The sequence below is a fragment of the Aythya fuligula genome, chromosome 14, assembly GCF_009819795.1.
Source record: "Aythya fuligula isolate bAytFul2 chromosome 14, bAytFul2.pri, whole genome shotgun sequence".
NCBI lineage: Eukaryota > Metazoa > Chordata > Aves > Anseriformes > Anatidae > Aythya > Aythya fuligula.
In genome coordinates, this window is record NC_045572.1 from 18122933 (window position 1) to 18193148 (window position 70216).

The 70216-nt window shown below is 47.9% G+C and overlaps 2 protein-coding genes across 2 annotated transcripts; both read left to right on the top strand.

Moving 5' to 3' along the window:
* Positions 1-547: 547 nt before the first annotated feature.
* On the top strand, positions 548-20356 carry LOC116494775 (solute carrier family 22 member 4-like). The gene is made up of 10 exons (XM_032196843.1): positions 548-955; positions 6020-6123; positions 7407-7561; positions 9431-9602; positions 10963-11089; positions 12573-12673; positions 13637-13851; positions 14577-14759; positions 16215-16350; positions 17621-20356. The coding sequence occupies exons 1-10, from the start codon at positions 563-565 to the stop codon at positions 17694-17696; spliced, it is 1662 nt and encodes a 553-aa protein (XP_032052734.1). The 5' UTR covers positions 548-562; the 3' UTR covers positions 17697-20356.
* Positions 20357-21465: 1109 nt separating this feature from the next.
* LOC116494730 (solute carrier family 22 member 5-like) lies at positions 21466-49393 on the top strand. The gene is made up of 10 exons (XM_032196783.1): positions 21466-21858; positions 30359-30462; positions 31656-31810; positions 33018-33189; positions 34165-34291; positions 38860-38960; positions 39961-40175; positions 41374-41556; positions 42311-42446; positions 45133-49393. The coding sequence occupies exons 1-10, from the start codon at positions 21466-21468 to the stop codon at positions 45212-45214; spliced, it is 1668 nt and encodes a 555-aa protein (XP_032052674.1). The 3' UTR covers positions 45215-49393.
* The last annotated feature ends 20823 nt before the right edge of the window (positions 49394-70216 follow it).

Genomic DNA, 70216 nt, shown 5'->3' on the forward strand with positions numbered 1-70216 from the left:
AGCCATGGCCGGGGCTGGCAGCGCTGCTCAGATTTCCGAAATGGCTTCGCCAGCTATCCATGTATCTCCCTCCGGGCAAGCTAAGAGTCATGCATAAGGCAGGAGAGGATAACAGATTGGAAACTGGGGCACACAGAGCCTCTCTCCGGGGCCCGCGCTGCTCCGGGACCCTTCGGAGCAGCCGCTGCTGACCTCGTCTGACATTGTGCCGAAGAGGATGACAAACGTTGCGTGCTCCTCATCCCCCTCCGGCCTCCTTCTGCCGGGAGGGAGCTGCCGTGGGGCCGGCCTCGCTCCGGGATGGGCGGAAAGCACCGCGGGAGGCAGGGACCGGGAGAGCCCCGGCTGCGGGGCGGGCGCTCGGGGCAAGGCGCGGGGTGCGCCCCCCGGGGATGCTCCGCGGGGAGCCCGGGCACCGGCAGCGCCCTCCCGGGGCCGGGACAGCGGGTGTCCACCGGGATGCACCGCCTCTTCGGGGGCCGGGCCGTGCCGTGCCGAGCCGTGCCGGGGCGGAGCCGCGTCCCGGGGGCGCGCAGAGCCGCGGAGAGCCGCGGGGAGAAGCATGCGGGACTACGAGGAGGTGTCCGCCTTCCTGGGCGAATGGGGCCGCTTCCAGCGCCTCGTTTTCTTCCTGCTCAGCGCCAGCATCGTCCCCAACGGCTTCAATGGGATGTCGGCCGTCTTCCTAGCCGGCACCCCCGCGCACCGCTGCGCCGTGCCCCGCGGCGCCAACCTGAGCGGCGAGTGGCTGAACGCCAGCATCCCGCTGGAGCTGCGCGACGGCCGGGAGGAGCCGAGCCGCTGCCGCCGCTACCGCCTGGCCGCGCTCGCCAACTTCTCGGCGCTGGGGCTGCGGCCCGGCTCCGACGTGGAGCTGGGAGAGCTGGAGCAGGAGCCGTGCCTGGACGGCTGGGAGTACAGCCGGGACGTCTACCGCTCCACCATCGTCACCGAGGTGCGCCGCCGGGGGACCCCGGCGGAGGCGGGTGGTGGCATCACCAAAGGGCAGGGGGTCGAGGGAGAGGGTGCGGGAGGAACGGAGATGCTGCCGGGCTCGGGGGGACGGTGGACGAACCGTGCAGCCCGTCCGGGTTATCGCTGCGGAGCGTCCAGTGGAGACTCCAGCCTGGTTTGTTTGCAGAGGGCTTCCCCGTGGCGGGGAGGTGAGGGCTGGAAATAGACGGGTGGCAGCTGGCTGCGGCCCACTGACCCTCCTTGCAGCCTCACTGGGTCGCTGGTTCCCAGCCCTGCTGTGGATGGGGCCATGGACACCACTGGGCACCCCCATCAGGGCTGCTTGGGGTCTGCTGCTGGCTCCTGTGTGAGTCTGGCCCCGAGGCTGTGCCCAAGCTGCCAGTTTTAAGCCCCTACAACATCCACACAAGGCGTCGAGGGAGCATCAGCAGTGACGGTCATGGAAGCACTTGTTTGGGGTTTGAGTGCACCAGCGGGGCCGGGCTGTCTGCACGTCTGGTGGCGAGCTGTGATAAAGGAGGAAAGCACCATCCCCTAAAGCTGCGGAGCTGCTCTCGCTCTTCGACGTTATGTGACAGGGTTAAAGGGATAACGGGCTCAACCCACGCCTGCGGCACTGGGGTTTGGCAGCCGGCAGGCCCCGTGGGCCGGGCAGCGTGCCCCAGGGCAGGCAGCGTCACCCGGGGTCGCTCCAAGTGGCCTGGGAGGGGACAGGAGATCCCACGCAGCTCGAGGTCACTGCAGCCATGAGAGGGCTCTCAGGGAAACCTTGGGCTTGTGTTGGGGTTCTGCACAGCTTTGGGGAGCCGAGTGCTGCCCCGGTTGGGCTCAGTGGTGGAAGGATTAACCCCGCTGGTGCGCCCGATGGATCACGCTTGGGGTGCGCAGCGTGGGCAGGGAGCGGGTGCCTGCCCCTCGTCTGCAGCCACGGTGACTCAGCAGGGACATCGCCACCAGGAACCATCCTGCTGGCCGGGCACGGCCGTGGGGCTGTGCCAGGGGGCGTGGGGGCATGGGCAAGGGTGGGCAGACGGGGGTTCAGCTGCACTGAGGCATGCGGGAGAGGAAGATGAGCAGGGAGAGGCTCGGGGAGGGGACACCCCTCGCGTGCCCGTGGACACGTGTAGCCCATGTGTGCATCTCCCCTGCCAGCAGCTGTGCTCAGTCCCCATCCCTCGGGAAGCTCCCCCGGTCCTGGCTGTGGGCGAACTGTGGCCACGTCCCAGCTGCAGGACACGTGCTGCGGGCAGGCACGTGCAGCAGAAAGGCAGTTGGGGGCAGTGACCCCCAGCCAGCCCGTGCTGGCAGTGGGGTTTGCCACGGGACCTGGAGCGCACCCGAGGGGAAATAACACACCCAGATGGTGGAAACCAAGCGTCAGGTTCCCAGCTGTAGGCCAGATGGAAAAGGATACTTGTTTTGTTTAAAATGGCACGAACGTTGGGGAAAGATGCTGAATTCCGTTTTAAAACCAGGAAAGCGGGCAGTGATGAAACCATGAGAAGAAGCAGTTGGGTTGAACTTGTGATGATAATTTTTGTGCCCAACGTTTTTCTCGGTATTAATGAAGACGAGCCTGGACATGCCATCAGGAAAGCTCGATGGAAAAAACCATCTTCAGCTGAGGAGCAAAACCTGGTGGTTACGGGACTGGGCACTGGAGGTTGCATCTGAGTCATTCAGCTGCATCAAATCCTGTTACTGCTGCTTGAAAGGAGCAGGCTGGGAGATGCCAGCCCAGCCCTGGTGTTATCTGGGGATGTGCTGAATTCCCTGGAAAGGAGGGTCCCAAGCTCAGTCATATGGTAGGTCTAAAAGTGGAGATGATGTCAGCAAAGTGCATGTGTCCAAAACGCAGGGGAAAAAGGGACATAACGAGGTCAGGGAGCTGAAGGTGTCGGTCAGGTTGTTCCACATAAAAATGATGATTTTTTGTCTGACCAGGTGGCCGGTGTGGCTGCTGCACCAGGTCAGCACTGCTGGCACTTTCAGGGAGGCTCTGACCCAGAGCGGGGCTGCTCCTCTCTGGCCATTCCCTGGTTTCCACCATCTGTGCTTTGAAACTAATTTAAGTGTTAACATATGTATTTCTGCTATGCTGTGGGTTTTTGGCTGGAACTTAACCTAATTCTGCTCTAATTCCAGGGAGCGGTGCTCAGATCTGGCTGTCACTAGAGGCTCAGGCACAAGCAGCGGTTTTGCTCTCTGGAGCAGGGCGCTTACACGCACTTAACGCCCCGGTGCTGGGCTGTCAGCTCCCTGAGAGGTGCTCTGGGCTGTCCTGCAGCACCACAGTGCTGCGCAGTGCATGTCCCTGCTGCAGGAGCCCCACGAGTGCCCACGGCAGTGCTGCAGGCTGCTCCCTGCTCGCCTGTGCAATTCCCAGGGGAGGCAGGGGGCTGGGGCTCAGCAGGGGTGAGCAGCCTCCCCGTACAAAGCTGGCTAGGAGCTGCTGTGATGTGAAGGCATCTGAAGGATTTGTCTCTCCCCCTGAGGCTTTTTCCCAGCAGCTGAGCAGACCGACCAACCGGTCAGGTCACAAAACTCATCGACCTGCAGCATCCCTGCTGGCCACGCCGGCAGGGTTCACCCTTCTGGAAGCCAGGAGCTTGGGAACAGGGGTCTCGGGGATGTGATGGCCAAAAAGGGATCCAGCAGCATTCTCGAGCAGCTCTAATTCCTGGTGGTAAAAGGAACTTGCACAGACGCTTACACGTACTTTGTTCTGCAGCGTGCGTAGGCAGAGATATTAAAGAATTACTTATTTGCTGGTTAATGAATAATTCCTCCAGCAGGGAGTTTGGGCGCCGTGGCTACAGGTAGCTCAGCCTCTGTGTGCTGGGCACGGGCTGGGGTGGGCACTGTCCCTCTGGAGGAGCTGAAATAAGTTAAATGGCACTTTTTTTTCCCCAGGAAGCCAGTGCTGCTTGCAGGGACTGGGGTGGTGATGGGGCTGCAGAGGCATGAGCCGCAGGGGTGGGATGGGTCGTGTGTGAAGGAGGACGAGGTGAACTTCACCTATTTTCGTATAAGGGGCACTTTTTTGCTCAGCAGCTTCAGCTGTTCCTGGGTTCAGATGGATTTCATTGTGTTTGTGTGTTTTCTGGTCAGGTACAGCGAGTTCCTACAGACAGAAAGCCCACCCCACCAGCCGGCTGCTGCACACCCCTACCACATCCTGCAAATTTTAAGGGCTCCTCCTGGTATCTTTAATTTTTTTCTCTCTGTGTGCCATGGGACAAGGTAGGCAGCTGGGAAGCGCAGGAAGCAATGCAGTTCCATGGGCAAATTATGAGTTAGCTGGTTTTAGGCTGTAGCCAAAGTGCTTTTTAGAAGGCTTTTTGGAAATGCCAACCCCGCACCTGGCAGAGCAGAAGCAGGCACGGGTTGCTGCCCTGAGCAGGGCGTGCAGCGGTGCCGTAATTAAACAGCAGCAAATGTTAATCATGGAGGCTTTGCTTCCAGCCTGTGGGGCTGAGTGCGTGTCAGGAAGCCTCCTCGTTTCCCAGAGCAGCTCGTTGGTGTCCAAGCAGAGCCTGCGGACAGCATGGGTCGGAGTTGGGGACCACCGGGGACAATGGCCCGACCTCCCCTGCTGGTTGGAGTGAGCAGAAATCGGATTTTAATACCCTGAGTGATGTTTTGTACGGGCTGCGACCTGTCTGCCACCTCGTTATTCACCAGCTTCTCCGAGGCTGGGTGTACAAAGCGCTACAAGTCCGGACATGGCAATTTGGGAACCTGCCGCCCTGTTCCCTTTCCTCAGTTTTTCTAGGAACATCCAGGGCTTGATTTGCACCTCTGCCTTTATTTATTTATTATTTTTTTTAATCTCCATTTCTTCTGACAAGTGAAACAGATCCTGTGTATGTTTTCCAAGTCCAGCATCCCTGGAAGCATCCAAGCCCCGCTGGCCCACGCCCTCCCTCCTATCTTATCAAATACAATTAAGATAAACAGAGATAACCACCCGGGCCTGGCCCACACCTACCCACCTATTCCTCCCAGCAGGGACGAGATGGTTTCCATTTGAAATAAATCAGATTTAAGCAACTGAGGTGCATTTCAGCCCCATGCCACAGGACTCCTGCATTGCAGATGATGCGCTGGGTGTTTTCAGAAGTAGGAACAGGCTGTGGTTTGAAATGCCAACCCGCTGGTTGTTTTGTTTCACTTTGGCAGGACAGGGAGTGCCATCAGACAGCGCTGGGATCTCTCTCCAAATCCCAACTCGCTCCTTTTGGCCGGGTGCCTCTGTGCTGGGGGCAGCCTCAGCCCCCTGCTGCTGCTCAGCCCCTGCACCCCGCAGGCAGAGGCTGCGTCCCGGTAAAGGCGATGTCCCCGCTTCCTGATAGCAAGGCTAATTATTAAAATAATGCTGTACTTTGAGCTGAGCCTGATTAGCCTACCTTCATGGTACAATTATCTAAGCTGCGACCGACCTGTTTGAAGCGTGTCCAGCAGCACCCCGGCGGGTGTGCCCTGACCGGGGGATCGCTCCCCGGGACGTGAGCAAGCCCTGGCAGATGCGTGCTCAGTTCTCCCTCGGGTGCACCGAGGCTCCTTGTGCTGATTTCATTTTTTTTTAAGCCTTACGTGGGGTGACGGGAGGCGCCGGGTGGAAGTTTCCACGCTGGCTCCTGTCCCAGGCCTCCGGTCCCAGCCACGAGGACGAGCGGCGAGCACGGAGCCGCCCATGAGGATGCCAGGGGGAGGAGGGATTTAAAAGAGTAAATCTTTGTGGGATGGAGAAAAGAGAATATGGTTTCACTCTGAACACTCTTGCGTACGTTCTGTCAAACCCATAAACCAGAGAAATGCAGCAGTTTGTGCAGCAGGGAGGCCAGGCAAGCTGTCCCCAGGAGCACCCCAGCTTGGGGTGCAGGATGGGTGCGCATCAGCTGCAGGGACCTCACGGCCCCAGCCACTGGAAGGGATGGGGAGAGGACGGGGGGAATTTGGCCACAATATGGGGAAATCGGCACCCTCCCGGGCAGTGCCCCGCTATTCAGGGCAGATCTGATCGTGGCCCCTTCTCTTGCAGTGGAACCTGGTGTGTGAGGACGACTGGAAAGTGCCGCTGACGACGTCCCTGTTCTTCGTGGGTGTCCTCATCGGCTCCTTCATCTCGGGGCAGCTCTCGGACAGGTAACACCACCGCTGCCAGCTTCGCTGAGGAGCAGAGCAGGGCAAAACCCTGGGAACAGGCTTTTTCTTTAAAAATCCCAACCTTCACCCTCAACAGACGTGGAACTGCTGCCATTTGTACGTGTCAGGAAGCCAACGGCTGGTCTCTGCACCGAGTGCATGTGGCAGCCTTGCAGTTTGATGAGCTGGTCCCAAGCTCGTTCCTTTGTCCACCCCTTCTGGTAGCTATAAATATCTCGTTTACTGTCACACATTAACTGGGAGTCTGTTGTTGGAGCTGTAAGGCAAAAGTTGTCCTTTGAGTGGGAGCTCCAACGTGTCTTGTTGGATGAGATGGTTCGCTGGAAACGAAATGTGCCCACGAGGAAAATAAAAGGATAACCTGTAAATGAATAGCAACGATGCGATGCCATCTAACCACGTAGATGTAAAATGCCAAGAAAAATACAGCAGGCGTTTGACAATTATCTCAGCAGCAATCAAGTTTTGGCCTTACAGGTGTCCAGTGCCAAACGCCCATTCCTCCTGCGTGTCCCCATCCCTGCTGCAGCCCCATGGCCATCCCTGCCCGGTGCTGCTGCGGTTGGGGAGGAACATCTCAGCAGGGGAGGGTCAAAACTCAACGTGAGACTTAATCCCAAAGCCATGAGTATTAAATTCCATGTGATCCAAATTTAATCTCCTGCCCCTGGTGCAAAAGTCGGGCCGCGTTACTGTTTGAGAGGAGACGAGATTATCACTAAATCCCTCTGGTGCCCCTTGGGAACATCTGATAAAACGTGCGCACCCGAGCAGCTGGCGAGCCAGCGGGCCCTTCTAGCGTTAGCTGCTTGTGGAGCTTTTTGGAAAGGTTTTGTCAATAAGCGGGTGTGTTCTGAGCCCAAGTGGGGTGAAACCAGCTGATAGAGCTCGATAACACGTCCAAACTGCAGTGGTGTTACGCCGTACAGATGCCAGCAGCCTAAGTGCCATCATTTCCTAGCTTTGGTCTGCACGGCTTGTGATCTCAGAGCTTTTCTCACCTATATACTGTCATCTGGGCTCCTGAGTTCCTGTCTAGTGACAGCCTGAACTTTCTGCTCTTAATTTCCTTTATTAATTTATTTCCTGGGTCTTGGGAATTCTATTTTTCGGTTCTTGTAGAAATAATGCATAAAAGGCATAAAAATTTAACTGATCTTCAGCTAAGCTGTGTCACCTGCAGCTGGATATTTATGCTCTCTTTTGCGTAGCCCTGCTCCACGAATGAGTTCAGTAATCATCTCCTTTGTCCTTGGCACCAGGTTTGGCAGGAAGAGCATCCTCTTCTCCACCATGGCCGTGCAGACAGGCTTCAGCTTCCTGCAGATCTTCTCCACCAGCTGGGAGATGTTCACGGTGCTCTTCCTCATAGTGGGGATGGGGCAGATCTCCAACTACGTGGTGGCCTTCATACTGGGTATGGATAAGCCTTTATTAGATTAAATGCTTGCTTAATGTACTGTTGTTTTTTTCCTCTGAACATGCAGCAGTTAATTAGAGACAGCTCTAAATCCTCACTGGTAAAATTCCTAATTTAGGCCAGCATGTGTTTTTTTTTTCTCTTGGATACTTTAAGGAATCTCTTCAAATAGTTAGAGCTTGTGCTTTTTGCAGGTTTAGAGAAAAACAGGAATGCAGGAAACATCAACACAAACCTTAAGTTCTGTGCGTTTTGGAGGAAAGGTTCGAGGCAGGCTGAGGGCTGTTATCAGCGGGAGCAGGGCTGAGCCAGAAGCGACTTTTGGGTTCCTCCCTGGCCACCCCCACTTTGCAGAGGGCTCTGGGCAGCCAGCCCTCGGGGCAAAGCAGTTTCCATGCACAGCGTGAGGAGTTAGCTCTCTAATTGCAGTTAGTCATCAGCTGTCTTCAGTGCAGAGAGAGGCATGCCCCTGCTGCTCCTCCAGCCTAGCCAGCAGCTCCCAAAAATCAGCACATGGCAAGGGTGCTGGGTGGGGGAATGCACCCACAGGAGGAAGAGAGGCTCCTGTAGGAATCCCATCCAGCGGGTGGGCTCCTGCTCTGGGGTTGCTCCCTTTCCCTGTGCCCTGGAGGCACTGCCTGGTGCTGTCTGGTGTTGGTGGACGCTGTGTCTCCAGCTCGGGGGGAGCAGTGGCACCAGCACGTGTAAATCCCCGCTGTGCTGCAGCCCTGGCACTCCCCAGCACCAGCTGGGTTTGGGGTTTTTGTTTGTGCCAGTGACTGGTTTCCCACGGGTTTCTCCTTTCGGTTCCCATCCCAGCTCTCAATATCCGAATGCTGGAAGCCCGCTGTCAGCCTGTGTCACCTCCCCATGCACAGCTCAGTGCCTGCTACAGATTCCACATACAAACCAGCTTTTTCTGCCAGTTTTTCCTCAGTTGTAGTTGTTTTTATTCTGTGTTCAAGTCCTGAGACTGTAAAACAACAGAGAGATTTGTGAAGGCGTGCTGCTGTCAGCCCAGGGTTGCTATTGCCAAGAGAATAAGGGAAGAGGAGAGACAGAAGAGAAATAGAGATGAAAGATATTATCTCATACTGGCTCATAATGCCACAAATCCTGCATCTTAACACACTGCTCAACAGGTATAAAACAATGATGCAAGGCTCAGACGTCTCCCCAGATGCCCCTAAGCAAGAGCCATCTGCGGAGGAAGACAGCACAGTTTATTTTTTAACACACCCTTCCTGACCCTAAGAGTCCTTGTTTTCATCTTGTCGTGATTTTTTTCAGTTACCCCAAGCTTCTGAAATGGAAACTTGTAGCTATTAAATAGCTTTTTGGTTTGGTTGGTTAGTTTTTAAGTCTCTGGTATTTTTTTTCCAATCGCTCTCAATATTAAGGGTTTTAACCTTTAATTAAGGGGTTTTAAATCCCAAACTAGAGAAAGGGGGCAAAGCCTATTTCTCCTCCAAGCACGTCGGGAAGGCTCCTGGCAGTCTGCCGGCTGCTGGCCCAGGCCTGCCCTCACCTGTGTCGGGCAGCACATTAATCACAGCAAGCAGAAGCTGCTCCATCCCCTGGGAGCCCCCGACAATCCCTGGCATTTTTAGTTACTGGGCAGGTCTGAACGCTGAAAATCGGGAGGAACTCCCCCCATGCTAATAGCTCTGTCATGACCATCACCTTTTGGACCATTACTCCTTGGCAGTGTCAATTAAAGTGTTATATAAGATAAATTTTATCTCTTTATATTTAAATCCTTTTCTAACGTTGTTTAGCTTTATTTTATAAATGCAGTAAAGTATTTAGTCGTGACTGCGAAGAAAGAGTTAAAAATGCTAATCCAACCTCCCTTGTTTTAAACAGGCACAGAAATTCTTGGCAAATCAGTTCGTATTATATTCTCTACGTTAGGAGTTTGCATATTTTTTGCAATTGGCTACATGTTGCTGCCACTGTTTGCTTACTTCATCAGAGACTGGCGGATGCTGCTGCTGGCGCTCACCGTCCCGGGGCTGTTCTGCGTCCCGCTCTGGTGGTGAGTGCAACGCGCCCGACGCTCTCCCCTTGTGCCCAGTTCTCTCCAGGGCCCAGTGTTTTATTTTGCTTTGTGTTTTGTTTTTGTTTTGCCTGTGTTCAGCCCAGCTATCTGCCCGCTGATCTTTCCTGATGCTCACCATGTGCCTGGGGGCACTTTTGCCACCAGCTCTCCGGAGCAGTTGGGGAACTTCGTTTGGCCCCTAACTCTGGACACTGTTAACCACCTCCTAGCTGTGGTAGTCCTGGATGATTCAGTCTGACCTTTCTTCCCTGCTTTTTTCTTTAAGCCATGTTTAATGAGGATTCAGCTGCTGATGGGTACTAAAATCTGAGTGGAAGGCTGGCAGGAGACTGCACTAAATGTCATCAGGCAGAGGTGTGCGCTCCCAGGCTTTGCTTTGGCTGCCAAAGCAAGTGTGTCTGCAGCCCTGCTGGCACTGAAAGCCAAGAAGAGAGCTCACACTGAAACCCAGCAGTGGTGGGGACCTTGTGAGGTCCCTCATAAACGCTCAGCTCCTTTGAGCCATCCCATGCTCTTGTCTCGGTGGCTGAGCCCATGTTTTCTCTGCTCTCCCTGCTGCTCTCCCTGCTGCCACCTCAGCTGTAGGTGCGCCCTCACTTGCCCATGGGTGCTCTGCCCCGGGAGGCTGAAAAAACAGATAAGGAAAAGTTAATGCTGTTCTCAGCCTGACAGGCACCCTGAAATTATTGCTGGCTAAAGGGAGCGAGGAAGCATTTGTTAAGGTCACAGGATTTAGTTAAGGAAAGGTGAGATTTTCTGTCCCGTGGTCAGTGTTAATTCACTCAACGCATGTTTGGAAGTGATTAGAAAATGCCATCAGCTCTGCATGGGGACAGTGCCTCTGTCCTGTGCCTAGGAGAGCCTGCATTAGAGTTGTGGTAAAATCGTGAGGTTTGTATATAGATTCCTGTGACACAGAGCCTTTAAATATATCTGTGCATTTAAAGCATTTCCACGCTGTATGCAGTTTCCTAAGAATAATTTTGCTTAACAATGGTTAAGCTACCCCCGTATTTTCTGTCTGTCCAGTAACATCAGTCTTTTCACTTATTCTTTAAAAAATAATAATAAAAAAAAAAAAGCAGGCCCCCTAGGAGAAGGGCCCAAGCATCTCCTTCAGCAGGAGGATAAGCGCATCCCATGTGCTTGAGCTCTCCCCCTGGTCCCAGTGGGACACGTTCAGGAATTACATTGCCTGCATGCTTCTGCGCTGACCGTGTTCAACTGCAAGTAATTTGTGAGATGAGAGCGCAGTTCAAAAAAACTGTACATGTGGCTTTAATAATGCTTTACTTTTGTGAAAACGTTGAGTCATTTGTTCTGAAACTTATTGCAGGATCATTCCTGAATCCCCTCGGTGGCTGATCTCCCAGGGAAGATATAAAGAGGCAGAAGCTATTATCCGCAAGGCTGCAAAAATAAATGGCATTCCAGCCCCGGCTGTGATTTTCGACACCGCGGAGGTATGTTTCACGTGCCCTGTCACTTTACCTCGTCAGCAGCTTTCCCCTTTGGCCAGTTGACTTGTTGTGAAATGCCAGGGCAGGAATGGCTTCCAGCAGCAGCTCATAGGGGCTGGCGCTGGCTGTTGGCGTGAGGTAAGTGTTGGGTTAGCAAAGTCGAGATGAGAAGCCAGAGGGCTTACTTATTTGTTTGCTTTTTACAGTAAAGCTCTGTTCCGCAGCAGTGGTTGGTTGTGGTTTTCAGAGCAAGGGTGACCCAGCTTGCTTCACCCTTCGGGCACGGAGGAGACCCGAGGAGGACGCGTTCAGCCCCGTCCCAGCACGGTGTCAGCGGTTTGCACTTTAACAGGGGCTCTTCACGGGGGCTGCACGGGGGCACCAAGTCCAGGTCCACGTGTGCCGGGGCCCCACGGTGACCCACAGGATGCTCCAGTCACACAGAGCACCGAATGCCTCAAGTGCCCTTGAAACATGACTGGAGAGAAGGCCTCGGATCAGCTAAAATTATTCTGCAGGCAGATTTTTTTCTTGCATTTCATACTTATTGGTTAAGAGGAGGAAGCCTAGCACCGAGCAGGCTCACAGCTGCGGCAGCACAGCTGGGTTTCGTGCTCACCTCCCCCCCAGCAGCTCGTCCTCCCCCAGAGCTCCTGCTGAAGAGGCACGGGCACGGCTCCTGCACAGAGAAATCCGCAACGCCGTGGGTCTGTGTGTCAGATCCGACCTTCCTGCATCTTATCAGCACCTGCGTTTTCTGTCTGCTGATACAGAAGAGAGCAAAGCACCGCACACCCCTTTGGGGTATCTGCAGGAGAGAAATGCTGCACCCTTGCTGGCAGCATCGGTTCATCGAGCGTCCTGCTCAAATTTTGGCTGGGCTGAAGATCTCTGCTCCAAGCATCTGCTGTGCTGTAAATTCTCGCACACGTTCCAGCTATGGGAACTCTGGAAGCACTTTCCTTCACAGCCAGAGCTCAGTTGTCCTTCATTTTGGATCTGACTCTTTCAGGCCCCAGGGGGTGGGTCTGCTGTCGATCACTCACGTGTTTTTGAGACCAGGCAGCAAAAGTGGGCGATAACTTGCATTTATCTCACACCATTTGCGAAAGTTGAACGGAAGAGATCTGAGTGCAGCGCACAGAAAAATGCCTCCAGTCATGAGGCTGCTCCTGGAAGGACTGTGCCAGATCCTTAAGGAAGTGTTCGTGCATCTCTCTTGTCAGTAATGCTCCTTGTTCAGTAGTCAGCACGGTGCACAGGTCCCGGTGCTCCCGTTTAACAAAACCTGGAAGGTGCCGCGGAGTACAGCTGGGTGCAGAGACGAGTGCTACCTGAGGACTGCACCCCGCTGCAGAGCTTGGGCTGCCTGGTGGGGCCCTGGGATAGCCGTAACCTCGTAACTGCCCCGACGTGTGGGTGTGCAAAGGTTGTTGTGCTCTGAGGTGTGGGAATTTTTTTGGTTTTGTCTTCCTTTTTCCTTCAGATGCAGGATTCGAAGCCTCAGCAGCAGCAGAAGGCTATCCTTCTGGACCTATTTCGAACCCGAAACATTGCAACTATTACTATTATGTCATTACTTTTGTGGTAAGGAAATGTGTATTCCTAAAGTACCCAGGCAATAGAACGATTTCTGATTTGAGGGCACATGCCACAGGTTTAGATGAGTTTCAGCCTCGGAGCCTACCCACACGTGGTCCTTGGCTGGTTCGTGCCCCTCAGCGGCCCTCGCACCCACACTGCATTAATACATACAGGTGTGGGGATGGTAGCCTCAATTCAGATGGGAAATAATTAAGAAAATATATGTAGCAACTTGTGATTTTTTTTTGCTTTTGTTTTAAGAAGCTCCTGTCTCCATAATCTCTCTTTGAAGAGAAATGTCTCAAAGCAGAGGCAGAACCAGAGCCAGACCCATGGCCAGCATTTTCGTTGTGTTTCTGTGCAGTGCCTCTCTCATTGGGATCCTGGTCCCTGCCTGGGCAACCACAAGGAATGACGACCAAATAGTGCCATGTAGCCAAACTGCGGCCCTTTTCTGTACATATTTCCCCCAGCAGAAAGGAACTGGCTAGCACGCCTGGCGTGCCCTAGCAAGGCACTCTTGAGATTTGAATCCTGGAGGTCCAGCTCTGTTGAGAAGAGTCCAGTGAGACGTAACCAAAGTGCCGAGGGTGGGAGAGCCTGTCCCTGGAGTTTGCTGCGAGTAGGAACGTAGCTGGCGTGGGAAGCTTCCCAGACTTGTTTCGAGGTGCCATTAATGAGCCCGTTGCAGTGAAAAGCCTTTGTGACTGACTTCCACAAAGCCTAGTGCTTGGTTCAGGATATGGAGGAAGGAGAGAAATCAGAGGGCTCCGCACGCTGCTGTGGATATGAGCACTGCAAGGGATGGCAGAATTAGAAAGTTGGGGTTGCCACTGAGGTTTTTAAGCCACGATGTCCATGGCAATGTTTTGCAACATCCCAGTTTTGTAACAACCTCTGAGGCAGCACCGGAGGTGTTCAGAGAATGGTGTTTCTGGAATAATTTGTTCTTCTTGCTTTTCTCAGGTTTTTCACGTCAGTTGGTTACTTTGGCCTCTCCCTTAACACTCCAAACCTGCATGGCAATGTCTACATCAACTGCTTCCTCCTGGCGGTTGTTGAAGTCCCATCCTACGTGATCGCCTGGCTTCTCCTCCGCTACCTGCCTCGGCGCTACTCAATAGCTGGCACCTTGTTTTTAGGGGGTGGCGTCGTCCTCTTCATCCAGCTTGTTCCTACAGGTACGAGATCTGATACAACACGTAATTAAATGCAACGTTATGGTATTTTATGCTGCTGTCTAATGGGTCTGTGGAATTACTGAAAGCTGCGATCAAATCTGGAATCTGAGGTCAAATTTATGCTGATCACTCATGGCTGTGATTTTTCTTTTCTTTTATATATATATATATATATATATATATGCATATGCTGAGTCACACATGGCTCTTGCTTATTGTGTCAGATTACTGAGCTTTTTATAGTCCAGGGGAACCAGCTTGTAAAGTGAGAGCCAGAAGTGCACCGTGATTTATCTGGTTATGTGTAAAGGCCAAAAACACCCTGCAAGCCTCCCAGAACTCACTGTGTGCAAATCTGCATAGAATTTTGGAAAACCAGGGTGGATTTAAGATTGTGCTTTGCTACTGTGTAATCCAGAATTTTGTTCCATTTCAAGAACATCCTTTTACTGAGTGAAATATAAAATCTGAAAAGTAAAAAACCTGCTTGTGCCTTCTACAGCGTGCTCAGCAGGAAGACCACAGCCAAGCGATCTGGGGATGGGGCTAATGTGCTGTGGAAATAAAAACAAACAAAAGAAAAACAACACAACTTCTAGATGAAGGAAACAAAAAAAAAAAAGAAAAAAAAAAAAACAGAGATGGGGCTCTGAAAAGTTAAAGAAATACAAGTAATAAGCAAAGAGTCTTGTTTATTTATCTTGGTTTAATGTTTTCTCCTCCAGATTACAGTGCCCTGTCTGTTGGCCTGGTGATGCTTGGAAAATTTGGCATCACCTCTGCGTTTTCAATGCTTTACGTCTACAATGTGGAGCTCTACCCAACGCTGGTCAGAAACATGGCAGTCGGAGCTACATCCACGGCTTCCAGGCTGGGCAGCATCATTGCTCCTTACTTCGTTTACCTGGGTGAGACATCGTGCATTTCTTGCCTTGAGCTACCCAACTGCCCAGAAAAGTTATTATCTGAGCTTCTGAGGCGCAGGTTCAGCTGTTAGCCCCTTCATTTGTTGTCTTTTAAGTCCCTTCTCTCCCTTTGGGTTTCACGTTGTACACTATAGAAGTGAAGCAGAGCCCTTTGGGTTTCACAAAAGAAAAAGACATTGTTCGTGTCTTGTAAGCGGGTCTGTAAGCAGAAGTATTAATTACCTCTAGGCTTTTTTTTGGTTTTGGGCACTCATTACCATCTGAGTGCTGCACAAATATGGAATGACTGTGATGTTCCTTAGGGTCTTCAGTCTCTGTTGCAGCATAGGTAGCAGGAATGGGTAGATGTAGACCGGATGAAGTTTTTACTGTTTTTGTTTTCTCTTCAGTTTCCATAGGCTCAGTCTTTAAAAAATCTTGTTCCAGTTATCAGAACAGTTTCTGATTGCTTTCAGAATAAACTTGTGAGCTGCTGATGTCTGCTATGGCTAACTTAGGACTTGCAGTTCATCCAGTTTATGACCACAGAAGGAGATCAAATCACAAACTCTGGCTGTATATGTGAAATACCCAGGGGTCTTCATTTTACTCTTAATTTATTCCACACATTCTAAAGCATGCTGCTGTATCCCAAGTGAAAAATAGAGCTGTCAGGTTCAGTTTGGTACTTTCTCCACCTTAAGTACTTTAATTCCTAGCTAATCCCTTCACTGAAAGACCTTTTAATTTCTGTGCTATTGTGATCTGAAAGTCTCACATCCTGCCTGAGCACGTGTGCACTGGCTGCAGGCTGCTGGTAGGGGCCGCTGCTTTCTCATCCAAAACCAGAAACTGAACAGACCAAGGCCAGAGCCTCTTGTGTCACTGCAGGCTGATTCCTTCTCCACTTCCAGAAAGGAGGGTACTTAACAATCACATACACACACACACATTTAATGGTCCATTAGTCTGAAATTGGCCTGTCCAGCTGCCATTAGTCAGTTCCCACCCTTTGCAGGGCACCAGCGGGATGCTCAGTCCTGGACAGCTGAGTGCTCAGTTGCTTATGAGCACTTTCGTCTCTCACATTGAATTATTTCACTGAGGACTTGGTTCCAGATGGCAACCCAGTACTGAAGACTTGCTTCTTTCAGCAGTGATCCCAGCAGAGCTGCTACCTTGCAAAGATGTTGGCTATCCCAACTGAAAATGTGCAAAAAGCTATCGGCTGCTACAGAAACGTGGGTGTAGCATGGGACGGTGATAGGTGGTGATCACGACTGAGCATACATTATAGTTTTAAATCAAAAAGTCTCCATCTTTTCTGGCAGATACTGCATGTAACCCAGTTTGGATTGACCTTTGACGTTTTATAAATATTTCAGCTAATTTTTCCAAATTAATTCTGCATTGCAGTGATGTCTGGAATATAAACTAATGTTACCTGTGCTCTGCCAGGTGCCTACGACAGAGTCCTACCGTATATCCTCATGGGAAGCCTGACTGTGCTGATAGGGATCCTTACCCTGTTCCTCCCAGAGAGCTACGGAAATTCTCTGCCTGAGAGCTTTGAGCAAATGCTGAAGGTGAAATGGTAAGTCGGCTTTCATTTATCCCATACTTCACAGGAATTGAGGGTTTCTTTGTACATAGTCCCTTTTCACAATCAGCAAACATTTCATCAGCTCCATTGCAAAAACATCAAAACATTCAAAGCGCCCTTTAGATTTGTTGTTAATTTTACGGACTTTGACATTGTACAGTTCCCCCAGAGTCTCTGAACCTGAGGGCTGACGTGCTTGTTTTGCACAAACACATGCAAACCAAGGCTGACCTTCACGTTGCTTTGGGGCTGCTGCTTCATGCCTCCCAATGCTTTCCATCCTTTTATATCAAGCGTTTTTTGTTGAATTTTTTTTTTCCCTTTCAGGAGTAAGTTACTTAGCAACACGGATATAAGTCTCTCTCCTTAACTCTGCATTTAAATTAGCCATTTAGTAGGACAATTTACAAAACACTTTTCTCTTTCAGTATAAATTTGTTAGGTGCTACTCTAAATTAAGCACAGGCTTTTGATATTCTAGCCTCTTTTCCTTGCGAGGTTAGAGACACACCAGGACAGCTCTTTCTCCTGGTTGTTTGTTTGGCTGGTTTAGCTGTAAACAACAACAGTTCTTCTGCCCCACCAGATTCTATTTAGGGCACTCTGAGCAAATATGCCCCCTGAAATCTGTGTCACACATTATAGTGCAAGTGCAGTGGAGACAGTGTTTGCTAGCTGCTGTTGTGGGCAGGAAAACTCATGTAGAGGGAAACTGAATTAGCTGAAATGCAAATGCATAAATACTGTCCGCCTTAGTGAGAGTGTGTATTGTGAATGGAATTTGCCCGTAACCAAAAAAAAAATAAAAATAATCTTGAATTGCCTGTATCTAATCTGGGGTCAGTAATGGAGCTGTCATTATGCTTTCAGAATAAGAAGAATTCTCAGGCCAGGTTCCTTGATAAGGGCACGCTGCTATTTATGACAATTAGGGACTTCTCAAATATCTGACCCATAGCTTTTTAGCTCTGCAGTTGATGAATTGTAGCTGGAAGTCCTGGAGACCAACCACATTCCCTTTGGAGACTGCCTGTATAAACAGAAGGAAGTAACTGAATTACAGTCACTGAATTAAATTCAAGTTCTAAATGTTGTCTGCTGCATTGCTTCTTCCATGCAGAAGGGCATACTTCAGAGAGGAAACATTGTTTTTTTCCAGCGTTTATATCAATACCATAACCTGGTTATTTTAGCAGTGCTGATTAGGAGGGGTAAGTGTCTAAAATATTCTCTAGCTTCTCAGTCTCGCACTTGCTTTCAGTTTCAGAAATGGGCAACAAACCACTGGAGCTAGGAATTCCAAGAAGAGTCCTAAAATTTTGGTAACACCAATGTGAAGATGGATGCCTGCTCTCATCGGGGCTGAAAGAACAAGATGCATTTCCTGCTAGAGGAAAACAAAACCCGCCAGTCAGTGCTGCCACACCATAGTTATTATCCCCTGTGCTGCTGTAGCCAAATACCCAGTTTACTGAACAGATGCTGTCTGCTCCATAGGACTCTTAGTCTGTGATTGTGTCCTGATTCCCGGAGTGTGCCAGCAGGTCCAGTCCCTGCTGAAAAACAGAGGTCTGCGTGTACTACGCGTGACTCGAGCAGCAGGAATACAGCTATGACTACTCGGTCATGTACTCAATGAAAGCTGCTAAAAGGAAAAAAGAAGGTAGCAAATGTAATGCTGGTGGTTTCTCTTGCTGTGTGCACTGACTGGATGAAGGGGAGCTGGGTGTCTGTCACCGAACATCTCAGCACACGTATCTAAAGGAAAGACCCCAGCCTCATTTGAAACCTGTAACCAAAGCCTGATAGTCTCGGTGGAATCCAAGTTTAGCTGTAGCAAAGCACATGTAGACATCACTGAAATAACATTTTTGTTTAAAAAACATAATATAAATAACATTAGTGTTTAAAAAACAGTAACATTTTTTAAACGAGACAGAGTAGCTTTTGATGTGTGTTTCCCACTTTTGATCCACTTATCCCTGTAAGAGTTGATGTTTTTTTTTGTAAAGCCTAAGCCTGCTGAAATCACTGGGCTTCATGAATGTTCTGTGTAAGGACCCCAGCTTGCTGACCTACTTCTGATGGGCCGTGCCCACTTTCAAATGAAACACAGACTACAGCAAGTAAATGATCCTATTCAAATATGCTCTGCAGTGTTAGCTTTGGGGGTTTTCATGGTATATTGACACAAGCAGCTTTTTGAATCTTTTTGTGTTTTTCTTCAAAGCTTTTAATTTCTCCTTTGAATACACACTACATTGTGCTTTACCTTCAGAGAAAGCTCATCTCAGTTTTTAAAGCCTCTGCAAAAACCTTTGTACCATTTTCAAATTTAAAGGGGATTGATGCTTACAAAAATCTGATGTTCTGCACAGGAGTTGTTTACCTGCAGCTAGCAAGAACTCAGAAGAGCTGATTTGGGACCATAGATATATTTTTTTCAAAACAAAGAATGCCAACAAAGCCAGTATTTTATTTTTCAAATCCTACACGTTATATATGCATTTTTTTAAAGTACAGCAAAGCTAGGTGAGATGAAAAGTCACATGTAGTAGAGCTCAGATTTGTGTTACTACTGTTTTATGAACACTACATAGTTTGCAAAAAGTCTTTTTTATTGGTTGTGCATGGACGTGTTGGCCACATAAAGTCTGTCAGCCTAGCCAGACTACCTAGGACAGGTAGGCTGATTTTTATCATTTATAAATAACTACCAGCCATGATTCACATTCTGTAAGGGCCAAGAAAAGCAGCATCTCATCTCTTAATGTGAGAATTCATGGCAATTTGTCTTGTGCTGGCATTTGGCACAGAAGTGAGGACCTCCCTGTAAGTTCGAGCACATATATAAAGCTTTGTAACATTTAAATGCAAGGAACTTGTGCAATCATTTCAAGCTGCTCTTTGGGATGTGGAAATTCTACTGCCTTTAATATTAATGTTCTGAAGTCATGTTTTTGCCACAAATGTAATGTGGCATAAGGCTAATGACCCCAGATGTTCTCATCCCTTCTCAAACTGGAATTTCTCTAATAACAACAGTATTTAATCTTGTCTTATTACAAAGTTGATCTCTAGAATAGCTGTTTAGACATAAATAGATTTCTGAACAAAACCTTTATATCAGCTTTGAGGACTTAGTTAAATATAGGTGGCTGTGTTTTTATGAAGATTTTTATATTAAGTTCATACTTATTTTATGTGATTGTAGGCCTAGGTATTTCTAAAGGTAAATATTTTTATATTCTTAAACTTTGTAGTATCTTAAAACCTAATTTTAATTTTTTAAATAAGAAAAAGGATTGTGATTTTTTGAAATACCTTGTTTAAATCAGTTTTATTTTTCCTGTTTATACCATTCATCCAAAGCTAGTGTCACAGTTTAGTATTGGCAGATTTAAAAAAAAAAAAATCCTATGTGAGTGGAATGTACCTCTGACAAGAATGTGATGTTGTTATAAGGACTTAATGTGTCAGAGCACAGTCAAAACGAGAAAAGGAGATTGCTTCAGCTGACGTAGTTGCTGAATTTTTAATTGTACAGCTGAAGAAAACAGCATTGGTTTAGTAGCTGTTGGCAGGAAATAAATGTGTTGCTGGTGAGCAATTTAAGACTTTCACTGCAATCTTCAGCGAGTTTTCTGTGTCAGACACTCAGTGGGGCTCATGATGAGACCTGCATGCTCACGTGCAGTTGGCAGATGTATGTACAGCTCTGACTCGGAGATGGGAGGGAAGCACGACTGGATCTCTCCCACTGATTGCACTGTGCCTAAGCTCTCTCCTCTGTCACATTTACCTGTTTCTGTCTGTGTAACCTCTTATCTTCAGTAAGATCTGACGTGGGCTTATTGGATCTGTTAAAGCATGTGTACAAATGTAGTAGTTGTTGCTTGGTAACTGCTGTCTTTATTGTAATAAAAATGTGCACTGGCATTGTGTAACCTACTTTCTCTGTGGTTTGTCATGGAAGAATAAAGTCTTCTAAATGTAACACTTGCCGAGCTGTTTAAAGAAGTAATTTATAATGTATTTAGCATGGATAAGGTATGAAAACAAAGCCCATAAATAAGCTCTTCCCCAGAAGATGACTGTTAGTACAGTTTCTCTGGCTTTGAGATGGCTCAATCCTGGCTTCCTACAAAAAGCCATGAAAGCAGAATGCTTTCAGGCTGTGTTGACAGGACCCAAAGCTAGGCCTTAGTGAGGAAACTTTAGCGGTTCTGTTTGGTACATGCCACCAAGATGGGCCTGGGCCAGGCTTCTCATGGAGACCTATAAAAGCAGCTCCCTGCGAGGAACCTAACCTCCATCATGCCAACATTTCGGCTCGCCCCAAACAAGCAGGCCCAGCTGCCAGGTACAGACCAGAGGTCAAGCACAGTGCAAGAAGGTGGCCTCTGTGCAAGGAGCTCGGAAGCATTACAAACTGACCGCAGCCCCCATTCCCCTGGGCTGCTCAAGGGGAAGAGGTAGCAGGTGGACAGGGGGAAGGTGCTTTTAGTTTGCTTTTAGTTCTCACTGCTCTGTTAGCAATAGGCAATAAATGACGCTACTCTCCCTGCGCTGTGTCTGTTTTACCCATAACAGTAACCGGTTGAGCAACCCCGACCCTTGAGCCCTTTCCCGTTGTGCTTTTTGTCCTCATTTCCCTTTGAAGAAGGCTCATGAGGGAGCCATGCGGTGGTGTTGGCTGCCTATTAGTGTGAAACAACCACAGGAGTGCAGATTTTACATTGAGTAGACACTCGTGCATTACATGTGTGCTTTATTATACATTTTTAGACACGCGTGGCTCGGAACGGGCGGCCCCACGCCTCAGGGTCAGCCGGGCCCGCGTCCTTCCCCCTCAGCGGCCGAGCCCCCGCCGCGCCTCCAGCCGGCCGCGGCCTCCGCCGGGCCGCACCGGACTGGGCCGGGCCTCGGCGGCCGCGGCGCCCGGCCCCACCTGCGGGCCCTCCGCCTGCAAACCCCACCTCCGGCCGCTCCCCCGGCGGCTGAGGCCCGGCCCCATGGCTCGGAGCTCGGCGTGCCGGGCCCGGCCGCTTCCTGGCCGCGGGTAGCAGGCGGCGGCGGCGGCGGCCGCAGCAGCACGGCGGCGCCATGCGGGACTACGAGGAGGTGTCCGCCTTCTTGGGCGAGTGGGGCCGCTTCCAGCGCCTCGTTTTCTTCCTGCTCAGCGCCAGCATCGTCCCCAACGGCTTCAACGGGCTCTCCATCGTCTTCCTAGCCGGCACCCCCGCGCACCGCTGCGCCGTGCCCCGCGGCGCCAACCTGAGCGGCGAGTGGCTGAACGCCAGCATCCCGCTGGAGCTGCGCGGCGGCCGGGAGGAGCCGAGCCGCTGCCGCCGCTACCGCCTGGCCGCGCTCGCCAACTTCTCGGCGCTGGGGCTGCGGCCCGGCTCCGACGTGGAGCTGGGAGAGCTGGAGCAGGAGCCGTGCCTGGACGGCTGGGAGTACAGCCGGGACGTCTACCGCTCCACCATCGTCACCGAGGTGAGGGGCGACTGAACTGGTCTGTGCTGGCAGTTTCCAGTTGCCTGAGTAGCCTCCAGGTGCTGTGTGTTAACCGGGGTGGTGTGTGTGTGCATCGGCTGCTTGGTTATTTCCGTCTGATAGCAGCTTATGTACCGTAGGGAGGACAGGTCAACCCAGCACCATGGGCTTGGTAGCTCAAGGATGTCCCTGAACTCGTCACATCCACCTCTTTTTTTGTCTTAAAAAAAAATAAGTCGATACAAGTCATCCTGAGTTGTACAGGGCACAGCAGCGGGATGCAGCAAGGCGCTGTTTTGATGCTGTGTCCAACAGGAGCTGAACTTTGCCATGTGCCAGCTCTGCACCTGCTGGGAACGGGCCAAATCCTGGCCACCCCAATGTGTCCCACAGGGCACTGAGCTACGTGAGGCTGTGCTGGTTGTCCTTGGGTCAGAGGAAAGCTCTGCAGACAGACCCGCGGGCACTGGTGGCTTAGGATGCAAGGAAATACTTAAATTACAAAATGTAGAGAGTTTATTTATTTATTTATTTATTTATTTATTCAGAAGGGTTGTAAACCCTTTGTACAGTCCAATTTCCTCCTTGTAGCTGGGAACAAGTTTTACAGAACTAGCTATTTTCTGCTCAGAGGCCTGTATTCCTTGCTTTGCAAGGATGGTGGTGATGGATGTTCGAGTGCTTAATGACCACCAGCTGATCTGAGCACAGAAGCCTTCCTCAGGAGAAGCTGGGTGAGGAAGGGAGCACAGAGAAGCGAGGACAGGGCAAAACCTGAATTGTTGAAAACTTCCCTTGAGCATGCACATCCTCGGGGCTTGGGTTGCGTTTGACAGCTGGCACAAGGCATTGCCTCACCTGTTACAGAAGAATTGCTTTCTTCATGAAGAGAAAAACTGCTCTGAATTTCTAGATCGTGGTCGTTAGTGAAATGTATGGTTGTGAAAAGCTGAGGCAGTCTTAAGACAGCATAAGGCAGTTTGCATTTTCTAGACTTAGGCAATTCACAGGCGAACATAGTGGTTTTGTCCCGAGTGCCCTAATAGCAAGGTTGGCCTGGCTGAGGCATATTTTGTCAGCGCTTTGTGTCTCTGCAGCTTCTTCACTGAGCTTTGACTGGCTGCGAGTTACAACATCCGAACTCAGAGTATCCTCCAGCAGCTTCATGATCTGTAGGGAACAGAGAAGCTGCTAACATTTCGGTGAGGCTCTGCAGCAGCTCCCACCCGGTGGCTGTAAGGTTTGGCAGATGTGCTGCGTCTGGGGGAGGTGATGCATCGTGCACCGAGGCAGTATTTTTTCCCTTTAATATTAATGTTTCTGAGCCAGTTTTGCAACAGCCATGGCCTTTCACATACTTACAGGTTTTCGGTGTTAAACTTGTTTAATTTGTTGGCTTGGTGCTGCTGCTTTTATGATTCACTAATCCTGCCTTTAGTTGCATATCTCTAACTTGTTGAATAATCATGAGGACCTTTGTCCCAGATTTCTGTAGCTGACACTGGGAGGGGGAAGGGGGAATTTTTTTATGAAAGGTTTTTGCACAAATCTCTCATGACTCTAGAGAAAGCCTTCAGTTACGTTTCTGCTTTTGAAGGAAAACTTAACACATTTAGTTCTCTCTTCAGTTGAAGGGGAACTTTCTTTTTTCAAGCAGACTAACAGCACAATGCCGTTAGCTAGTCTGGAGTATTCAACCAGGAACAAAATCCCTTTTCATCTTTTACTTCTTGAGATACTGTGGCTTGAGGGGTATGAAAAGTTTTCCTTTAGTCAGAGTAACCATCTGTGTCATTCTTATTCCTCCCTAAGTCCCATAAAAAAGAAGAATGTAATCACAATAAAAGTTTATATATGGGGCTGAAAGATATATAAACTGGGGTAATTAAGGGAAAAGGCTAACTCCCAGTCATGTCTACGAAAGCATTAGTGTTTGGTTAGGGTCTATACTGAATAACTGGGAACAGAACCAAGCAGTGAATTTGAGCACTAATAGATTAGAAAAAATGATATAATGAGGATATACGAGATGACACAGCGAGTAAAACATCTTAGTTTGGGACTACTCTTACATACTGAAGTGTGGGAGTGATTCCTACAGACTGAAACTTAAACAGGTGCAGAGTTTTGTGTACGCATCTTTATTATATATTTTTTATAATTATAGAAGTATGATTGTTTATCAATTTAAAGTCAGTTCAATGCAGGCATCCTTTTGTACTCCAGAGTTGCACGTTTTATGCCTCTTGCAGTCTTAACACGTTTCATTTTTTTTCAGAGGAAGGATGCTTACCCTGGGAATTACTGAAGCATCCTGAGGCCTGGTGTAGTGCTGGAGCTCTGGGTCCTGTAAGAACACAGAGAGAAAGTTCCCGTGCAGGTCTTAGGGCCCTGAGTGTTCCGGTACCTTTACATTGAGGTGGCTGTCAGACCCTTGCACTGAAGCTGTGCCAGACCTGCAGGAAACAAGGGGAAGTTGTGGTGGTGACAGCTGGAATGACACAGATGGGCCCTGTAGTACAGCTGTGTGACGAGGTTCTGATGTTCCCTTTTTGTTGGGAGACAAGGAGGGCTGCGTTAAATAAAAGCACAGACTTGTGATAGAAACCTTAATTTCCACAAGATTTTCTAATAGGGGAGCCAGCAGCTGAAGCATAAATCAAATCCATGTCGTCCAGGTTCAGCTCTGGCTGACGTCTTCAATCACGTTAGTGCAGTGTCCTCAGAGGCAAGAAGCCACATCAGGACTTCCACCATTTTTCATCTGTTAAAAGCAGTGCATCCTTTTTTTTTGCTGCAGGTTAACATCCGCATATTCTTCTGGCTGAAGTTAGTATTGACAGCTGTGAGCTGGCACAGCTGTGAGTGTCAGAGCTAAGCACTAACTAAAAGGCAAAGACTTTAAATGATTAATGGATGCAAAATCTTAGTATTAATAGTCATCGAAAGAAAAATATGTACTTTCCAGCTCAGAAGTGAGAATGAATGGCTGGCAAATGTACTAAGATCATTTAAAAATGATGAGGTTTTCGTGGTATAATTTAAGAAGCACATAACAGGACTCTTCAGAATTGTGCTCGTAAACATTTCTAGCCTTGGAATGTAAAACAGGGTCAGTATTTTTACAGAATAATAGACTTGTAGTTCCTATAATTAAAATCTAGATAATGCTAATGTAGAGGTACTGTAGGCAATTAGTTACAGGGTGTTGTTCCTATTTTGTCTTTAATTTTGGATTAAAAATCAGCTCATTTCTCAGTTTACCTCTATAAAACTCAAAAAGAATCACAAGGGGAGAAATTGAGCATAAGGAATGTTTTGTAGATGCAAACTTCTGTTTAGAGATTAAAAGCTGTGACAGAATATCTAGAACCTCCAACTATTTGGAATATACAAGTGTATTTTCAGAGGAGAGGGTGTTTAATACTGCCCTTAGCTCTCAGCTAAGTGGAGAATATTTATAGGAGTCTAAACAAGGCCAGATTCTGCATCAATGGTTGTAAGTGCTCAGTTGTGAGACTGGGATTTGTTTATTTTTTATTTTTTTTAACCTGCCTTGATTTACAGAGAGAAGCAACTGGTAGGAGAGAGCATGTTATGTTGGATTAGCTTCAAGAATTCTTGCTAACATGTTGATTTTTAAAAAGCAAATATTAGCACACGAGACCGTCCCACTTTTTTTCAATCATGCATGCTCTTCTCAGCAACAGAAGTGTGTTTTTTTAAAAAAACAAAACAAAAAAAAAAGAGAGGATTAAGTAAGAGGACACTGCACTGTAGCTGTAAGGTTTTTCCTTATATACCAGGTGTAACCGGGTAAGGCTTCCAAAGTTTTTAGTATTTGCTGTAGTACTTCTTTGTGTAGGATTCTAGTACTGGTATCAGGAAAGTACAGGTGCTCCTGCAGTGGAATAATTCTCTTTACATTGAGAAACATGCTTTTTTTCCGCCGTGATCCCAAATTATATTGTTGACCTCACAATTATTTCTGTAACTTTCCAAGTGTGTTTGGTAGCAGCACGTATTTGGTGGCAGTATGCATTTGCTTGCTGTGATGCTGCATCACAACAACTTCTGATGCTCTGTAGAGCTTCCCCATAATTAGACTTGCAGTTTCCATGTTCTAGTGCATTACAAATGCTGGGCAAATTTTATGCTTAAATATGATTGGCACCTTGTCATTAGCAATTAGAGTTTTGTTAGTTGCTGTTACACCATGTTGGAAAAGATAACAGGGAAACGGGGAAAGTTACATGGGATGAGGGGTCTGCATCAGTGTCTGGATAAGAGCCAGTGTGGGATTCAGTGCTAGTAATTCATCAATGGCCAGCTCTCCTTTCAGGGCACGTGGTATTCTGCTAGCACAATGGATGCAGAGCCTGCATGCAGAAAAAAATAAAAATAGTAGTCTGCCTCCTGGAGGTTTTGGAGGGCCTAGAGAATTTAGAAGTATGCTTTTTGCTTGGGGTGTGGCAATATCGTCAGCTGGACTTGGGGCACCTGCCTAAACTTGCCTGGCAATTTTAGTTTGGTACCTTTATTTTTCACTTTGCAGAAGACTGTACAGAAACATTCAGCTTTAAAAAGATCAAATTTCATCTTGGAGGAGTCTGAATTTCATTGTGATTGCGGCTGGTGTGAATTTCATTGCGATTGCTGTAGATCCCAGCGTGTGAGCAGTTATTGCTGCTGGGCGTGAGGCTGCAGAGGAAGGATCGCCCTGATCTGAGAAACGTTTCAGAAAGTAGTTACACCCCAGCCAAAGGACCTGCAGGCTGCTTGGGTAAGGAGATAGGTTTAAACTGCACCAGAGCATGACCTCTTCCAAAGTTATTAAAATAAAAGGTGGTGAGAAAGCTCTGTGGCATGAGCATTGGGCACTGGTGTTCAGGAGCTTGGCACTTCGCAGTGTCGGTAGGTGCTGTTTGAAACAGGGCTGAAATGGGTTTTTTCTCCTGTTTGGAGCCACGATACCTTGTTGAGGTTAGCCTTATCTTATTTACTGGGACAAAGGCCATGCTATCCAGCAGGCTCACTCAAAGAACACAAAGAAATGAAACTAGCACATGATGTAGAGCACTGGGTCACGGTGTACTGTGCTCACACAGCTCCGCCAGCAGCAGGATTCAATCAGTAACTACTCGGGATCCTTGCTCCGAGCAGTGCTGGCCTCCTAGCAGTGATGCTTCAGTGACTTCTTGGGCAATGTGCATTTCAGGGAACGGTGTGCTTGCAGAGTGGCTCTGGGAGATCGATGCCCCCATCACAGACAAGCAGTAAAAGACCTGGTTGGTGAGGCGTTGAAAAGCCAAGCACTTCAGCCTACATTAACCAGCGGGGGCGAGAGGTAACAGACCTCAATGTCTGTTTCAATGGCTGTGCACGTGGAGTTCATGGCTATAAATAAGCGGTATTGCACAACCAAGGTAGTTTTCCCTTGGAAATTTAATATTGAAGTTTGCTTTGGTGCCCGGTTCGAGTGCTCTTCAGCATAACAGCTCCTAAAACCGTGTTAACAGAGGCACAGAAAAACAAGATGGTAATCAGAGTAGCGTTCGAAGGACCAGTATGTTTCCACCTGCCAACGCAAGAAGCTTCTGGCAGGGCACTGTGGCATTTTATAACCATGAACTTTTCCAAGCAACGTCTCTGCCTCAGCACTCATAAGAAAATATTTGTTACCGGGCACAAACACGCCAGTGTCTGGCAAGCCAAGTGTTGTGCAACCTGCGTGCCAAAGTGCAGAGCGGAGGGTGGGTGAAAGGAGGCGGCTCATTCACAGGCACAGAGTGATCAGCTGGGAAGTAATGACTCGTTTAGTAACGATACACTGTAAATCACCGGGCTCACTGTTTGGCTGGTTCGACTTCAGTTCTGTCACTGAAAAGGATGTCTGGTTCCTGCGGCTGCTGGAAAGGGGTGAGAAGGCGAGTCTGTTACGGCAGGATGCCTGCTGGGAGTGGTGGTTGAGCTCCTGATAAATGTCGTGTGAAGACACAACAACCACAGAAACCTCTGTTCTGTGGAAATATGCAGCAAACGATCATTATCAAACTTACAGTGTCCTGGTGTTGCTTTGCCAAAGCTTCTTGGCTGGATCTGGCTCTGTGAAAGGTCATCAGAGAGTCACTCAAACTTTCTTTAGTCTACAAGGAATGAAGCGTTTGAATAAATACAGATTTAATCATAAATACGTTAATTACGGTTTTTAATCTACATGATATTGATAACTGTAGAATCACATCTGAGTTGGAAGGGACCCACACAGGTCATCAAGTCCAACTCCTGGCTCTGCACAGGAGCACCCCAAAGTCAGACCACGTGTCTGAGAGCCTCGTACAAATATTTCTGGAGCTCTGGCAGCTTGGTGCCATGACCGCTGCCCTGGGGAGCCTGTCCCAGTGCCCAGCGACTTTCTTGGTGAGGAACCTTCTCGTAGCACCCAGCCTGAGCTGCCCCCATCATGGCTTCATGCTGCTCCCTTCAGTCCCAGCTAGTTAAATCCCTTACAAGGATGGTGTAAATTTGGTGGCACATTAGAAAACCACAACGTTAAAAGGAGCTTCAGTAAGGATGGTGTTGGTAGGGTTTCTTGGACCCTATTTCTTTATTGAGTGTCCATCCTTCAGCAGGCAGTGTGAAACTGGAAGGGCTTTGGGAATAAGTGCAAGAGTGAGGTTGAGGACTGCGAAGTCTGATAGAAGACAAAGAAAACCACGGTCATATTTATCAAAGGAGAGGTTAAGAAATGACTTGAATACAGTTACAAATTGGGAAAAGGTGTGTTCTGCTTGCTCCTGTGACCTTAAACAAATACGACTTCATCCATAAGGATTATAATTAAGACAGTCTAATGGTTGGCGGCTTGAGTTGCACAAACACAGGTGAGAGTAAGTCTTTATGAAGGAGGATAATTCACCTCTAGGAAAACTTCTTGTAATTCCAAACTAGATGCTATTCCATGAAACAAGGGGTTGTTTCGGTTGGGTTTTGCCCTGGGGATCTCAAAGGCACAGACAGCAGTGTCCATTCAGTCACTTGCAGTGATTACCCAGCCCTAAAATATGCACTATGGTATGGTGAGCTATGAAAAACTGTGGGTTGTGAGCTTCCTACAGCCAAAGGCTTAACGATAAGGAGACAAGGAGGCATGAAAGATATAACCCTGAAAGAGAGAAGGAAAAAGCTGTTTCCTGTGGGCATTCAACATACGGCTGGCAAGCAGATGCTGGCATTATGGTGTGGCAGACCCTCGGCACACCGGGACCCCAGCAGCCTGGTTTCCTATGGGGCAGATCAAAGCTCTGAGAGCTGCTCCAGTACAGATTTTAAAAACAAAGGAACAAAAAACCCCATGAGTGAAACGCCCTGTACTGAATTGTTCGTAAACTGGGGCTGAGGGGGATTAGTTTTATGCCCAGTGTAAATATTTTCGTCTTGACCTGCAAATCGACCTGTAAATATTTTCATTTTCAGGGCAAATTGGAAACTAAAAAATTTCCATCACTAAAAGGCTGAAAGGGCCCCTGTGGGGGGTGTTTGAATAACGGAGGCTGGCAGGGTTTGGCCGCACATCAGAAGTGCTGGGTGCCTCCAGATCCCGGGGGCTGCGTCACCTCCTGCCCCCCGAGAGCAGGACGGGGGCGCTGGGAGCTGCTCCAGCCATAGCTCAGCAGTGAGGGAAGGGACAAGGAGGCAGCCCTGCTGTTTTTGTCCTTTCTTCTAATATTTACACGCTTTTTTTCCCCAATAACACAAACAGAATTATAGACTCTCAGTCATAGCTGTTGACACTGATACAAAAATAACACGACCGCTGTTTCAGAACCATCAGAGTGAAGCAGGAAGTGATCGCAAGCCAGTGCCATCTTCGTTTAATAGGTATCTTTATTTCCTCCTCTTTTTGCCAAGATTTGTTTTCATTTTTGACATCTCAGTTTGCTTGGTGTATATTTCAATTTGTATTCTAAAGATTGCACTTGACACTTTCCCAAATAACTTGAACGTGGATTTTGCAGGTGTCTGCTGCAGACCCGTGCTGTGTAACGAGCTGCAATCTGCAATTAGGTCCCCAGCAAGCAGTGGATCTCCAGTCTCTTTCAAAGCCATATTAAAATATAATAAAGAGGAGGCATTTTTTCCTATACTTCTGACTGTATAGTTCAATTCCTCGTAAATTAGAAGTGTAAATTTTTAACAGAAGACTTCCCCATCAGCAGGAAACTAAAGCTTCGAGTCTGTTCTCAAACAGCTGCTTGAGGGGCTGCAGAGCCTTTGAAGGCAAGCACGAGGAAACTGTTAGCTACGTGTATGTGTGTGAGTGATCATGCCCAAAACTCAGGTTTTTGTAGAGCTAAATCTGTTCTGTAGTTTGGCTGCTTGTTTCTTTTGTGGAGGTTTTCTTTCCAAAGGGTACATTTTCATCTGGGCTTAGCTGTACATGGAAAGAGAGGGGGGATTCCTGTTCGTTGGAAGGCTTTCACGTTCTCTCTCCTTGCAGTGGAACCTCGTGTGTGACAACGACTGGAAGGGACCCCTGAGTACCTCCTTGTTTTTTGTGGGAGTCCTGCTGGGATCTTTCATATCGGGACAACTCTCAGACAAGTAAAGTATATACACCAAACTTGCTGGCTCCTTGACGCTGTCTTACAGGCAATTCTTGTATGTGAAGTTTGCTCTAAGTGTCTCTCTGCCACTACTAACACATCTTAATTCTGTGACTGTCCCATCCGAGTGCACTCAGTGTGTGGGGTAAATGTCTTACCTTAGACCAGAGCATTACAAGGATTGTTAGCGGGTGTTACCTTTACCTGATTATTTTTTTCAGAGAAATCACTTCTGCAGCAAACTATTTTTGCACCAGAAAACAGGTGCAGGAGATAAGATACATATGGAAAAATCCATAATGTTCTCTTCAAATTACTTCGGACTATGTTCAGGGAGATTCCTGAGGCTTGTTTCCCTCGTTCTGAGGTCAAATTTAAAATTCTTTTTATCAACACTTAGAGCTTCGCTTCTTCAGACTCAACATCTGAGTCCAGTGAGCTGTGTATGTGGAAGCTGGAAAGCACGAATGCTGCTCGGCTGTGCTCCAGCAAACATTTCAGAATGGGAGCTGCCGTGAATTTCTGTGGTGCAGATGGTGGCTTTACCAATTCCTGGGGAACAATACGTGGTCCTCTGATTAGTCAATTTGCTTGGAGAGTTTCTGTTTGAGACGTAATCCCCATGCTCCCAGTTTTGTAGCATCCATTCTGTTTCCTTTTCCCTTTTACATTGTGCCTCAGTCCATCAGAACTGCTAAGATCCCTTAAATTAGGTTGCTTTTTTTTTTTTTTTTAACCACTTACTGATAGTAACATCTAAAAAACCTGAGCTTTACCTCTTTCTGGCCTTTTCTTTTTGTAACATGCTGATCTGTGTAACGAACTCTGTGCTGCTCGAAGGAGGAACATCTACTCCTGCTCTTGCATTTTAAATAATTTTGCTCCCAGTGATTTGTCTTCCTACTCATCCTATCCCAAAGGAAGGAATAGCGTTATAGCACATACCTAAAGATGACTTCTTCTGTGGCCATAAGCATATGATTTTTTTTCTTGGCCAGTGGATTTCATAATGTATTTAGGATAGTTATGTATGTGTTATATTTCCCAGATTTTGCTTTTTTGCAGATATCTTGTATCTCCCCAGGTATACAACTGAGTAACAGTATCTTTCTCTTTCTGAAGGTATATTTCATGCTGTTGTATAATGATGTGGGGTTTTTGTTTGTTATTTTTCCTTTAAATCCATGGAAGGTTTGGCAGGAAGAATGTGCTGTTTGCAACCATGGCAATGCAGACCGGCTTCAGCTTCGTCCAGGTCTTCTCTACCAGCTGGGAGATGTTTTCAGTGTTCTTTTTGCTGGTCGGCATGGGACAGATATCTAACTACGTGGCAGCGTTTGTTCTCGGTATGAAAGCCCTGCTGGGCACAGTATGCAGTCTTTAGTCCTACGCACTTCCCTGCTCCTTTTTATACTGGCTTAGTGTTGGCTGGGTTTGCCAAGCAACACTGTTATTAAGATCGTGTTCTCACCACGCATGGATAACTTGTGCTCTCTTTGGAAATTTCCAGTTGATAGAAGTGCAATCTAAATTAATTCTGTAGCTTGCCCTACTAAAAAGGCAAAAACCAGAAACTGATCGTTTGAAACAAAATCTACCTTCTAGTTGGAAAGATGTATAAGATGTTATTTTTCAGGGATTTGTGTTGTGCATTATGGGACATAAATGTGTATTTGATGTACAAATTTGTAAAAGAAAGTGCTGTATCCCTAAAACATCCCATGGTAAAAATTAAAAGGCGTAATGATTCTTACATCATTTGCTTTCAAGTTAACTACGGTCATATTTGATCTGATGGGAATGTGAATTACCTTATGAATCTGAGATTTCAAAAACAATAAAATGAAGTCACTGGAAATAATACCAATCACTGTCCAGAGAACCAGATGTTGGCAAGAAAATCCTTTTGGGCTAGAAAAGGCCAGCACAGCTGTGAAAACAGTGTTTAGCTAACATCAACACGTGCATTCTGCTGCAATTTATGTAATCTTCTTTGATTTCTGCAGAAATGGGAAAGATTATATCTTTAGGAGTCTCTCGATTTGCAGATCCCAAGGTGTTTTTAAAGGAAAGCATTGACCCTCTGTTAGTTCATTTAATTCTACTGCCAGTAGCCTGGCCCTTTTTATTTACCATAATCCAAAAGATTTGCATTTTTCAGGCGCAAGAGAAAAGAATTTCAGAAGGTAATACAGGTTAGAACCTAATTTAGGAAAAAAATAGATAATTTTTTTGTAGTATATCAGGTGGTTTTAGCTCCTCAAGTAAAATGGGAGATTCTAAGAACGTGTAGCTAACACTTCTGTATTTCTTTCTACCTAAAGAAATACAGTTACAGCCTGATTCTCTTCCCTTTGTACTTATAGTTACCTGGGTTTATGCAGGATCATGACATGAAACAGATCTGGAGTGCCTCAAATATTGGAAGGCAAAACTGTATATGCTGTAACTACCCAATGTAGTATATTTCAAAGCCAGTTATTAAGGAATTTTTGTAAGTTATCTGGTTGCTATTAAGTTAAAATACTAATCTTCAATCTTTTTTTTTAACAGGCACGGAAATTCTTGGCAAATCAATCCGTGTGCTATTCTGCACGCTAGGTGTTTGCATATTTTATGCATTTGGCTACATGTTGCTGCCACTGTTTGCTTACTTCATCAGAGACTGGCGGATGCTGCTGCTGGCGCTTACTTTACCTGGGCTGCTCTGCATCCCACTCTGGTGGTGAGTACAAAGAAGTTATAAAACATTAGTCTTTAGAAGGAAGGCCTTGCCAACAGGTTTTTAAGATCCAGATGCCAGCCAACCTTTACCAATGAAATTCAGGAGTGGGCAGGTAAAAAGCGTACCCAGTCTATTAAGCTACAAGTCTGCAACTTTGATCTCTGATTCATGTCTGAAAAAAATAGCGTTCATTTTCTGTAGGCTTCTAGAAAATGAAATGATTCCCTATTGAAAGGAGGGAGGGGGGAAAAAAAGGCAAAAACTCATCCTCCTGCATCAACCAAAATCAGTGAATTTTAAGAGCAGGCCTGGACTAAGAGCAGAATGAAAAATGGTTATTTTGGGAAGCTGGGCAAATGGTATGGTGATACAGATATGACAAGGTGTAAAACAGTGCTTGCACACCTGTGAGACTGCAATATTTTCATCCACAGTTGGTGAAATACAACCTCTGTGATGTGACATGTAAAGTTTAAGTAGTCCACATGGTGGTGGTGTTTCTTCGCTTACACAGACTGTGTCTGATTCCATCTAGCTTCTCTTATGAAGCTGAATGACTCATGCAGATTCCACTTTCTGTAAACAGTGTCACAAACAGGCAAGTCAAGAACTGATTTTATAGGCGTTAGTCACTAAGCATATACTCTTAATGTACAGAATGCTGCTTATGTGTTCACATTTCTGAATTTCTTTAATTAAACCATTTCCCCATACTTTGGAGATTTTAGTTGTTCTTATTTTCTGAATCATACTTCAGCTCTTTAGTGTTTTTTTAAAATCCATGAACTCATTTTAATCTGTTCTTGTTCAGCCTGCTAGTCTGCTCTTGTAAATCTGATTTCTGTTGCCTTTGCTGTAAGTTCTGCAAGGTATGGCAAGTTTTGAGCTCTTTAGGGCCTGGAACAATATGTGTTGGTCTCTGCAGCAGTGCGTTCTGTGGAAATGCTGACGCATTATTATGAACGTTTCTTACAGGGTCATTCCAGAATCTCCACGGTGGCTAATCTCTCAGGGACGATTTCAAGAGGCAGAAGACATACTCCGAAAAGCTGCAAAAATTAATGGTATTACACCCCCAGATGTAATACTTGATCCTAGTGAGGTAAGATTCATTTAGCACTTAAGTTGTTTGCTAGAACTATTAATGATTACAGAAAGCAGTTAATTTCCAAACATATGAATTGAGTTATGCCTGCAGTGTGTTATGTATTTCTCAAATGGGTAGAAGTTCATCCTTTTCCTGAAATGCCTTAAAGCATAATACCCTTTAAAGCCCTTGATGTCCCAATCCCATGCAACATTCTAATGCAAACATGTTTTTGATCCAGTTGACAGCTCTTTTCCTTTTAAACCTTTTCCATTTAAACCTCATTTCCATTTAATTTTGAGGGGAAGTAATGCATTTGATTTACCTATTGCTTTTGTATCTGACTGTATCCCATATGAAGTCAGCAAATTAGCAGGGAGTCTAGTTTATCCCAGGGACTCAGAATGTGGTGGGCTTTCTTAGCCCACGCAGCTGACAAATGACTTGATTCTGATCTTTCAAGCCTCTGGCCACGTTGAGGAGTATGTCTTGGGACCCAACAGAGAACACTTAATCTCCTGGTCTCTTAGCCTTTGTTTTCCTCTAGACACTGACCTTTTTGGACAGAAATGTCTGTTTTCTAGTGATTGGATCTAGATAGTAGTTATGCTCTGAACAGATTTTATACTTGCCTAGTCTAATATAAAACTGATCCTGGCCAGTGGCACTGGAATTACTGTTCTGGTTCAATTTTCACTCAGTATTGAGGAGATCTAAACTTGAACCTCTTTAGAGTGGATGAGGAAGAAAAGATGCTGTTAACTACTCCATTTCTTCAAAGGTCTTCTTGTTTCCTCTGAGTATCTCCCCTTTGTCTGAGCAGTTGGTGGCCTTAAGCTGTTTAATCAGCTCCACATTCATTCACACATCAGACAGACAAACTGTTTGCATAATCCGGGGGAATGTGGAGATCTGTAGAGTCTGTCTGGGCATGGTTGCTCAATTGTGTTCTTATTGACACTAGACATTGTCTAGCTGTTGACAGGAAAATTGATTGTCACTACCTTTGTATGTTCACTTGATTTACAAGGCCTCTCAACCAGGCTGAGCAAAATGATTAGCCATTAAACTCAAACCTGTTGCTATTGAGATTGAAAAAGCTTAATTTGGCTGGAAGGTGGCTGAGGTACAGGCAAACCTGTTTATCTAGACTGATTTGTAGATAGCAGGAATCTCCCTGGAACAGACTGAGAATGGCAGGAAAGCCTAGACCTCTGATGATGGCTCTTTCACTGGACTTTCATAAGAACACCCTTTTTTTTTTTTCTTTTTTTTTTTTTTTTTTCCCCCTCCCGCCCACATTCTTTCTCATGCTGTAGGGATAAAAACTTACCCCCTGCCAGCACTGTGGCAAGAGAACAGAAAACGAGCTCTGACTCCAACACTGGCTTAAGGTCACTGCGTCTGGAATGCCTCCATCTCCCATTCGCAGAAAGAAATACTGATCTGTTCCCTGTCTCTGAGTGGGGCTGGGTGAAGAAGCAGCAGAAGGCAGGGGCAAGACTAAGGAACTAGTGATCCTGGGGAAGGGAGGGTGTTTACACAGTACTTATTTATGGCCAAAAAGATTAAACCAAAGCACATCAACTTTCAGAAATGCTGTTTAACGCTCAAAGGCAAATGAGCTAGATTAGCAGGTAATTGTTTAACTGCAGAACTGTTCTCTTTTTTTTTTTTTTAAAGTAAAAGTAATGCTGTGACAAAACAATCTGTGCAAAGCCATTCTTCCTCAGTGGCCTGTTTACCCTGTTCTCTTGTTTGCTTGCTGAAGCGCTGTAAAGCAGAAGGCTGGCATCTTCCCCTCAGTTTTTAGGAAATGTGTTTACACTGCAGCACGATTCTCAGAAATCTGGGCTCGCCGTGAGGCCCCACGCAGTTGGAATGAGCAGTCAGGATGGAGCTGCGCCCGGGGCTCCTGTCTGAAGCTTTCCTCAAACTGGTGCAGCACCCACAGCATTCAGGCTCTGAGCTTTCAGAACAGGGTCCAGGAGGGGACTGTCCCCAAATAGTCTGCAGAGCATAGAGCCCGGTTGGTTGGATTATCCAATATGAGGGGAATTAAAATGTTTGGGTGATAGTTTTACTCACAGCCCATCACTTTGCCCTCCCTGCCCTTGCCATAGCTTCTTGCTGTCGCATTTGGGGATTGTATTGTCTGCTTACACAGCTGCTAAAAGGCTGGGCCCTATTTCTCATCGACTGTTTAAATTTTTGCAGTGTTCCTGGTTTTGTTTTGTGCTTTGTTTGTTTTTTCCTCCCTTTTTTTTTTGTTTCCTGTTTGTTGGTTTCTTGGCAACCAGGAGTGGCAAAACTGGAGAGTACTTCAGGAGGATCATGTGGTGGATGAAAAAGGGCCACGAGCTGTAAAGCTGTCCACAGCCTGTGCGGTGGGAGCCTTGTGCTTGGGAAGAAGGGGAAACGATCAAATGTTAAGCCTTTAATAGATCTTCTTGCCTTTAATAGAATAAATAAATGAAGATTTACGAAGGCACATACACTGAGGTTTGGAGTGCACAAGCAGCAGGCTACTGTTTTATCCTCCAGATCTGCAGAGCCAAATAGCACTTGGAAATAACTCTGACCTGATGCAGAAGTTACATAAACTGCTTGTTGGCATCAGCTCAGATGCAAGATGGTTCACAAGAGGAAATAATACATTATTTTGAGTTGAGAGACAAGACCTTAAGGGCTCCAAATCAGTCTCCAGCAATTAACTTGCCAAAAGATCACCTACCTGAATATGGAGGAGATGCTGATGAGGAATTAAGTTGACCTAGCGGTTGCTTTTGTCTTTTCATTGTGTGTTGTGTCTTGGAATGTATCCAGCTCTTCTCCTGGAAGGCCTGATGATTTAGGGGAAAAAGTGTTGCAAGCTGAACTAATGGAGTAGAGTACTGGATGTTAAATGGGACCAGGCAGAGAGAGAGTTGAGAAAAGTTTGAAGTAGCGAGTGAGCTATTTTGAAGCTACAATCTTACTTCACTTTTATCTGTAATCATTTGCACACACCACGGAGTATGCAGTGCTAACAAAAGACATTCAGTCTTTAAACATTAAGTGTAATTTGACTTTCTCGAGTCTTGGAAAATCAGAGGAGGAAGTAATCTTTGTACATATTTTTTGTGTTTGCACATAGTAGCAGTCTATCTGGTAAGAGGGATTCTTCTGGTTATGAAGAGAGGAGTTGTTGCTTAAACGTTGTGAGCTGTCTTGACAGCTTGTATTTCAACAAGTGTCAGAATTAAAAATATTTCAGCAATAGTTTTTTTTTTTCATTTTATAATTTTGAGTTGCTAAAGTGGATGCTTGTTTCTTTCTTGGGTAGGTTTCTAATAGTTAGTAGGCTTGCAGATTCAGATAGATATAAAATCACCTAACAGAAAAATCTGGAAGATTGTCAGACCAAAACCTTGCTAACATTCTTACTGTGAAAACATTTAAAAATAAAATAAAACTGAGCAAGTACTTTGACAAACCCTGAAAATACACCATCTTTTGTGATGACAAATTATCACATGTCGAAAAAACAATTGTTCTTCAGCCATATATTGTTGCTTTATCAGAATTTCTTGTTTTAATCAATGCAAGTTGTTCTCTCATATCGCCTTTTAAATATTTTAAAAAATCTCTCCTTGTTACTCACTGTTTAAAGGTCTAAATAAAAGTCCTAAATTAAAAAAAATAATAATAATAAATCTTTCCTCTTGTATAATCTTATCAAGCACAAAACTTGTTAGCATGCTTCATGGAAGAATGCCTTTGCACTGTTTACACAGACGTGGTTTTATTTTGAAGAGCTGAAAAATGTCATGGGGAAGGGAGAAGTGATGCGCTGTCTTCTTGCTTGTATTCTTACAAGGAGGTTTCAAAACCAGGATAGATAATGGTGGGACTCTTCAGCTCCACAGCAGTTTGTCTCAATTTAAATACATTACTGTTAGGTCCAGCATGAGGAGTCATTTACTAAATTTATCCTGCTGCAGTTTAATCTTGTTATTTCTTGCCTCCTCTGTGGTAGATGTAGACAGTTTATCACTTTTTTGCTGGTCTTTAAAAACCATTCTTGCTCTTTTAAGACTCTGTCAGTCTTCTGGCCCTTAGGCTAAATAAGTTCTGTATTTTCAGCCTTGATCATGTTTTTTAAATGTCTCATCCTTGTTTCTCTCCTCTTGTCTGGGTGCAGTTGGCTTGCATGATGCTGAAGGTGTTGAGCTCAAAACTGGATGCAAGAATGATGCCAGCAGTGGCATATAAATTATAAATGTTGTTGCTTTATAATTCAAGTATAAAAGTAACAATAAGCAGCTGCTTTACGGAGCCTCAGGCAGAGAAAATGATTACAAATGTCAGCCTAAGTTTTAAATGATTTTAAATTAGGAAAGAGCAACTGCTTTCGCAGATACTTGGCTCTTGTGGTTATATAGCCATTTAGTTAGAAGCGAGGCACCTGTTTTGGCTCTGCAGCTTACTGAAATGGACCCAGCTGTACTCAAAATACTGGTGTGCAAGTCAGGCAGTGGACCTGTTTTCACAATAATTCTGCTTGCGTGATGTTAATGTTCTGTGCTTCTGTTTGTTTCCAGCTGCAGGATGTGGATTCCCAGAGACAACAGACATACACCATTTTGGATCTGATGAAAACCCGAAATATTCTAACTATCACAATTATGTCAGTGATTTTGTGGTAAGCGAGAATGTGATTTGGGAGTAAGTAAGCACAAAGGCAGCAAAACAGTAAGAAACTGCTCTTTGAGATATTCTGAGGAGGTACAGACAAAACTAGTTTTAGCTGGCATATCGTACACAGCAATGGAGGGGTTACCCTCAGGTACACTAGGCAGCTTATTTTAAGTAACCGGACCATGAATGTTCTTCCATTGTGAAGTGAGGAGGAAAAAGACCTAATCTTTGGGCAGTGATCCACTTCGTGCTGTGCAGTCAGGTTTCTCTGTGTTCTGCTATCACGTAAGTGCTGAAGGAAAGGCAGTGCTGAGTGTTCTGTGCCTAACTCACACCTGGACACATCCTGATCCAATGACCTCGTTCACCTTGTTGCTTGTTGGTGAAGCATAACCTTCTTCCCAGCATCTCCCACGGCACCATAGATTCTGTCAGTAGGGACAATTGTGTGTTTCCCTGGTCACGGGGAAGCCGGCTGCAGTTTAGCAGTGACACGGTTAAGATGGCTCTGTGCCCAGCCACCAAGCTCTGTCCTGTTATCCTGACCAACCCAGGCACAGAGCCATGCAAACACGACTTGGGTGCTGTCCAGCCAGAGTGGGGCATGGCAGAGAAAATCCCTGATTGTTTGGGTCTGCCAGGATGCCATACTCCTCCTCCCTGACTTAATACACAAAGCAGGGAGGGTAATGACCCAGAAACAATTTTGTCCTCCCAGAGCTTCTTGTATCCTTCTAAACATAACGAGAAGCTACTCTAGGCCTCAGACGCTGTAGAATTCAGTTGTTCAGACTGTCATGGTAAAGCTATAACCACCCGTAATAAGAACTAAATAATATTGTTAGATCATGAATTAACGTCACATCTCTCAGGGGTGACCTGAAATAAGGAAGCATGCATGAACCTCACTCCCTCTCCATCAGCATGATTTCTGCAATTGGTAGATAGAAAGAGGTTCAGGAGGAGGACCAATCTGTCTGATCGTGTTCTTTGCTTTCTTTCAGGATGATAATCTCCGTTGGTTATTTTGGACTTTCTCTTGACACACCCAACTTGCATGGAGATGTCTATTTAAACTGCTTCCTCTCAGCAGTGATTGAAGTTCCAGCCTACATTATTTCCTGGCTGCTGCTTCGAAATCTCCCCCGACGGTATTCAATGGCTGCTGCGTTATTCTTGGGAGGCTGTGTTCTTCTCTTCATTCAGCTGGTGCCTTCACGTATGGAACCATTGGTTGATCTCAAACATGTATGCTAGGTGAAGTCCGGTGCCGTGCATTGGGCAGATGTGGAGGGAAAGTATCTTGAGGGGACTAAATATAGACGTTCAGTTCCTATCTGTGCCCTTCTTCCTTGGTTCTCAGTGCAGCTGCACTGGGAGCTCACACAACATAGCAATTCAGATTTTTAAGGGAGGGTCTTCTGCTTTGTGATCTGTTCAGATCAGCACTGGAGTCCAGTTTTGCCTTACCATACATCCCTGGCAAGGTGTTCTGGTAAAGTCCAAGTGTAAAACCAGGGCTAGACTAACTGTAGGTTAACAGGAGGCTACAGAACTTGCTTCCTAAACAACTGTCGATTACTCTTAGGGCTCATTTAAACAGTCATTGTTCAAGGCAGTTGCTGTGGAAGCATTTTTGATAAGCAAAGATGCTTGTACTAAATCAGAGTTGATAGATAAAGTAATGTCTGGCAACTGCAAGGAGGGCAAAATAACATTTATTGGATATCAAACAATATACATCTTCAGGCCAGTTAGACTGAGGGCTGTGGACTCTTTCTGATAATGATGTCAAGTATAAGTGGGGAGAAGGCTTGTTGCTTAGCACTTGTTTACAAATCAAAGAATAAACAAAAAATGAACAAGCACTGCCTTGCTTATTTTATACAGGCAATACATGAATTGCATTCTTTTTTTTTTTCCCAATCCTTTTTTGGTTAATTGGACACTGATATGATCTATTTCAATCTTCAAATCTAACTGTCCTAGTTAAAGTCAACCCAGTGCTGTAGAATTAAATTATTGACTGGTAGCTGGGAACGTCAATGAGAAACCAGAGCAGCAAAGTAAAAATAACTTGTTTCAAATAATTAACTTTGCTCGTTGTATTAAAAAGGAATATATGGCATTGTTTGCAATAGCAACAGTCTGGCCTCTGAAATCTGAAATAACCATTTCAGCTCTTTCTGTCGTACTTATTTTTAACCTGGCAGAAAGCCCCATGCTCAAGAGGAAAATCAACATGTTTATCCTAGCTTTCTTTTTCTAAAAAAAAAAAAAAAGTTGCCTGTAGACATGTACAGGAAAAAAATGACATTGGATAATGGAATTAGACAGAAGTTATGCAAACACAGTGGAATTAATAGATATCATAAATTGTCAGTTTTATAGAAGTTCGTACTGCATTTTGATTTCAGAGTTCCGTGCCGTATCTATTCTCCTCGTGATGCTGGGGAAATTTGGGATCACATCTGCCTTCTCAATGGTTTATGTTTACACGGCTGAGCTTTACCCAACAGTGGTGAGAAACATGGGAGTTGGAGCAAGCTCCATGGCCTCCAGACTTGGCAGCATCCTCTCACCTTACTTCGTTTACCTTGGTAAGTTAGCTAGTCTGCACGTGTGCTGGGGAGATGGTGGTAGCTGGAAGGCGTTGTTCTAGTGCTGCATGCAAGGCTTATGACAGAATGGCATCTCAATGGAAGACCTAGTAGGGGGGATAAAAAAAAATAAAAAATGAAACCAAATCAGTTTTGCTCACTTGCACTCACTCTTGAACAGTCCCAGCTTCGCAGGCACCACCACGTGTGTCACAGAAGCCTGTCCAGCAGCACAGCACTCCAGTGCTTATGTCCTGTAGGTCCAGGATCCTTGTTCTCCACGTCATTGTAACGGGACACCAACTACCAAGTCTTACTCATGTCTCCTGGGTTGTTCTTAAGGTGGCAACCACGTGCTAGTTTTAGATGTGCTTTTGACTCAGTTCAACCTCCCACCTCTGTGGGTCACTGGGATTTTCTGTCTTCTCTTGGTTTCCAGATCCAGGTGGCTTGTGAAACTGCAGCTAAAAAAAAAAAAAAAGAGATCTCAAGACATCTGAACAACGCACAATCATAACATAGAGAAATTTGTGTTTTATGCCTGTTGAAGAGGTGCTCACAATCTTACTGGTTCTGTAGGACAGCTCTCATAACTACTGTTTCCCATTCTTTGAATTCCTAAAGCATGTTTAAATCAACATGTGCTTTGAGTGCTAGGCCAAGAGGGTTTTGTTTTGTTTACTGAAAGCTGTACCTAGGTACAAATGGTATCAGTGACTTAGAACTGATGCTTGCTTTTCTTGCATTCTGCTAGGTGCCTATGACAGGTTCCTGCCTTACATCCTGATGGGGAGCCTGACCGTGCTATCAGGAATCCTGACTCTATTTCTGCCAGAAAGTTATGGTATGCCTCTTCCTGACACAATTGAGCAAATGCTGTTGGTGAAAGGGTAAGTGTTGCCTCCTGATTTTAATCCTTCTGATTTTAATACATCTGTTTTATCTATAAATGTACGTGCACGCCTATGCATATGTTCCCTTGTATAGAGCCTTGCTGAAGTACTTGGTTTGCTGTATAAAAGCATAGTAGCAGTAGGAAAGACTAGTTCTATAGAGACTAATGGGGTCACAGCACAAGTAATTAAGGACCAGTGTGCCTGTATACCACAGAAGCTGCTGGTTAAAAGTTGGCTGTGCATTTTAAAGAATTCTAAGAGTTATAACAATGAAGAGTTGTAAAAAATTGTCTACAAAATACTGTTCTGGGGAGAGATGGGATCCACCACACTAAGAGGAGCAAAGGTGTCTTTGCCAGCAGGGCGGCTGGCCTGATAAGAGGTCTTTAAACTAGTAGCAGCATGGGAGAAGCATTTACCAGCAGTCTTGTGAGGGACTTGTGGACAGAATTAACATTTTATGAAGGAAAGGGAATGCAAAATCAACAAAAGAAGGCTGTTAAATGGGATAACCCCCTGCGTTTGCATGTAAGCAAGGAAATGCCTACAGGGTATTGTTATGGGGAAGGGAGGTGGGTGGGGGAAAAGACAGCTTGCTGGGGTGCCTCTGTGAGGTACCTGTACACTAGTGCACACAGCTTGGGGAATAAACATGAGGAGTTAGAGTTGTGTGTGCAGTTGCAGGGCTACAGTCTTATTGGAGTCACGGAGACAAGGTGAGACGGCTCCCATGACTGGAGTGTTGCAGTGGAGGGATACAGGCTCTTTAGGAAGGACAGACTGGGACAGCGTGGAGGTCGAGTCACCCTCTGTGTGAGAGCAGCTGGAAGGAATGGAGCTCTGCCTCAGGATGGATGAGCCGTAAAGATTAAGGGTAAGCGTTACAGAGCAGAGCAGTACGGGTGATGTGTCGGGCATCTGCTGTAGGCCACCCAACAAGAAAGAGTAAGTGGATGAGATTCTCTACCGACAGCTGGAAGTAGCCTCATGTTCACAGACCCTGCTCATCATGAGGGACTTCAACCATGCCAACATCTGCTGCAGGACCAACACAGCAAGGCGTCAGTGATCTAGGAAGCCCCTGGAGGGCATCGATGACAGCTCTCTGACCCAAATGGTAGAGCGAAAAAGGAAGGGTGATCTGCTAGACCTTGCACTCACAAACAAAAAAGTACTCGTTGGAGATGTGAAAGTCAAAGGTCGAAGGCAGCCATGGATACAGTGGCCATAAGATGGTAAAGCTCAGGATCCTGAGAGGAGTGAGCAGGGCAAAAAGCAAGATCGCAACCCTGGGCTTCAGGAGAGCAGGGCCTCTTCAGGGAGTTACTTGGAAGAGTCTCAGAGGATAAAGCCCTGGAGAGAAGCGTAAGGAAGATGGTTAATATTCAAGAATCACCTCCTCCAAGCTCAAGACTGGTCCATCCCAATGCAAGGGTAAACAGGCAAAAATGCCAAGAGTCTGCATGAACAAAAAGCTCCTGGCAAAACAAATACAAAAAACATTTATACAGGCAGTGGAAACAGGGACAAGTAATCTGGGAGGAATCTAGAGACACTGTCCAACCATAGAGATGCAATTAGATGATCCTTCCCCTCTGTTCCAAGCTGGTGAGGCCCCACCTGGAGTTCTGTGCCCAGTTTGGGGCTCCCCTGTACAAGAGAGAGACAGACAGACTGGAGAGAGTCCAGTGAAAGGCCACCAAGATGGACTGAAGCATCTCTCCTGCAAGGAAAGGCTGAGAGAGCTGGGACTGTTCAGCAAGGAGAAGAGAAGGCTCAGGGGAGTTTTACCAAGGTATATAAATATCCGCAGGGAGGGTGAAAGAGGATGGAGCCAGGCTGTTTCCAGTGATGTCCAGTGATATGCCCGTTGCCTCGTGTCCTAAACCTGCACACAGGAACTCAGGAAACACTTTTTGTGCTGTGTGGGTGGCAAAACATTGCCACAGGTTGCCCAGAGAGTCTGTGGGGTCTCCGTTCTTGGAGATACTCAGAAGCTGCCTGGATGCATGCTCCTGGGCAAGCAGCACCAGGTCCCCCTGCTTGAGCTGCGGTTGGACCAGAAGGACCCAGAGCTTCCTCCAGCCTCCAGCAGCCTGTGGTTCTGAGAAGAGGGAAGGACTTGCCTAGGTATTGTCAGGTACCCAATTAGCTTTGGTAATTTAGTTAATAGTTCTGTTGAAGATGCAAAAGCTTGACTACAAGCCTAGTCCCTCTTCTCAAGTGTGTGTTGTAAAATGTATCTCATTAGGCTCCAAATCTGTTGTTCTGCTATGAGGACCAAACAAAAGTACATGAGGCATGCATTTGTAAAAGTTATTTGCTTTAAATATTTGCTTTTTTTTAATGGGCTTTATTTTTAGTCTGTATGTTTTCAATAGTTCTGCAATATCAAACTGTTATGAAATAATTTACTTTTCTAGGTTCTTAAAGTCATTTAAGTAATGGCGAAGGGCTGAATTCTTCCAATTTAGTTCAGCTAACCTAAAAAAAGCATTGGGAGTTTGGCCTTCTGCCATGGCTCTAATCAGAGATAATACGTAAGCACACACCCCTTGTTAGAAAGGGACCTGTCCAACTAAGTCAACAGAATATTAAAATTAGGAGTCAGTAATGTCAAGTAGGTTTCAGGATATCAAAGACTTTTTTTCTGTTCTCTCATTCATTGATTTTTTTCCAGATTGGAATACAGGCCTGCATCTACAAGGAATTCAAAGGATGAAGAAGAAAATCCAGAGATTTTTAAGAGCACAGCTTTTTAATGAAACTGTCTGTTTCCTGGTGGATTGAAAGTTAAATGGACTTTTCTTCTAATATTCCTTCTAGAACAGGCTAGTGGCAACACTTCTTCCTGCAATTTTAACCTTATTTATAAATTTAAGCACTGTGTTCCAAACATTCTCATTTTACATGGCCATAAATACTGTGTAGCCTTCAATGAGATTTTCAGCCGCCTTAATGCATTAGTACCATGGAACAGTATCTGGTCAATCCTTTGTAAGTGTGTAGTTCAGCTGAACAATACTTGAAAATGAGTTCAAGGGCTAGCAGAGCACCTGGATTCATCAGTGAGCCTTCTCCAGAGCTGATGCCCATCAAGAATTTAAAATAGCTAGAAAAAGCTGCTAATTGGTTTTGAATCCTTGACTTCCGTCTCTGGACAGAAAACTTATTTATTATAGTAAAGGTTATGAAAACGTGCCTTTGTTATCTTAAGTGACTTTACACGTGCTGAATTTGGTAACAGATTCAGAAAGATGCAAAGAAAGATTTTTGAGAAGGAATTCTAACTTGAAATGTTTTAACTCAGCATAGTGAAAGGAGAGTCTTGCACAAAGTACCTGTAGCATTGAAGCTTTGCTCACAAAATCCACTGGAATCCAATGCTGGTTTTCAACTACATACGTCTGATGAAGTTGTTTACATCTGACACTGGAATGTGGCCTGATTTGAGGCTGTATTTATTTTAAATGATGCAAAAGGTTTCATCTGTGTGTGTAGAGGCTCTTGTTAGTTTGGAGTTCTTCCTTTTTGATAAGTGTTGGAAATTTTCTGTCTGAATTGTTTGTTTGTTTTTTAAATGTTCTGTGCAATTTGGGATGATGGAAGTGATTCTCCTGTCCTTGTTCTGTCCTTTCCACATACATGCACATCCACATACTATCAATAATCCACGCCACTCCATTGACCTCATGGTAAAATTTACCAGGAACAACGTTTAGAATATGTTTGACCACTGGTTCTTGATTCTCAAGTGCCAACGGTTTGATTCCTGTGAGGTCTGTTACTTCACTTAACTCATGTTAATTGTGTGTGTGAATTTCTTAAAGGAAAAGAAAAATCATGTTGAAAATCTGCCAAGAAATTATTCCTTGGGTCATAGAAGCACCTTTGGCACTACCTGTGTTTCTTTAAATACATACAATATACACCTACGCACAGTTTTGTTTGTGCCATCCTGAACTTGCATTAATACTGTGACAGATGTGTATGGTGAAAGCATTTATCTGTGGCACTTGTTTGTGTTTTGTCCTGTCTTATAACGACTGAATAAACAGAACCTGAACCTGTATAGTCCAAGCTGTTAGGGGCCTTACTTTCTAGGTGCAGCAGCAGTTCATGCAGTTGAACAGCTGAATTGCCAATACTCTGTGTCCTGTCCTCGCTAACCAGGCTGCAGCAGCTGGCTTGGTGCAGGTCTGTGCCCTCTGGACTGCTCGTCTGGGAAGCAAGAAGGCAGAAGCTCTGCACAGACTCCAGTTTTTGGGTTTGTGTTTTACACTCTTCCTACCAATGTCTTAATCTGCAGGGCTTGCTCTTCTTTCCCTGCATCTTCTCACCTAATTGTTCAACATTTTAACTTCTGGATGCAGCAGGAAGCTGGCCAGCATCACCAGGCCACAGAATGATATGGAGAAGCTTACTTTTGTCATACTGCCAGCTCTTCTGAGGAGAGAAATCCCAAAGTTCCAGCAGGTTCAGTTTCATTCCTGTTTGGAAGATAGAGAGGCACTTAACAGATGAGTTTAAAATGGAGTGCATAATTTGAAAATGGTGCATATGTTGAGAGCCTGAATTTTGCAAGCTTCACTGCACATCACTTAATGGCCTTGAAGTGAGCAAACAAATGTCAGGAGAGGGCGTGAATCAGCCGGGCTTCCTGGTGGTGGGAACATCCCTCATCCAAAAGTCATGATAGAATTTGTCAGGTTTCCCACCTTGCACCTTTTCTGGAAAATTTTAGACCATATTCTTACATATGCAACAAACTCAGTGCAAATATATTTTTGTAAGCCTTATCTCTTTTAAACTGATAGGAACTGGAGCATCCAGAAGCAGCTGCTTTTTTGTGTCATATATAGAAGAAATGTGATCACCACAGGAATTTGAGGCAAAGCACAATTAGCTGCAACTTCCTTGTGATGAGTTTGCCAATGTAAACAACTGTGTCCCATAAGCCTCTTCCTGTAAACTGTTTCAGAAAATATCCTGAGATGTAAAATACAAGATACGTGCTTGTCTGACACATGATCTATTATAGAAATTCCTGTTAACAGCTAAATCAGATGTTAGATGGACTTTATTTTTAATCCACTGTGTCAACCAGGTATGTGCCTGATAGTCTTTTGTTCTTGAATATTTGAGTACTCTAATGTTTACTAAACAAGGGCTGGGGTTTTTTTTTGTTTATTTTTGGTGCAACCTAATTGGGGAATTTTCTGGTTATGACTAACACTGCAAAACACAATGGCAAGCTCTGTGTCACAAAATACACTTTCTTCCTTGCTAATCTTAAAAGTAAGAAGTGTGACTCAGAAACGATGTATTTAATATAGCATCCTGGGTTATTTTCTGTTTACTTTGCTGTCCTGCACTGATCCTCAGGCTTATCTCTAAAACAAGTTCCTTGTTTAAAGCAAGTTCCTTGTTTTAGTGTGTAGTCACAATCCAGCAACTAAGTATTTCCAGAAGAACTAAAGGGACTATTTTAATAGCATCAACAGGCAGGTGATGTGATCTGTGTAAGACATAGATTAAATGAACTGAACCAGTAGTTAGCAGGTGTTAGAGTGACATCAGTACTGGCAACGAGTCAGATCTATGACACTAACTGTGGCTGTGGGTAGCTGTGGAACAAAGCATTGGTGCTGCACAGTACCATGGTTTGGGATGGTGCTCACTGACTGCAACCTTACCAGACATGGCTTACTTCCAGTATTGTCTGGGGTGGTGTTTCCCTATAGACATGTCCTTGGCGTGTCACTTTGTGTTACAGGGAAGTGAAGCAGGACTGGGACCTGTTTTCTGAGACCCTTCTGTAAATGGACTGCTGTTATAACTTCAGGCTGAATGGTTACCATGCCCATAACCTGCGTTACAACAGCAGAGACTGCTGGCTAGGTGAAATTATCTGCTGCTAGAGAACCATGCACATTACAGGGCCTCCACCAAGGAAAACAGTATTAAGGCCTTGACCTGGGAACTAGGGTGTCTTCATTTATAGCTCTTTGACTCTTCTCATCACCTCGGGCAAGTTGCACAATCCTGTGACTGGTTTCCTTGCATGCAAATGGAAATACCGTTAGCTCAAAAGGTACCACAACTTCTTCAGTCACTTGTTCATGCAAAACAGTCAGATCTCACAGAATCTTCTGGTTCGACTCTCCAGACTTTGAATGCGATCCTCACAACAGCATTATCTGGTAATTCATCTTTCAGAAGCAGGCAGGTTTGGGTCACTTCTGACACTGCATTTTAAGAGGTGTGAGCACCTGCTCCTGTGCTTCCAAATTATGGTTTGAAAGAAGAAAGCTCAGGGAGGTGGTGCATAGACCGGGGAATGGGACTGCAGTAAGTCAGGGCAAGGGTTGGGCTCTGAATGCTTATTCATGTTATTTTAATTGCACAACCCTTTCTCGGTTTGATGCGGAACTGCCTTCAGCCTGCTGCCTGTGAGGAGGAGCATTCTTTACAACTTTCTCTGTGTACCTAACCACATTGTAAAAACAGTTTTTGTCCAGGAGACTTCCATTTTGAGATACGGTGATACCAGTACTGAATTGCTGAGCTCATGGAATCCGAGATGAATGTGAGTTACACCCAGCTCTGTTTACAGCCACTCATGTTTCACCCATGGGGGCTGTTCTTGGTTGTGCTCTCCAGAGACCTATGTACAGTAGGTACCTGCAGAAGTTGTTGGGACTGTCTCCGAATAAACTTGTATTTCACTATTTGTAGAATAGGGCCTTAACTTGCAAACCATTTTCTTAAAACTTAGAATCAGCTTAGGCAGCAGAACACATTGGTTACACGTGCCTTTGGGAGTACTTCAACCTCCTAGTGATGGTCACAGCCTTGTACATAGAAACACGTGGAAATTTCTTTTAAGAATGTAAATATTTCTAGCTGTAACTAAATTGATTCTTACACTTTTTTATATATATATATAGAAAAATGCTTGTTGTTTGTAAAATTCTGAATAAAATTGTATCTGGAATTCTCTTTAAAATGAAGTATCCTCATAATTTTTATGTCGTGTTCTAATGCCTTACTTGTATAACAGCAGCTTCATTTATTACAGCCCTGTAGGCACTGCCACGGGACCAGTAATTCCACACGTATTTAGAAATGGCACATCACTGAGGGACTGCAAGAAGTTTCTCTGCAGCACTGCTGACGTGTCTGTAGCAGCGTGGTGTGGGAGGTGTTTGCCACGCAAACGGTGCTGCTGGGTTTCTGTGGGCTCCCCCCACAAGCTGCACAAAGCTGGGTGCTCGGAGAGGAGCAGGAGCACCACCGGCAGGGTCAGCCAAGTTCGACACTAGGTGGTGTAAGAAACAGTGTAGGGACCCTGCCTGTCAGCGCCTGGTTTTCCTTTTAAATAATCAGTGTTTGGCCTGTCTTGTACGTGCAGGTTTGGTATCTGCAAAAAATTAAACCCAACCCTGCATTACAGCAGGCAACAAGCAGCCTAAGGAGCACAGGGAATCTGGTTCCCGTGGCCCAAATTTCATATATAATTTGGATAACTGGTAACTTTATGATTTTATAATTTAATATATGTATGTCTGTAAATAAAAGTGGTATTTAGATAATGGGAAGTCGCTTCCCACGGCTCAGTTCTTCCCCTGTTGGATATGGATCTGGATTCTGCAGCCCAGTTAAATGTTAGAGGAGAGCAAGCCCTTGTGCTAACCACGTCCCAGCTGCCTTCCCTTATTTAAGCAGACTACAGATCATTAATCCTAGAAGCCCTTTGAAACATTTCCTCCAGGATGTTAGTGTAAAGTTTCATTGTTTAATAGCCTGGCTAATGTATCACTTGTGCTATTTTGTTTTGGATCCTTTGGAGTAAGGGGTTACAGCAGCGGTTCTGCAGGGCAGCCCAGCAGCACTTGTGCAAACCCCTGGGCCCTCTCCTCGGCGTTCCTCTCCAGCACAAAACAAACAAACAAAAGCCTTAAAGAAAAATCCTTGGTGCCCCCTTCTATCAGCCTGTGCACAGGGGCATTGCCTCGTTGCTTACATCTGGGGTAACGCTGTGTGTGTAGCGTTCTGGAAGTGCAGAAACGAGTGCTTCTGAGGGGAAAACAAAAACCAAACAAAACTAGGGAATGCATTCTTCTGTGCTAGTGCAGGATGTAGAAAAGGGCATCCACAGCTGTAGGGAGGCAGTTTTTCTGCCCCACTCACACCGTACACCTTTGGCCTCTTATTCTACCAGACCTTACCTTACCTCCATCCCTCACCTCTTTGCCTGACAAACCAGGCAGTTCAACTGCACCTGCTGCTAGCTCCAAAACTAACGCTACCAAGGCACGTAACAGGAGTGGTCAGAAGGAAATGCCCAAGAACAGCAGGTACCTGATTAAATTCCTAAAGAAAAGAGCTTTACGGCTTGCAGTCATTAACACCCTGTAGCAGGAGGGTTACAGTAAAACAGCCGAGGAGGAGCAGGGCCGTGCTGGTGCCTGTGCAAAGCCCCAGCCCAGCTCTCCTGCCCTTGGCCGTAGAGCTTGGGGAAGCTCCATCCGATCAGCTCCCAGGTGAGGCTTCTCGAGGCACCTAATTGGGAGCAGCTGGCTGGTTCTTAGACCATGGGGTGAACCAAGTTCCTTTTCGATTTATTCCTTGCTTGTCCTTAGCCATCAGAAATCTCGTGGTTCCCGTAGCATTTTCCAAACCACCCCAGGTCGCACATCTCCCCCTTACAGAGGGGCTGCTCGGGGGGAGCTCTCCTCTGGTCTGTGGGCTCCTTCTGTCCCCAGGGGGGTCCCCTCGCATCCCCACGTCCCTGCAGTGTCCCCGAGGGGATCCGAGGGCTGTGCTGGGGGGCCCGGCCAGGCTCCTGATGGCAGGGATGAAGCCGGCTCGCCTGGGGGGGGGCTCAGAGCGGCTCGGAGAGGGGGGGGCGGCAGCCGGGACCGCTCCTCCTCCACGGCCCGGGAGGGATCGACGACGGCAGCGAGGCGAAGGGAAAGCGAAAGGCGAAGGGAAAGCGAAAGCGCAGCGCAGGGCACTGCGGAGCGGGACCCACGGGCACCACCCGCAGCGCCCCGAGCATCCCGGCCGGGGGGGCGCAGGTAAGGGGAGCCTCTCGCCGGCCCGGGGCTGGGGGGAGGTCGGTGGGGAGACTGGGAGGATGCTGGGGGAGGACTGGGAAGGAGGTCGGGGGGGCTCCGGGTGGGCTGCGGGGAGCGAGAGGCAGCGCCCGGGGTGCGCAGCGCCCGGCCGGGGGGCGGCAGCCGCATCCCTTAGGAGGGCAGGGGGAGAGGGTGGGGGAAATAGCGGCGGGGTCGGGGAATAACGGCGGGGTCGGGAGGGGTAAGGGTAAGGTGGGGAAATAACAGCGGGGGTGGGAGAACCAACGGCGGGGCTGGGGCAGCCCCCTGCAGCCCCCGACCCCCCCCAGCCCAGCCGCGCCGTGCCCCTGCAGGGCCCGGTTCTCGGGTTCCCAGGGGGTTATGGCTCTGCCAGCCCTGCTTTTTCGAGCTGTTTTTTCTCCCTGGACGCCTGCCTCGGCTTGGTTCTTGTTGCTGTGCTTGGTGCAGGACTCTGGCCAAGGGGGGAGGCGAGGCGAGGCGGCTGGCTGGGGGACAAGCCCGCTCCGGTGGCCTTTCCTCGGAGCAGCGTGACCCCCCCGCTGCACGCTGCTCTGGGCAAGGAATTAGCTCCCAGTTTGGGAAGGGAGAGCAGGTTCTGAAAAGACCTTTTGGCTGAATATAAACTGAGTTAAACAGGTTATAATGAGCCAAAAGCTAAATTTCCCTCTGTTCTACGTCAGGTCAAGTGTTATTTGTGGCTCTGATAAACACCACTGGGGTGCAAGCAGGGTCCCCCAGAGGCTGATGTTGGAGAGCTGAAAACCCAGAGCTTTACCCTTACTTTTGGCAGATGAAATTCAGCTTGGTCCTCTGGCAAGAGCCGTGCTCTCTGCCTGCTCTCCCTTTGGGAACAGAGCCCTCCATCCCCGGGCTGTGCAGGTGCAGGTGAGCAGGGGGAGCGATGCTCCTGCTCCCGCTGTGCAGGGCACATCAGGAGCGAGAAGGAATGGATGCTGCAGCTGGGAAGAAAAACCCCATCCTGCAGACAGACAAGAGCATATTTGGGCAAGGCGGTCTGTATTCGGTGAATATTCACGTGTGTCGCTCCGGCCATGTGGCCTCATCTGCTTATTGGGGTTTGTGAGCCAAGGGTGTGTGCTGGGTGCAGGTACGTACCCAAAAGGCCGGGGCCAGGAGGTGGCTGCGTGCAGGAGCCAGGCAGCAGAGAGGTGAAGCTGCCCTGAGATCCCCTTGGGCTGTGGTGGGACAGAGCCATGGGAGCTCGGCTGTGGGGCACAGCACCTCTAACGGTGCTGGTGGCAGGGGCAGGGATGCTCTGCAGGGGTGCCCGGAGCAGCACCAGAGCTCGCAGAGAGCTGAGGTTTGGGTATACAAAGTGCTTGCTGATGCCATCTGAAAATTAAGGGAAAATTAGGATGGGTGCTAAAAGGCAGCGTGATTTTCACTGCTCTTGGCCTCAGCTCAAGAAACAAGACTTTGAAGCAAGCTCTGGGCTGCACAACAAGTGTTCTGGTGTGGAGCTGCTCAGAGGAGCTGCTGAGATAAGTTTTACCTTCAGAGCAGGATTAGAAGTGCACTTGGGGAGTGCCAGGCTTAGGGCTGCAACCTGAATAATGCTGAGAAACAGAATAGCGAGTGGGCAGTCTTCATCTCATACAGGAAGGAGACACGGTACGATGGAGGTGTGTTTGTGTTACCGGGGTGTCTTGTGACTATGTGAGTTTGGGGATTTCGGTGTTCAGAGCCTCGGGCATGTCGGTTTTCAGGCAGAGCACTCGTGTGCCCCTGCACCAAAACATTGCATTACAACTCTGGAGCTACAGCTACGAATTCATCACTGGGAAAACTGCACAGGCTTCGTCAGAACTGAACACTGGATGAATTTGGCCCACGAGCTCTTGCTCAGGTTGATGGGTCCTGGAAACCAGCCCCAGTCTGTGCTGCAGAGGGGCCGGCAGCTCCGTGCTGTGCTGTCACAGGATTTGTGCGATCACGGCGGTTTCATCGGTGCTTTTAGGAGCACAGCTGGGGGCAGAGGCAAAGGGCACCAGGGGGATGTGGCACTGGGGAATGGGGGGACGAAAGGCAGCTGCCTTGGTCTCAGAGCCCGAAGTGTCCCGATGCTGGAGCCCTTGGTGCAGATGCTCATCTTATCTTCTGCTTTCTGCTCTGCACGCAAGCCACAGGCCAGGCTGCTTCTGTGATTAGCGTGCTGCTACAAAGCAAATACTCCAGCATTCGTGCTGATACAACCCCAAAATGAAACGTGCCGTTTCTGCTTTCAGCACCAAGCAAGAAAGCTCTGTAGATTTTATAGGTAACAATGAATGGCTTACTAAAAAAACATTTCTGCTTTGAGAGTTAATCTGAGAAGGTAGCTGCTGGAGCAGCAGCATAGCCGGCGTGTTTGGGGCATGATCAGCACCACGCGAGCCAACAAAATCAGTCCCTTGCACCCAGCATCCCTGCTGAGCATTTCTTGCATGGCCAGCGGCTGCAGGAGGAGGGAGCAGAAACGAGGCAAGGCTGTGGAAGGGGATGGGGGTAGTTCTGCTTAAAATTGGCTAAGCCTTTACTGACCTTAAAGGGAGCCTAAAATAACCAGTTTTAATCTGAGTCAGGCGTATCCTGAACTGCATGGGTGGAAGAAGGGGTGGCCAAACCCTGCTCCTGGACACATGGGGGCACTGGGTTGTGTTCCCTGCACCCCAGCTCGGTCCCTACCGCTCCCCCAGCGGGCGGACGAGTCCTCAGATGAATTTCCTTCAGGGCTGGGACTTGGTGGGAGCGACAAGACCCGAGGCAGGGGCTGCAGGAGAGGAAGCCGAGGGCTCGTGGCGTTGAGCTGCGCCTTCCCCCGGGGACTGCAGAGGGCGGTGGCACCCACGAGAAGCGCGGGTGGCCCCGGGTGCAGCTCCTGGAGGGCTGGGAGCCGGCCTGGGCAGCGGCACGGCCCGAAAAGTGCTGTGAAACAAGTGAAATGCGGAGTGCTTCCCCCTGCTGCCTTCCCTGTCCTTCCCCCCTCCTGGGAGAAGAGCAGCAGCTCCGAGAGGTCTCGCAGGAGGACCTCAGGCTGAGGGTAGGGGCTGCTGGCCCTGCCCACGCTGTGGGGTGCAGCTGTCAGGAAGACGTGAACCTCTGGGCTTAGTTTTACCATTTTGGGACCCAAATCTTGTGCCAGAACTTTGTTTTGAACACTCGGAGAAGTGCGTGGCTCCTTTCAGTCTCTTTTCCTTTCTCGTCTCGTTTTCCCTCGCATGCTGGAAGCGCAGCTTGCAGTTGTCAGTCCCCAACAGAAAGTTTCTCTGTTCTTATTTAATCCCAACAGTGGCTGCACACAATGCCCACGCTGTTTGGCAGGCACAAGGGAGTGCCTGCAAGGCCTCCGTGAGCCAGCTTGTGCCCACAATGACTTTCCTTCCCTTGGAGCCCAAATCCCCAGCTGCCAGCCCGGGTTCAGGAAGCCTGGGCACGGCTCAGCTTTGTTTCTGCCCAATTCTTTGCTCTGGAGGCCAACACCAGCCTCCAGCAGCGGCTTTGAGCTCTCCCATGGGAGCCCCATCTCCCATGGTCCTAGGGCCCTGCACAAAAACCTCCACATTTGCAGCCGCGTGGAGTTTGTTCTCGGGGCTGGAGGTCAGGATCAGCTCTGTGGTGTGACAACAAAGAGCCTGCACATGGCCTGCAGCATGGCTGGAGAGAAAGGTGTACCAAAGCATGCAAAAAAACAGCTATTTTCGGGTCTGTGCCCCCTGGAGCCCATCGTGTGTGCCATGGAGGTTTTGGCGATGGTCTCCTCAGCATCTCTGGTAAGCCAGGAGCCTCAGCCTCCTGTTTGTCACAACTTGTTCTCGTGCTGACACCCATCCCACCCTTTCCTGTCTCATCTTGAGCTGCTGCAGGGGAAGGCAGCCTGCCGCGGCGGCCGCACTTATCGCTGCACAGCAGCTGTGGGGCTCTGCCAGACACAGCCCCATCCTGCAGGGTGCTCGGCTGCATTAGCTGAAAAAAAAAATAACTTTTTTTTTTTTTTTTTTAATGATGCTGAAGTTTTTTTCAATATAGCCACTGTGAGGCACGGTGGAGAACTCACCAAATGCAGGCTGAGCTCCACCAGCCGGGATGGAGCAGGAAAACTTGGCTGGGTTTAGCAGAAGGAGGTGGAAGGGGCTGGGACTGGGGGAGGAAGCAGAGGCGAATCTGGCTAAAGAAAAGGACGAGGGAGATTCCAAGAGCTGCATCCTTCAGTGACTCCCTGCTGGCCAGGAGGGAAAGCAGGAGTTTCCCTTCTAGCTCAGGTGTGCTGGCTGAGCAGGGGCTGTTTGTAGGATTAAGGAGGGCCGGGATGGGTTGTTCCTGTGGGGCCAGGACCTCGCTGCTAGGGCAGGGTGGCCCCAGGGTGTCACATCCTCCTGCTGCCATGCCCGAGGCCACACAACGGAAGCTGCATGGTGCCATCCAGCCGCTGCCATGCCATGTGTTCATCGTGATACGGAGCTCCTGTGACTGCCCTTGGCTGCCCAGCTCGCTCTGTGCAGCACAGAAATTTCATTCATGAGCATATTAAATTGCTCCGCTAATGAGCCTGCCAATCTCGGCTAATTCATCAATATATAATCAATTCCTCCTTCGGGACAGTCATAAAGGCAGCCACAGGGGGGGCTGTACTCTTGCTGTGTCTGGGAAAACTGAGAATCTTCAGCAGGGGATGGGATGGGCTGTGCTGGCGTGCTCTAGGATTTTTGTGTGTGTAAGTGGAATTTGGGTCCAGGGCCTTTGCATTGCCTTTAGCAAAATGCATCCACGATTCCTCCTTGTGGTGCTAATTTGAAGAGCCCAAATGAGCCCCAGCTGAGGTTGCTCCCCCGACAGTCCCTGGGGAAGGGGTCCCCGAGGTGCTGGGCCCTGCTCAGCATCTCCTGAACGAGATCGTTCCCTGCTGTCAGTGAGAAGGGTGAGGTGGCTTGTTTTAAGTGAACCCCGCTTAGGGAGGCTTTGTGCTAGCTACACGACACAAATGGGGTTCATCTGGTACAGTTATTTCACCGGTGGTTGGCCTGAATCTGCCTGCTGGCAGTATGACACCTCGCTTTCCCTCAGGAAACGAGCAGCAAAGGAGGCCTGCAGAGCCAGTTGTGCCCCTCCTTACAGGAAAAGGCTCCTCTGAAATGCAGCTCAGGTGTAACAGCACTGCCTGAATAACCACTGCCTCCTCTCAGCTGGATGCTGCTCGGTGCCTTTGTCTGCTGGTTGGCTTCGTGCACATCACAGCCTTCACCTCAATCTCACCTGCTGCGTGTGCAGGATGGGGAGGTCCCGGGGGAAAAAACTCTGAGCCTGTGCTTTCTCCTCTCCCTTTCCCTGTTAAATAGGACGGGCAGGACTTGCCTTTAGGAAGCACGAAATTGGTTTTAATGTGATGTCAGTGTGCCCAAAGGCAGCACAGTGCAGTGGCAGCATGCTGGCAGGAGCCCTGTCCCTCCGTGCCACCAGCAGGTCCTGCAGGTAGCCTGGGTGGGAGCACAGCCCCATCTGCTCATCTCACTGTGATTTTTGGGTATGACAGGAGTTATCAGGTCACTGCTGGGGGGAAGGCAGCGATGCAATGCCACCCTGGGAGCATATGTGGAAAGGGAGCTCAGTTCCAGTCTGGAGAAAGTTTTTTTTTATCGGTCTCCACTCGTGCTTCTGTCTGTCTGCCTAGACTTCTGGCTGCGGAGTTAATGATTTCCAGGGGGCAATAAAAGCTGATAGCTCCCAGATGGGCCGTACAGCAGAAAGGTTGTGCTGCTGGCTGTTTGATGCCGCTGGCAAGCGGTGTGCCTGCCAGGGGGCTGCAAGGGGGAGCTCTGCTGTGCCCTGCTGCAGCCCCTGCTCTGCCTCTGCAGCAGCCACGCCGCAGGTCCCCAGCTGACTGTGCCACGCAGCACTGCTCTTTTGTTTCATAATAATTGTGCTTCTAGAGATCTGTTGTTATCTTACCCACCTGCTTGCTATGCGCGTGCATAGTTGCTGTTTATCACGTGCATCTGCTTTTATGGGTTTGTTGTGCTTAGCTTTAAATCCTTTCTTCGCTGGCATGTTGTAATGTGGCAGGACGCAGCAGGATGCTTTGAGGTTAGTGATGATGGAGATGGCTGGGACTGATGAGGCTGAACTGATTTCGTGCCCCTTCTGAGAGAAGGGTAGCTGCCAGATACATCAAATGGGCTGACAGCGTACTTCCACATGCGTTGTTTGCATGGATCAAAGTTCCCTGATGTGATCCCTTCCTGGTGACAGCCGTGCCACCTACGCTCCTCAGCAGTGTCGAACAGTAGATGGACCAGCCCTGTTTGCACCCCGTGCAGCATGATCGCTGCTGTTCCCAACTGGTGCTTAACTGAGCCATGGAGAAAGCCGCATGCATTCGTGTAGAGATATAATGTGGCAGAGAGAGATTAGATAAACAATTGTCTTATCCATTTGACCCTTGGAGTTCAGACCCATGAGAAGCGAGAGGGGGATGATCGTGGTTCATGGACAGGGCTTCCGGGCTCTGCCACTCCACCAATGCACGCTCATTTTTGCATCCTGGTGGATTTGTCTCCTCCTCACTAAGAGAAAGGCAAAGCCAAAAGCCTTCTGAGGATGTCAGTAAATATAACAGCAACTGTTCTATTTTGCAAGACCTTTTCTCATACACTAAACAAGGCTGTACAAAATAGCTGACACTTCACACGCAGCACTTGCATCATCTTCCTCTGAAGCACTGTGGTTAATAAAAGCATGGTGTGTGACGAGCCCGCGACAAGCATAAACATGGGAGGTCCCTCTGTGCATAAAGGTGCTCTGGAAGACTCTTCTATCTCTTAAAGATCTTTAACTTATATCACACCTACAGTGCAAATAAAACTAGCTCATGGGCATGGAGAGGCGATGTGTGCACGCAGCTCGTGCACCCAGGCACTGCTCTCGCAGCATGCGTGCCGGGCAGGATAAGGGAGCCACCTTAGGGAATGCATCTGCATGTCCATCTGGTTACATGGAAGGCTAGAAGCTGATCTGAAAATAAAATGCAGCCTATTTTAATAGCGCTGATGAGATATTCCCTCGCAGTGTTGCTCTGTAGCCAGCTGTGTGGACAGGTACCCTGCAGCCGTGGCTGCTTTTGTGAGTTCCCACAGGCGAAGTGCAGTGTGCTATAGGGAACTTGTGTGGCATTCCCTGTGGCTTTTTTTTTTTTCCCTCCTTATCTTTTGTGCAGCATACACCAGTGAAAAGAAAGACATTTTTTCCCCCTGAATGAAGGATCAGTGGAGTTGTCTCAAATCACCCGTGTTCCCATGTCGTGCCTGGCTGAAGCCTGCAGGGGGGAGCAGGGAGGGCAGGCAGCGGAGCTGCTGGGTGCAGTTCATGCAGTCTGCCCTGGTTTGTACACATGCAGCTGGTGAAGATGAGAGTCAAAGTATAGATTTATGAGCTGCACCAGGTTTTCTGCTGTCAGCAATGTAATCTATAAGTACTTCCTTTATGTGGATTTCCTTGTACAGAGAGAAATTGCCCACGTCCCATTGCACAGATCCCTCGCGTGCCGTGCGCGCAAGGAGTGGCCGCTGTTCGGTATCGCAGCGTCACGACTGCTATTTTAAGGCACTGATGCCCCAGGTGAGCACATCAGCTGGGAAACTCCTCCTTTTGATAGAAGGCTTTGAGCAGCAAGCCCTCCCCTTCTTCTTTTTGAGGCGCCCCAGCTCCTGCTTGGGGGTAGCCCAAAGGAGACGGAGCAAAGTCAGGGGTTTGCCTCTGACTTCAGCAGCAGCACAGCTCTCTGTGCAGCTTCCTCCAAACACCACATGCAGCCCTCGAGCTTTCTGACTTTCCTCATTCATATAAGAGAAAGCATTCACTCACTGCTTGTCATTCTGCTAAGCAAATTGTTTCAGTTTTTACTACTTTTCCCATGTTAAATGAAGTTTTGGGTTCAGCATTCAGATGCATGCTCCAGCAAAACCAGAGTCCCAGGCCTGTGACCTTGATCACAAGAATCACGCCACTGGCTGAGTTTTTGTTTGGTATGTTTGGAGAAGAATGCAGAAGGCTGTCTTCTAGCCAATGGACACATAAATTTAATGGAGACAGATTAAAAATAAAAAAAATAAAAAAGGCATCTATTTGCTGGAGTATGCCTGCCCCACTAATTTATCTTGCCTATTCTCCTTTGTTTAGAACCAAGTGTACACATGGATCAAGGGACAAAACCCAGCCTGAATGAATGTTCCATAAGATGATTTTTATCTATTACATTCAGCAGACCTCATTGATAATGTCTGTCCTTTTACCATGGAAACATGCGGCGGGGGGGGGGAGGAGGGTAGCCAGCTCTGAGGACTAACTATTGTTTTATTTAAGTAATACGGCTGGAGTATGGATAAGCTTTTAGCTTCAGGGTCCTGACCCTAGCTGCTCCTGGCTGCGTGCCCTGCTGGAGAAGTCCCGGTGCTGGGTGTCCTTGGTGTCTGTGCTGCAGGCGCTGAGCGTGGCCGCGGGGCAGGACCAGCTGGGCACCGCTGGCGAGCCCAGGAACGTTGCTGTGTTTGGCCCTGAGCAGGAAGGGTTGCAGCTTCCAGGCGACTCTTTTTGTTTGTTAGGGCTTGTCATGTTGACAAGCCTGATTTGGACAGGTATTTGTGAGTGTCTGGTTTCCTCTTGGCTCTGAACGGGCTGCGCAGCCCAGACAGCCCTTGAGGCTGATTGATGTGAGCAGGAACTTTCCTTTGGTGTTGATCAGGGACAGAAACCCTGCTAAGGAGGGGAAAAAAGAAAAGGGAAAAAAAAAAAAAAAGGATTAAGCAGTGTTCTGTGTTGGTTTGACGCTGTTTTCTGAGGCTGATGGGTGTCTCTGAAGCATGGAGCCCTGCCCAGAGGCTGCCCCTGCTCTGCTGCCCGCTCCCATCAGCCACTTATTATCACCACAGTATCTCGAGGCGTGCAACCAAATCCTGTTTGATGCCTGTGGGGGTGACTTAGAAGACACAGAAACACGGCACAGAGCAAATGAGCAGTAGATCTCTGTGAGCTGGCTGGCAGGAGGCGTCAGTGCGTGGCCGTATGGCTGCCAGCGCGGTGTTCCCACCTCCACACCAACACAAACCCCGAGCCAAGCAGCCACCAGCCTGCGGGTAAACCATGTGATTGGAAGGAACAGCCCCGAGTGCGACGATCCCAGCCTTCCTGCAGGGCTCCTGCAGCCTTCCTGCAGCAGGGTGCAGGCGAGGCACGTGGGGAGGCGGCGGCGCGAACCTTGGACCGCTGGGACCAGCAGATCGCTTCCCGTAAATCACGCCAAAGCAGCTCAGCCACACGGGCTGAATGGAAAACAGGCTGACAGAGGCTGTTCAGGGCTGATTTGGATAAAGGTGAATAATCCCGAGCCGCCCGTGTGCGTGCGTGCCCATGCATCTTGTCTTGAGTAAGCTGGCAAAGCAGAAATACTCCAGTTCTTTTACAGAAAGCTGCTACAGCGTTTAACTGGCTGAAAATTGGCTGAGGGAAATTTCTTGGAAAGCAAATACAGTGTGCAAGCAAACTGTTTTTTATCAAAACTCAGTTTTCTGCTTAAAGAAAAACAACAAAGATTAACAGAAATGTTTTGGCCAGCCCTCCTGCTTGCACAAGACAGCATTGGGCACAGTGCTCCGTAACCATTTAATTGCAGCCCAGCAGCAGCAGGAATTTTGACGGCCTGGCTGTGTGCACAGAAGACTGCTCCAATGTCTCAATATCACAAAATGCACCCATAAGTAATTTGAACCACCTCACTGAATTAATCCTGCTCTACAGCATAATAAGTCGTTAATGGAGACATTTGTTTTGATTATGACTATTTAATAAATCCTGCTGGTGCTTGGTTTGTGGGGTTGTGCTGCAGCCAGTATTTACTAGAATTATTTATGCAGTTTAGCTTTGTTTTATTCTTAACTATTTTAACCCTGTCACAACCCTTCCCGCTGCTTTGTGGAGCATCTCATCCCATCCCGGACTCCAGCAGTAGGAAGAAGCAGCCTAAATAAGGGCAACTGTTGGGCAGTGAGGGGAAAACAAAGGCTTCCCACTACATAACTCGTTGCACCAGCCAGTTCTGATAAGGAATGTTTAGCTGGGACATCTCCAAGGTACAGAGCTGTAGTTTTTGCTTTTTCCCATTGGTTTCCCAAGCCCTTTGTGCCTCCGGTCCGGTGGTTTTACAGCCCTGCTGCGAACATTATGCAGAGCATTGCCTCTAAGGAGCCTGCAGGTAACATCCGTGCCCCAGAACGTGACTCCCAGGGGTACTGCCAGCTCTGGAGTACTTGTAGCATTTTATGGCTTCATATCTCCAGTCCTTTTCATCTGAAGTTCTCAGATTGCCCCCATAAACACCACCGAAGTGTTTTAGTACGGACCTATGGACTGGGAAAATGTCCGTGTTTCTGGTTTATAGATCATGACAGTATAGAATAGGGAGGAAAAGCAGCTCGGTTTCCTGGTTCTGCTCGCCAGCCCCGAGCACTGCATCACGCTTCCTGTTTGTGCCGTGCTCCCCGGCTGACCTCCGTGGTGTTGGTTCGTGTGGTGTAGGCGAATGTGAATGAAATTACCCAGGAGCTACTTAGCTACATATTCAGGAGGCCTAGCTTTTCCCAAGGTCTTTGTTTTGCTTTGCTCTTCACTTACTGGCTAGCACGAGCCAAGCCTTGCCTGGGGCGACGAGGGGATGTTTGGGCATTTAAAGCTGGTGCAGGTGGGAGCTGGTGCTGAGCACGGAGGGGCTGTGGGGTGCTCCTGTGCAGGAGCTGCTGCAGGCAGCCTGTGCTGTCACGCACGGGGATGTCATGCCTGCTACAGCAATAAGAAGTAATAAGGAAAGCTGCAGAGAAGAGGGAAAACAGCTCCGTGTGTGGGATTGGGCCCATATGGCAAGCTATTAGAAATAAGAATGAGTGCAGTGAAACGAGCTGAGGCTCACAGCAGCTCGCTGGTTTTCCAACCCACTCACCTGTCGGCACGTGTAATCCTTGCAGGCAGAGCCAAGGCACGTTGCTGTGGTTAATTCCTTCGGTGTGTGCCGTGTCCTATTCTAATTAATTGTTCTCGAGGAATTTCCTTTGGATTGTCTCCTGCTTTGCTTCCTAGCTGTGCAGGGCACTGTGGGGCTGCAGCTCAGGGGGCAGGGGCCATGCCCTGGGGCTGTGAGCTGGGTGCTCAACTCCTGCCCCCTGAGCTGTGCTCCAAATGGAAACCCCAAACTTAGTTTTTGGGCTGGCTCCTGAGAAACTCCAGTACGTGCTGATGTCGGGGGGAAATTAGGTAATAAGGGAAGGAGGTGGGTTTTACTCCAGCTGGTGCACAACCAGCCGTGGGGGATTCCAGGGGAGAGCATGGCATGAATTTGCAGCAGATGCGTTGTGATTAAAAGCAAAAGAAACTGAAAATGTGAGTCAGCAGCTGGCCCCGCGGAAAGCTGACTCGGGCACTTCGTGTGGCCGCTCAGCACCCGTGGCCCCGTTCCTGCTCCGTGCCACCGGGTGCTGCAAGGGGACAGCCCCAAGGGCGAGCGTCTGTGCCAGTTTCCACATCTCAGCTCTTCACGGTGTTGTTGTAAGAGTAAGGCCGTTTTTAATAGTGGTGTCCGCAGCAGCACGACTTCTTGGCCGTGTTGTTTGCATGGGAAGAAAGAAGGGGCAGGATTGTGCAGCGTCATGCTGGTCTGGGGGAACCATGGCTCAGCCCCAGGCTGCTCACTGGTGTCAGCGCCCACAAACTGGGAAGTGCTGGGTTTGGGCTCGGAGCGGTGCACCTCCAAAAAGAGCAGGGTGCGTGTAGGAAACACGTGTTGCAGGATCAGCTGCGAGTTCAGCTGGTGGGGTAGGTCCTAAAAAGCAAAAGCCCCATCTGCATCTCTGGAAACTGGTGCTGGATGGGCACGGTGCTGCTCGGGGCGAGGTCGGGGCTTCCTGGGTGCTTTCCTAGAGCTAAAAGACAAGGATGCAAACCCAGCCGCTCCTCCTCAGGAATCCCCAGTCCGTCCTGCATGTCTTTGGGAGTCTGAGGTAGTTTTAAAGCTTTTGGGTGATTTTACTGTGAGAAAGCTCATTGCAGGTACCTGCCACAGGAACAGGAAGCTCTTACAGTAGCATTTGCATGGTTAAAAAAAAAATAATAAAAATCGAAGAAGTCAAAGAAGCAAAGCAGTAATTGAAAAAGGGAAGAAAAACCCTCGAGTATGTATCATGTCCACCCGTGTTTGATGTTCTGAGCGCTAGGACGTGGTTGCTTCCACCCTCGGGCTGTGCTGGCCCTCCTCCCTCCCGCAGCGTTTATTAATAACCCCTTATCTCGGACTGCGCCGGGAGCACCGCAGGGCAGGGCCGGTGGCAGCCTGCTCCTAGCGTTTTATTAATGCGAGGGAAGAAAATTGAAGAGGCAAATCCTCTGTTGTAAACTGGTATCTGTGAACTGGGTTCACCTGACTGCATCTAAGACAGGACCTCGTGTACGTGGGTGCAGGTTTAGGACCCGCAGCGTGGCCGTCTGCAGGCTGTAGGATGCTGCGGGGTGGGCGCACACCCGTTTGTCACCCACTGGTGTCACCTCTTCCACTTGCTTTCGAGCAGGGAAATAACCCTGGGAACCCAGCACAGCCTTAGCAGCACACAGATTTAATTCTGATGCCAAAAGGAAGAAGGGCAGCATCACCTCGAAACTCCAGCGTGTGTGCGTGGTGGGAAAGCTTCCTGGGACCTTTGCTCCTGGTTCAGTGGGGAAGCAGCCGGATCCTGGTACTTTTAGCTGCAAACGGGCAGGGTCTGCCCTACAGGGAGCATTTTGGATGGCCCTCCGGAGAAGGAGGCAGCCCTCCCCTGCTCCCCCTCCCTGCTAGCTGGCTCCCTTCATAAAAACTGCTGCGACTGGGCCGGGCAGATAGGCTGCCTGCCAAAACGCGGTGCCTTTTGCTTGACCCGGGAGTAGCAAAACTGTTGGGCTCGGTGCGGAAAGAGATCTGCTTGGAGGAAGTAACGAAAACTCACACAAATGTGCCTGCGGGCTCGGCTCCTGCACAGAGGAGCTGAAAATAACCACGGCACAGCGGTGTGATGCGGGGAGGCGCAGGGTCCAGGGGGGCTGCGGCTGCTGCCGGTGGCCGAGGAGCAGCCTCATGGCGTGGGAAGGGCTCGCTCTGCCTCGAGGACTTTGCATGTTTTAGCATCTGGCGAGTCTGAAGGTCAGCCTGCGTTTATCAGCTCGCTTTGAGACAGGCTCGGAAGCTATTTGCATGAACTTGGAGGAGAGAAAAAAAAAAAAATAATCATAAACGAAACATAATCTCCGCAGGAAATTTTGACATAATTATGATTCAACTTGTTAATATTAGCTGTATTACATAAGTGTAGGTCAGACAGATTGTCTTCTGAGAATGTGGTCTCGCTAAGGATGCTGATGATAGAAAGGTGGGTAAAGAGGTGCAAAAATGACTTATCAGCCTCATGGCCTGGTGGGTCGCGTGGACCCATACGACAGGCCAAACACAGATCTAACATTTTACCTAATTTTAACAATCATTATGATTTTTTTTTTCTCAACTCAACTGAAGCTATTTATTTTTTTATTTTATATTTATAGGGGATGTTTTAAGCAAAATTCAAATTTCTCATGGGAAATTCCACTTCCCTTGCTTTTAGGGGGAGAAAAAAAAAAAAAAAAAGAGAGAGAAAAACATTGTGAGAAATTTCCAACTGACTCAGATTCCAGCCAACAGTTTGTTTTGCTCGAGGCAAAAGCAGCTCTGCAGGCTGGGGTGTTTGATTTCATCTTGTTTCGTGATGTCATGGGGCAATCCCTGCGTGCCTGCAGGCTGTGCTGGCTGGGCCGAAGGGCAGGGGCACCCAGCTGGGGTTGGGGAGGCCGACACCCTGCACCCTGCCCTGGCTGTGCCAGCTGCTGGGAGCCCAGAGCAACGCCACTCGATGCCATTAGGTACACACAGCAGCGGGGCTGCCACCAGCCTGCACTGCTGGAGGGGAGAGTTCAGCCTAAACACAGCCCCGAGCCCTGCAAATAGCCTGCAGGTGCAGCTGCCTTGCTGGGAAGGGTCAGGAGTAGGTCCTGGGGACATGTTTGTGGCTGAAAAGAGACCGAGCTTCTCCCGCGGCTTGTCCTGAAGATCCCATCAGCTGCTCCCACTCTTCTCTTAGGGCTGTGCCTTTTGATAGTGGCAAAGCAACTCCTACAACTAGCAGTAATTATGCAATCATCCATCCATCTATCTATCTATACCTTATATGATTTTAATATGAATTATTATATATATAAATATAATGTTTCTATATAATGCACACGTGGGTCTATTTACATAAGATACGTATTTTAAAGTACACACTTTGGAGCTGCTTGCCCCGTGACCGGGGAAAGCTGCTGCCCTGTGCAGCCACCTCCAGCCCTGGAAGGCTGCGACGTGCAGGGCCCCCCGCTGCCGAGCCCTCCCCAGGGAGCAGCTCACCTCCAGGGGCTGGGCACGGGGCTTTCATCCCTGAACAGCTTGTGCAGGAAAATGAGCTGCGAAATGGGAATGCAGGTAACCCTGAAGTAGGGGACAACGCTATAGGTACTGCTGAGAAAAGAGGTCTTGGAAAAGGGTTTGCCTTTTTGTGCCACTCATCGCAATCTTTATTCCAACATCACCGACTTGAGGCTTTGCAAGTTTATGCTTTATTTTTCCCATATAATTCTGCCTGGTTCCTCAGCCAGAGGGGTTTTTGCTCCTCTTCCTCAGTGGCTGTGCCAACTTGGTGCAGATGTGGGCCTGTGCTCACAGCGGTTGGTGAGCTCATGGAGGATGCCGTGGCCCCGCTCTGGTCCCTCTGCTCGGGCGAGACGGAGGATTTCCTCCTGCGCCCTCCTCCCTGCTGCCTCTCCAAGTGCTGGCGGGTCGCCCCAACGCAGAGAGCTCCCTTCCTTTCCTGGTCTCACAACAGGGTCTGTCTTAAAAGCACCAGGTTGCTGCGTACAAAAAGTCATACGGTTTTCTTCCCTTTGGGCTCTTGTTACCAAATGCTGCGCAAATGCTGCGTTAGCATGAAGCCTGATATTAAGGTGAGAAAAAAAAAAAGGTGTGATTACTGGAGATGAGCAGTTCTTGTATTCAGTGCTGGTGATAAGTGAGGACTGGTGTTAAGCAGTGTCACAGGCTCTGGGTCGTTGCGTTTTGGATCATGTCCCCACATATTTACTCTGTATTTAGCAGCTGCTGGGCTTTTTCCAGTATCCTCCTCCAAAAGAGAAGGGTTGTCACGTATCATCAGATATTACTGAACAAATGAAGAATATAGATATATATAGCAGAACGTAAAGACTTGGGGTGACTTATCGCTATAATATGCAATATTTATTTTAAGCCTATTGATTTATTTGTTCAGGGTTATATTAGCATCTCAATAGCATGTTCCATCTGCCAGCTGCTCTTCAAAGTATGAGTTTTCTGTCATGCTAGTGGGGAACTTCGTGGCTGTATATAATGCTGCTTAGAAGTTTGTCATAAATAAGTTGTATTTTCTAGTGGCCATCCATAATCACAGTACATTTTATGAAAAAAAGGACAAACTTTTGGATGCTGATCTTAAGTTTTACTCATTGAGCACTGTTTTAATCACACAATAATTCTGATTTTCATCAGAAACAAATTATTAGACCCATTTGTTTTTTATCCAGAGCAATATGGTGGTTTGCTTAGTTACTAAGGAGTACCAGAATAACACAGATATATCTTCTTTTTTGTAAGAGAATGATTAATTTGATTAATCAGATCTTGTGGTCCTGGAGCTTTGTCTGTCTGATGTGGCAGAGCTGTTTCATTGCTGTAGCAGACCGGTGGCTTCAAGGCCAAGGCCTCTCCTTCAGCTTTGTGCCAGAGGAGATTAGGTCCATGCCCGAGGTACCTCCTTGCATAGACGTGTCCAAGCCCATCCCACACCTCAGCCTGCCCAAAATCAGACCTCAGGACACTGCTCAGTACACTGGGATGTAGCAGACCAACAAGGACTCAGAGGCTAAATGGACTTGGGTGAAAGTTACTTGAGCCTTTTTACCATTTCTGATGTGACAAAAAGAAAAAAAAGATAGAAAACATCACACGGGGACCTTGTGCCCCATCCCCCTGCTCCCACCTCACCTTGATTTCTGGTACTTGCTGTTTGGTTTGGCTAAAAGGAGAAGTGAGAGGATGGTATTTCTTATTTCTCCTTCTGACCTAGACCAGGAAATGCAGAGAGGCATTTCTAATCTGAAGTCTCTTGTTTTTCAAGCATTTAACCAGGTAAAGGGAAATTTACTTTTCCACCTGTGCAAAACACAGATATCCCAACACTTGGCTCACCCAAGGTACAAACTATTCCAAGGTGCCCCAGCCTTTAAATGTTTGGGCAGCCAGTTGCCTGTGATGATTTTTGTCTTCCTACTTTTTTTTTTTTTTTAAAGTTTCATTGCTCTTTAGTAACAATTCCTTACACTTCTAATGGCATGCAGCATGTGGGACGTGGGACTCCCCAACAAAGACAGCTGACCTGGTGGCTGTGTTCTCTGTCCCGTGGCCCTGATGGAGGAACTCACAGTTCCCATCATTTTTCCCAGAGTTCACTTTCCTGCGCACTTCATGATAACCATTAACAGAGGGAAATTAATTTTGTGAGCCTTTTGGAACAGAGACAACTTCGTGTGAAGGTTTCCATCTAATGATTGATTTAAAAAATATAAGGGATTGGAGAGGACTGAAAGTAAAATGTTTGTACAAATTGTTGGCTTTCCAGGTAAATTGTTGGGGTTTCTTTGTGACTTAGGGAATGGGCGGTGGGTATGCTCGACTCCCGCGCTTGACATAAGTCTTAGTCATGTTTATGAGCCTGGACGTGGCTGTTCCTTGAGCTGGCAACCCATTAATAACGGTGCCAGGTGTGTGCTCAAAGCCATGACCACAAACAAAGGGAGGTACTGTACTTCCTTACTGCAGGTACCCCCTGAAATCCCTCAGGGGGAAATGATGGATCACATCTAAACACAAGAACAGCGTGGTGAGGAACCTAAGTTTGACTACAAGCCAGTCACTTTATCTTCTAAACACAGCAGCTGGAGAAAAGCCTACTGGAGAGCTTCAGGGCCTGCTGTGAGCTGCACCCTTGCTGTTCCCCTGAGGAAGACCCCCAGCAGGGACGTGCGACATCTCTGCGACATTCAGAGCCTCTTTGCATCAGATGAGAGCCACCTCGCTTGTCGAGTGCTGGCAGGGCAGCTCGAGGTTTCCTTCATGTGGGTGTCAAAGCCGAGGGTTTGCTGCAGTGCAGCCCGTGGGAAGGCGAGAAGCAAGCAGCGGGGCTGCTGCGGGGTGAGATGGGGGCTGTGCACAGCTGTCTGGCTCCTGCTTCCCCTTCTGCATGGCTCACCTGGGTTTTATTGCTGGCATAGCCATGAACTGAGCTCCAGGTACCTCATGCTTTGCTTCCAGCAACAGCAAGCCCTCCGCTACCTTTCCAGGGCTCCAGGCCTTGTCTTGGATCATGGGGAAAACAGATCTGAAATGGTTAAAGCACCAGAAGATGGTGCTCCTAGGAGGGGAGGAATATGGGAAATTGTTTTTCATCGTAGGTGAATGAGCTAGGTAAGTAGGAATGGGTAAATTTGGGGGAAATGCAGTCTCTATGTGGATCTCAGCATGGGAAGAAATGAATGTACTTTGACAAAGAGGGAGTGTTTCTTATCAGCTGAACTGGAAATATGGAAACACTCAATATGTTAACGTTGCCCCTTTCCTTCACAGCTCTCGACACGGTTTATATCCAGAAGATACGGGGGATGGGTCCAGCTGGGATGAAGAGGCTGACTGCAAGGGCCAGCAGCTGCTCCGCATCCACAGTGACAAAAAGACCCTGCAGGGACAGAGGACACATGGACGGCGAGCGGCCACAGCAAGTCCTCTGGATTGCCCCATGCTTGGCCCAGGAGAGGTTCCCCTCTGCGGGGTGCTTTCTGTTCGGGACAGGTGAAGGCTGAGATCTTCCTTTTGGCATTGCCCATGCATCCTGCAGCCAAACCGCTGCCCTCTGCATAAAGGAACCCACTGCTGGGAGCCCACCCGAGGGGTGCCTGGAGGTCCCCCCCAAGACACGGATTCCTCGTGGTCAAATCAAGCACGTCGGCACCCAGCTGTGCTCTCATACTGAAGAAAGCCTTTTCCCATCTTACATCTCCTCACCGTCAGGTTTTGTCCAGGCTCACCTGTCTGTTATTACCTGCTTTTTCTTCCCTGAAGTTCCTACTCTGACCCACCAAGACCATGACCAGAACACCTCTGGATTTCCTCTCTGTGCACCGGGAATGAAGCCCTGGCTGTCTGTGAGACCCCTCGTGCTGTATGAGCCCAGAAAACAGGTCCCATCAAGGCAGGGGGACCTGAGGCTCGCACCACCGCCAAGGGCTGCAGGACCCAGGCGGGTGTTTGAACACCTCCTGGTGCTGTGGGGACCCCAGAGAGGGGTGGTTTGAGGACTTGCTGTGGTATCTGGCTTGAGAAAATGGCAATAGCTGTCTGTGAGGGTGTCAGCTCTCACCCTTTCTCCTTGATATCCGAGAAACTGCTTTTGAACTGTTTTAGATCCTAAATTGTTAGTGGAACAAATTGCATACAGTATTTTA

Excerpts from the sequence above, each read along its gene's own strand:
- LOC116494730 (XM_032196783.1), top strand. The coding sequence starts at position 21,466 with ATGCGGGACTACGAGGAGGTGTCCGCCTTCTTGGGCGAGTGGGGCCGC. Across the intron at positions 34,292-38,859 it reads TAATACTTGATCCTAGTGAG|CTGCAGGATGTGGATTCCCA; the intron begins GTAAGATTCATT and ends GTTTGTTTCCAG. Across the intron at positions 40,176-41,373 it reads CATTCAGCTGGTGCCTTCAC|AGTTCCGTGCCGTATCTATT; the intron begins GTATGGAACCAT and ends TTTTGATTTCAG.
- LOC116494775 (XM_032196843.1), top strand. The coding sequence starts at position 563 with ATGCGGGACTACGAGGAGGTGTCCGCCTTCCTGGGCGAATGGGGCCGC. Across the intron at positions 9,603-10,962 it reads TTCTGCGTCCCGCTCTGGTG|GATCATTCCTGAATCCCCTC; the intron begins GTGAGTGCAACG and ends AACTTATTGCAG. Across the intron at positions 16,351-17,620 it reads CAAATGCTGAAGGTGAAATG|TTTCAGAAATGGGCAACAAA; the intron begins GTAAGTCGGCTT and ends ACTTGCTTTCAG.